The sequence below is a fragment of the Podarcis filfolensis genome (assembly GCF_964270895.1).
Source record: "Podarcis filfolensis genome assembly, chromosome: 5".
Classification (NCBI taxonomy): domain Eukaryota; kingdom Metazoa; phylum Chordata; class Lepidosauria; order Squamata; family Lacertidae; genus Podarcis; species Podarcis filfolensis.
The window spans coordinates 2263939-2336027 of NC_139608.1; the positions used below are offsets into that span (position 1 = coordinate 2263939).

General features: G+C 45.8%; 2 long non-coding RNA genes across 2 annotated transcripts; one reads left to right on the forward strand and one right to left on the reverse strand.

Annotated features, from left to right (window-relative positions):
* Positions 1 to 422: 422 nt before the first annotated feature.
* Positions 423 to 26793, reverse strand: LOC310762286. Its single transcript, XR_014547926.1, has 3 exons — positions 26414 to 26793; positions 1801 to 1932; positions 423 to 555 (listed from the first exon to the last, which is right to left on the reverse strand). It is a non-coding gene; the product is annotated as an uncharacterized lncRNA (long non-coding RNA).
* On the forward strand, positions 26070 to 55022 carry LOC310762297. The gene is made up of 3 exons (XR_014547937.1): positions 26070 to 26421; positions 26791 to 26957; positions 54970 to 55022. It is a non-coding gene; the product is annotated as an uncharacterized lncRNA (long non-coding RNA).
* The last annotated feature ends 17067 nt before the right edge of the window (positions 55023 to 72089 follow it).

The window sequence follows — 72089 nt, forward strand, 5'->3', positions numbered from 1 at the left end:
GCACAATAAGAAGATCCCTCCCATTCAAAGAGGCCGCAGATAATTAAAAGCCAAAAAATAATGCATGATCAAGTACAGCTTGCCAAAACCTTTGGCAGGGAGCAAGCATTGCACATCCACACATACAATATTTTTCATGCAGCCACCACTTTGAACCTGGTTTACCTTCTATGATAAACTGGTACTTTAAAAAAACCCAACCTTTCTTTCCACATATGCCCTGGACTACGGTTTATTATATCCCACCTTTTGTCCCAGGAGTTCAAGGCAGAGTGTGTGGTTCTCTCCTCAACACACAGACACTCATCTTATTTTCACAACATCCCTGCGAGGCGGGTTAAGATAAGCGTCCGTGATTGGCCCAAGCGCCCTGCCTCCTAGCCCAACATCCTAGCCGCAGCATCCTGACATTGGCTACTCACCCACATTGGGTCTCTGATCTCCGAATCCTGCATGCGAATACAATCCATGCTGATCTCAATTTTGTTCGCGGGGCCATTTTCTGTTTGCTCCTCCAGGAAATTCAAGTCAATGGGCTGGACCGAGCAGATGGGCCTGCAAAATAGAGGGGTCTGAAAAGTGTTTCACTGGACATCAGAGATGGAAGCCCACACAAGGAGAGTCGGGTTGCTAGGGCGCCGCTAGGGGCGCTTTGGAAGATGGCCGACAATCCCGTCTCTCCGGCTCACACAAGGTAATTAAGAGGCTAATGATGGGAGTAAATTAGCCTCCCCGTTTTCCCAGGGGATGGGAAAATGCTGCCTTGTCCGCGGTTGCCAATAAATCACCCCCGAGTTCGAAAGAAGGAGGGGGTGGGGGCACTGGACGGAAAGCCCTCGAGTGAGTTTTTGGATCTCCTGGACGCTACTTCTGATTTGCGATCCTAGTTGCATTGCTCAAGATAAACAATTGGAGTAGAGTCAATGCACATGTTCTGAGAGAAGGAAAGGGTGTAATGATTGCTAATTAAATCGACCACTGAGAAGCTGAGTGACGGGTTGAACTGAACAGAAGACCACATCAAAGATTCACAGCTATGTCGTTATGTTGAAACGGATCGGAAAGGGGGGGGGACTTTTCTCTTTTTCAATATGATTTACCTAACAACCCCTCCCCAAGAAGAACCGCCACATGATTGATTAGCAAGTGAGACGGGAAAATGAACAGTGTGGAAATAAAATTATTAACTAAAGACTCTGTTTTAAGGAAGATCTGGAAAGGAAACGAAAGGCTTTTGGATGACACAGTTCTAATTATGAGACAGACTTTGTTGCAAGATTTACAGCCAAAGGGGGAGGGAGCCATTGCTCTGTTATCAGAGCTCTGTTATCTACGTTTGATTTGGCAAGAACTCCCCTGAAAAGGCTGATTTACGGAGCAACTGGTCTGGGAAAGTTAATGAGCAGACGCTTACACTGTGTTTTATGGGAATTGCTGAAATGGTGCCTGCCGTTTGAATAGGACTTTTGGATCAGCATCCTCAAACCAGAAACCGAGATGGCATCGGTAAATCCAGGACTGTTCCTGGAAAATAGGGAAACCTGGAGAGTCTGCTACTTGGAAACACAAGGCAGGTGTGCTCCACCACTGAGTTACAATCCAAGCACCTCCAGTTAAGGTGCTACCAGTCAAAGTAGACACTATTAGGCTAGATGGAGAAACGACTGGCTGCCTCTGACATTCGGCATATTGAGCAACTGTTGGGTGGGACTCCAAGGCCCTTCCAGTTCAAGAAGTTGAACATTACACACCCCCCACACCAGACAATCCCCCATCCGATTCATCCATCTTGCTACTCACTGATGATCGAGGATATCCCAGATTTGCTGGAAAACTTCCGGACGGCCATATTCTCTCGCCTGCGAGCCTTGAGGCATGGTAGAGCGGTAATAACTCTCCGTCCAGGAGAAATGGCCTGGGGTGTCCACAAACCTACACAAAAGGTCCAAATCGTATTTTTAAACATATATATATAAAACCACCTTTTCCGCAAAGTGGATGGCGAAAGAAAAGGCAATCAGTAAAGTATTTTAAACAAAAATGATTGAATTGTCATTTAAAAGTTTTAAAATCTAAGACACAGTGGTAGGATTAAACACATGCAGGCACAAATCTAGCAGTGCAATCTTAAACATATTTGCTCAGAAGTAAGTCCATGAGAAACCTAGACAGCATCTTAAAAAGCAGAGACATCACCTTGCCAACAAAGGTCTGTCTAGTTAAAGCTATGGTTTTCCCAGTAGTGATGTATGGAAGTGAGAGCTGGACCACCAAGAAGGCTGATTGCCGAAGAATTGATGCTTTTGGATTCTGGTGCTGGAGGAGACTCTTGAGAGTCCCATGGACTGCAAGAAGATCAAATCCATTCTGAAGGAAATCAGCCCTGAGTGCTCACTGGAAGGACAGATCCTGAAGCTGAGGCTCCAAGACTTTGGCCACCTCATGAGAAGAGAAGACTCCCTGGAAAAGACCCTGATATTGGGAAAGATGGAGGGCACAAGGAGAAGGGGACGACGGAGGACGAGATGGTGGGATAGTGTTCTCGAAGCTACCAGCATGAGGGAGGCAGTGGAAGACAGGAGCTCCTGGCGTGTCCAGGGGGTCACAAAGAGGCGGACATGACTAAACGACTAAACAACAACAACAACAATAAAGCTACAATCACACCATGCACTTAGAGCGCTATCATACCACTTTAAGCATCAATGCCTTCTTCCTTTTCACTTTTTTGGGGTATAATTCTTTATTAAACTTTTCTGTTTTACATTTTAGAATATTCATTTAAACTACCTTAAAATATCAATGACTTCTCTTATTCTTCTCTTTCCATCTTGCATAACATAAATCCCTGCATATTTTACATAAACTAAACAATCCAGTATTCTGTCATTGCATCCATCAAAACTTATTTACAATGTTGAATTGATCTTAATGCTGCCAATGTTTTCAAGTGTACACAATTGCCACCCCCCCATATATTCAATAAACATTTTCCCTATCTTCTTCCTGTTCTCTTAGTCTATGAGTTCGTTCTGCAATCTGCTCTTATTCCATCATTTTTACTTGCCATTGTTCTTTGGTTGGGACCTTGCTTGTTTTCCATTTGGGGGCAAACAAAACATGGGCCGTGGTAGTAGCATAGATAAATAACCTTTTTTGACACCTGGGGATTTCCATCTGAATTATCCCCAAGGAAAAGGACTCTGGTTTTTGGGGGGTAAAAGAACTTTTAAACGTTTTGTTCAATTTATTATAAATTATTTCCCAATACTCTTTTACCCTTTTACAAGTCCACCACATATCAAATATGGAGCAATGCCTTCTTACAGATTATCCCGGGAACTGTAGTTTGCTAAGGGTGCTGGGAGTTGTGAGGAACCCCCCTATTCTCCTCTGAGGGTTGTAGTTCCCACACTAGTTTAACAACCAGTCTCTCTTTGCAGAGAATGAGAGTAGCTATGGTACTACCAACCTTACTGTATGCTTGTGAAACATGGAGCACTTATAAACGCCATCTCCAACTCCTCAAAAGATCCCATCAACGAGGTCTCTGAAAATTTCCACACATGACTTGGAAAGACAGGAGAACTAATACCAGTGCACTGGAAGAAGCAAAGATCGCCATTGTTGAAGTAATGATTCTTCAACATCAACTTTGTTGCACTGGTCTTATTGTGCTGATGCCTGATTATCATCTTCCAAAGCAACTACTCTATTTCCAACATAAAAATGGAAAGCGTAATGCTGGTGGGTCAACAAAAATGGTTTAAAGACTGAAGGCAAATATAAAAAAATGTAGTATAAACACCGACAATTGGGAAACACTGGCCTGCAAACACTCCAGCTGGAGAACAGCCTTTACCAAAGGTGTCCTGGGCTTTGAAGACACTCGAACTCAGGACGCAAGGGAGAAATGTGCTAAGTGGAAGGCACGTTTGGCAAACCCTCACTGGGATCAACTCCCACCCAGTAACCTCTGTCCCCACTGTGGAGGGACGTGTGGATCCAGATTTGGCCTCCACAGTTACTTACGGACTCACTTTTAAAACCGTGTTCATGGAAGACAATATTACTCGGCTATGAGGGATCGCCAAAGAAGATAAATGAAATCAATCCATCAATTTCATTCTCCCCCTGGCCGCTGACTAGCACTGAAGCCCACACAACTTAAGCAAGCAAGCAAGCAAATGTCATTCTGGGAGTTGCATTGAGATCCAATGACCTCTAGCAGGATTGGGGTGCTGGAGCCTGCAGGAAGGCGCTGACCTGTAGATGAACCAGAGAGAGGTTGCAAAGGGGGTGGCTTAAATCGCACATGGCCCTCCTTATTTCTGCACGGTGCTGGGAGTTGCATGCCCTCCTCTTACTCTGGGCCCATTAGCCTGTTTGCAAAATTTGAGAGGCTCCTGCAAAACAGGATGCAGCTAAAGGCTGTCGGGGAACTGAGAGAAAAGAGCCGCGCTTCGTTGTTGGTGTGGGAGGTGGTGATTAAACAGGTTTATTAGTAGGAGAGAGAAGCCTGTTGCCTGTGCAGAATGGGCATTGTTTTAACTATGGAAAGGCGGCATACAAGTTACCGTATTTTTTGCTCTATAAGACTCACTTTTTCCCTCCTAAAAAGTAAGGGGAAATGTGTGTGCGTCTTATGGAGCGAATGCAGGCTGCGCAGCTATCCCAGAAGCCAGAACAGCAAGAGGGATTGCTGCTTTCACTGCGCAGCGACCCCTCTTGCTGTTCTGGCTTCTGAGATTCAGAATATTTTTTTTCTTGTTTTCCTCCTCCAAAAACTAGGTGCGTCTTGTGGTCTGGTGCGTCTCATAGAACGAAAACTACGGTAAATGATGATGATGCTCATTTATCAGCTGCCATTCAAACTGTAGACGGCATTGCAGAGATGCTGTGCTGTGTGTATCATGGGAAGAAGGCCCTTGATGGAGTTTGGAGGCAAAGTTGGTTTTCTTTTTTGTGTGTATAATTTTTATTAAATTTTCTGTTTTACTTGTTAAAATATTCATTTAGTAAAGGCCCCTGACCATTACGTCCAGTCGTGACCGACTCTGGGGTTGCGGTGCTCATCTCGCTTTATTGGCCAAGGGAGCTGGTGTACAGCTTCTGGGTCATGTGGCCAGCATGACTTCCAGCTCTCACTTCCATACATCACTACTGGGAAAACCATAGCTTTAACTATACGGACCTTTGTTGGCAAGGTGATATCTCTGCTTTTTAAGATGGGTCTAGGTTTGTCATTTTGACTACACTGCGGGAGGCAGTGGAAGACAGGAGTGCTCTGGCCCATGGGGTCACGAAGAGTCGGACATGACTAAATGACTAAACAACAACAAGCTTTGTCATTGCTTTTCTCCCAAGAAGCAGGCATCTTTTAATTTTGTGGCTGCTATCACCATCTGCAGTGATCATGGAGCCCAAGCTTTATTAGTTTATGAAAAAAAAACCCAAACTCTCTTTCCTCGGGGCTGCGTCTTCCTTCTCCTTCCTTCTCCAACTCTTCCCAGACAGATTCCCAGACCGACTGAGGCCACATCCATTACGATAAGTTTGAAGTGCCCTAGCAGCCCTCTCACAGTCTTGGCTCTCCCCATGCCTCCCCACCCCAAAGATTCCGGGGAACTGTAGTTGGAGAACCTGATCACCCCCATCATTCTGCCCAGACCCTGAGGTCCAGCTCTGAGGGCCTCCTTGCGGTTCCCTCCCTGAGAGAAGTGAAGCTACAAGGAACCAGGCAGAGGGACTTCTCGGTGGTGGTGCCTGCCCTGTGGAATGCCCTCCCACCAGATGTCAAGGAAATGAAGAACTATATGACATTTAGAAGACATCTGAAGGCAGACCTGTTCAGGGAAGCTTTTAATGTCTGATGTTTTATTCTGTTTTTAATCTGTTGGGAGCTGCCCAAAGTGCCTGGGGAAACGGTTTGGCAGATGATACTACTAGACTATGCAGAGATGGCTAGACTGATGGGGAAAATCAGGAATCAGGAGGACCAAAACCTCAGTAGAGAATGGGATAAATACAGATTGTATTTGAAAGAACACTGTAAACACTTGAAGTCTTTGGCAGGCTTTGAATAACTCTTGCGATGTTACAAGGACTTTGGACATTTTGGATGACTATAATTGGGATGAACTACAATATGCAGTTGATTAAAATATTCAAAGGACCTGCGGAGGGGAGGAGGGATATTGAATATTTTGTTGGAAGCAGCCCAGAGTGGCTGGGGAAACCCAGCCAGAAGGGCGGCGTATAAATAATAAATAATAAATACATAAATAATAATAATTATTATTATCGAACAGCAAACAAACCTTGTCTAAACAGCTGCTTAAAAAATATGTAAAATGCCTTGCTTCCTTTTCTACCCCCCCCAAAAAACCCCAGATGCAACCATTTATAAACTGACCTCAGTTTTTCCACATGTATAATGGAAATAAACTTACTAAACGGACTTTCCTATTTGCTTGCTGGGGCAATAGATTTACTGCCTTCACGTTTTGTCATCTCTTCCATAGGAGTTTATTTACATATAACGAATTCATTTAAACTGTTTGCAGACTTAGAATTCCCCGTTAGCTTCCTCGCCCAAACTCCGCTCTGGGACAGGGTCAGAGCGTACAAAATTGGCTCCTTCCACACATAATCGGTCACCTGACCGATTTGAATGACAATGCCTGACCCCCTCAAATATTTTATTTTGGGGTGGGGGCAAAGATCCCTCAGCCCCTAGGAGTTGGCTCCTAGGAGTTGGAAGGGATCACAATCTGAACATATTGCCAGTTAAGCAGATCTATAGGTTTATGAAATCAGAACACAGCATACTAGTCTTTGTGACTGTATCATTTTATTGCAAAGGAGTTCTGTGTTGGCAGGTGTGCTGCACGAACATGTACAAAATAACCTCTCTGTAGCGCCACAAATCCAACTCAGTGTTGTGATGCTGGAAAATGTTGATCACTTCTCCTACCTGGGCAGTTATCTTTCCACAAGGGCCAACACTGATGCCAAAATCCAGCATCGCCTGAGCTCTGAGAGTGCGGCTTTCTCCCGATTGAAGTGCAGAGTGTTTGAGGACCGGGACATTCACAGGGAAACCAAAATGCTTGTTTACAGAGGTATTGTACTACCAATTTTACTGTATGCTTGTGAAACATGGACCACTTAGAAACACCATCTCCAACTCCTCAAAAGTTTCCATCAATAGTGTCTCTGAAATTTTTTACACATCACTTGTGAAGACAGGCGAACTAGTGCCAGTGTACTGGAAGAAGCAAAGATCTCCAACATCAACTTTGTTGGACTGGTCATGTTGTGCAGATGCCTGATTATTTTCTTCCAAAGCAACTACTCTATTTCCGACTTAAAAATGGAAAGTGTAATGCTGGTGGTCAACAAAAGAGGTTCAAAGACTCTCTCAAGGCAAATCTAAAAAAATGTAGTATAAACACCGACAATTGGGGAACACTGGCTTGCGAGCACTCCAATTGGAGAACAGCCTTTACCAAAGGTGTCATGAGCTTTGAAGACACTCGAACTCAGGACACAAGGGAGAAACATGCTAGAAGGAAGGCACGCTTGGCAAACCCTCACTGGGATCAACTCCCACCCAGAAACCTACGTCCCCACTGTAGAAGGACGTGTGGATCCAGAATTGGCCTCCACAGTCACTTACAGACTCACTTTTAAAACCGTGTTTATGGAAGACAAACTTACTCAGCTACGAGGGATTGCCAAAGAAGAGAAGAAGATTGCAAAAGAGTTCTGTGTTGGCAGGACTGCAGTTGGCAATGGCAGTGCTGGGTTATAGGTAGGATAGCAATAGGGCAGGACTTGAACCCAGGGCTTCAAGTTACAAGGGAGATTCGGACTCAACATCGGGAAGAACTTCTTGACAGTAAGAACTGGACTCCCTTGGAACGTGGTGGACTTTCCTTCCTTGTAGGTTTTTAAGCAGAGGCTGGATGGCCATGTGTCCTGGATTCTTCAGCTGAGATTCCTGCATTGCAGGGGGTTGGACTAGATGACCCCCAGGGTCCCTTCCAGCTCAACAATTCCATCATTCTATGGCTGTTCCTCGCACCCCAGCAGTGGCGTAGCGTGGGGAGTGCAGGGGGGGCCGGCCGCACCGGGCGCAACATCTGGGGGGGGGGCGCGCTTGCCGCCTCCGGAGTCGCCGAAGAGCCTCGGGCACAGGCTGTAGCAGAGCCCCATGTCTCCCGGAACCGACAAGCTGTGCGCGCGTCCGGGCTGAAGGCGTCCGGCAGGCAGCGGCTCTCAGCGCTCGCCGCGGTCCCCGCGCGTCAGGGCCACGGAGGGCGTGCCAGGCAGCCCCTCCTCACAGCCCCGCCGCCGCCGCCACTGCTGCAGCTGCTGGGCCATGTTGCATTTTCCTCGCCTCTCTGCCCTCCTCCTCTTCCGGGCAAGTGGCGTCGTTTGGGCGGCAGCGCCAGCGGCAACTCGCCTCAGATCACCTGACACGGACCCGCTGCCGCCGCCGTCGCCGTGGCTACCTTACCATAAATACCCCAGCCCAGGCAGCAGCAAGAAGAAGCTGGCAGCGGCGGCAGGTTAGGGGTTAGGGGGCGCAAATTACTTGCCTTGCCCCGGGTTAGGGGGCGCAATTTACTTGCCTTGCCCCGGGTTAGGGGGCACAAATTACTTGCCTTGCCCCGGGTGCTGACAACCCACGCTACGCCGCTGCACCCCAGTTAGAGGCTGCAGACTTGGGGAGAGCAATCTAAGCCCCTGCTTGCTAGCTGCTGTTGAAGCAGCTCAGCCACAGGATTTCTGAAGCCTTCAGGACCACCCCCCTGGGCAAAATGGTTGCAATGATTATTTATTGCATTTATCTACCTTCCTCATTCAACCCGCACAAGAACCCTACGAGGTAGGTTAGCATAGCTGTCAACTTACACATTTGAAAATAAGGGACCAGCAGCCTCGAAAACAAGGGATCAGCAGCCAAAATAAGGGATTTTGCTTAGCTTATACAGAAATCCGCCACTGATGGAGCCATGCTGCTTTGGCTGCGACTGACTGTGTTTTGCAGGGGGTTGGACTAGATGATCCTAAGGCTCTACAACTCCCACCAAAGAAGAGTGGCAGACAAAACTGATGAACGACGTCAAGATGGCAAAGCTTACAGGCAGAATTAGAAACCAGGAAGAGGACCTCTTTAATAAAGAATGGGGGAAGTTTATAATTTAGTTGAAAAGCTGTTGTAAAGAGTTGCATACATTGGTAGGATTGACAGAAAACTTGTAGTAAAAATTTGAACTATGGATGGACAAATGATTTATAAAAATAGAGTTATGAAAGGGGTGCAGAGGGGGAAATCACTACATTAAGATGCTGCACTGGTTGGAGGGGATGCTAAGCAACACGTCGGGGCTGCCGTCGTCTTGGAGCAAGGAGTTCCATCGGCCCTTCCTGGCCAGAGAAAGAGGGAGGGAGGGAGGGAGAGAGACTCTCGCCCATGCCACCCGCGAGCCCGGCATGAGGCGGTTGCGGCGCCATGGCAGCCGCTGAAGCACCGCCCTTCTACGTCCCTCCCCATCGCCTCCTCTTCCTCCTCCTTCATGCCGTCTCCTCAGCCGCCGCCACCGCCTCCGGCTTCCCCTGGCAGTGCAGCAGAAGTCTCGCAAGAGAGGGGCTGCTTGCCCGCCCGCTGCCACCCGTCTCCTCACGACGCGCCCCTGAGGGGGAAAAGGGAGAGACAGAGGCGCGGCAGCTCGTGTGCGCTCGCTCTCTCGTGGCGGATGACCCTGAGCTGCTGCTTCCCTCCCGAGCCAGGCGACCATGAAACCCAGCAAATTTAAGGGACATCATCAATAAGGGACAGCAGCGGGACACGGCGCTGGGATAAGGGAGTTTCGCGCCAAATAAGGGACGGTTGACAGCTATGTAGGTTAGGCTGAGAGATGACTGGCCCAAGGCCACCCAGTGAGAGCTTTGAGGCCGAGCAGGGATTCAAACCCGGTCCTCTCTCCCAGGTCTGAGTCCCAACATTCTGTTTTATCGTATTTTTTAATATTCTGTTGGGAGCTGCCCAGAGTGGCTGGGGGAAAACAGCCAGATGGGTGGGGTATAAATAAATTATGGAAACCAGAGGCCTTCCTTCTGGGCATTGTTGGCCAATTGGTGCCAAAGAAGGACAGAACTTTCTTTATGTACGCTACAACAGCCGCAAGAATACTTATTGCAAAGTATTGGAAGACACAAGATTTACCCATTTTGGAAGAATGGCAGATGAAGGTGATGGACTATATGGGATTGACAGAAATGACTGGCAGAATCTGGGACCAGGGAGAAGAGGCGGTGGAAGAAGATTGGAAGAAATTTAAAGACTATCTACAGAAATATTGCAAAATTAATGAATGTTAGAATGATGTTGGATAGAAATTAAGTGGTTTCCAGCTGTAATGCTTTAAGAATATGGAAAAAGGGTATAAATAGGTTAAAACATAATTAAAATGATGTTGGATTGGAAATAAGTGGTATTTGTAACAAAGTTAATAAGAATATGCAAAAATGAATTGATAATGGATGAAAATACTGAGCTATAAAATGTTAAGTTATAGAGATAAGATAAACAAAAGAGGGTAAGGATTTGCTGATTTGATTATTTAAATGGGAATACAAGAAGGGGAGGTGTGAGGAAGTCAAAGAAACAAGCAAATGAGTTTTAAATTATGAAAAAGAATTGTTTTTAATTTTTTGTAATTTTTTTGTGTGTTTACTCTTATTTTTTTGCTTTTTTATTATGTGTTTTTGTATATTTGTTTTTGTAAAATCTTAATAAATATTTCTTAAAAAATAAATAAATTATGGGTGGGGTATAAATAAATTATTGTTATTGTTATTGTTCTAACCACTGCACAGCACTGCTCCCAGTCTGAAGCTGGCCTCTTGTTCCATTGATCCTCCAGGCGGAACCAGGGTCAGGAAAGCTGCTTAGGGAGATGGTGGGTGTCCATTCGGCCACAACTGCCAGCCAGGCCCTGGACTCTGTCCCTGTATTTTTAGCCCTTGGCAGGGGGGGGAAAGGGGGGCGAAGGCACGTCAGAGCTTGAGGGTCTTGGCAGCGCCCAGTGTGCTGGAATTCCCCTCTGCCGCATTTTAACACACGGGTGATTTGTAGACAGCAGCCAGGCTATGAAATGGAGCGCGCAGCTGTGCGAGGGGAGAAGGAGGGAGGGAGGGAGAGGATTTTTCTGGATGGGCCAACCAGTTTCAAGCAAGGCATCCCGTCATCTGGAATTCCCCTAATTCTGCAGGGTCCCATTTATTCCCCACATACCCCTGACTCCGCCATCCTATCGCCATCTGGGACAACCGAGTCAGGGACTTAAAAGCAGGCTGGGAGAGCACCCTCCCATATCTGCCCTGGGAGGAAACAGATTTTAATTTGACTTAGTATTTGCATTCTGCTCTCCCATCGACAAAGGGACTTGCAATAATTGCAATAATGGCATGGGGGACAACGACGATGTTTTCCATTTTAATATTTTCTGTTGCTAGAATCCCCAGGAAGGGAGAGCGCTCTTGTATTTGAACTCTTGGGAATCCCATGGAAGCAAAAGTTTGAAGATTCGGGGCAGGTGACATGAAGGGACTGCTCAGCGTGTCGGACTATGACCTGGGAGATCAGGGTTCGAATCTCCCCACTCAGCCACTGAGTGACCTGGGGGGCCAGTCACTCCCTCTCAGCCTAAGCTACCTCAAAGGGTTGTCGTTCTGAGGATTAAATGCAGAGGGGGAAAAGAACCTTGAGCTCTTTGAGGAGAAAGGTAGCATATAACTGCAAAGAATAAATGTTATTGTTACTTACCCACCCCTCAGGCCCCAAGGCAGGTTACAACCTTTAAATCACATAATTAAAATCACTTTTAGACAGCTTTCAATCCCAGAGACTGAACAATATGCATTTCAGTTGTCAAAAGAGCTGCGTCTTCGACATCCTCCGAAAGCTGGACAATGCAGGCACCAGGCATACATCTGTGCAGAGGGAGGCCCACAGCTTAGGGGCCACCGCAGGGCAGGCCCTGCCGCTCGGGTGCCTGGCACGGGGGCGTGTCCTGCAGCCAGGGGCGGGGCGATCCACCCATGGGGGCGGAGCGAGTCTCTCCGACGCTTGGAGCCTCTCCGCCACCTCCCCCTCAGCTGTAGGGAGGCTGAGGGAGAGGCAGTAGGTAGACGCAAGTCCCACGCTGCCGTTTTAGGCAGCGCAGAACCTGCAGATGCCTAAGCCATCACGTCACTCCTAAAAAGTTTCATGAGCCCTTTAAAAAAACACACAAAAAACCTCTTTTTGTCACCCTCCCCTCAGTGATGACACCTGGGGCGGACCGCACACACACACATCCCACACCCCCTTAACTCCGCCACTGCTCTGCATCACCATCACCCCGAGCCGCTGAGGTTGGAGGGTCTCCTCCGTGGATCTCAGCACCTGAGAGGGTCTATAGGAAAGGAGGACATCTTTCAGATATTTGGGGCCTGTCATTGAGTGCTTTAAACATCAATCTGACAACCTTAATAATAATAATAATTTATTATTTATACCCCGCCCATCTGCCTGGGCTTCCCCAGCCACTCTGGGCGGCTTCCAACCAAATATTAAAATACAGTAATACATCAAACATTAAAAGCTTCCCTAAACAGGGCTGCCTTCAGATGTCTTCTAAAAGTTTGGTAGTTGTTGTTCCCTTTGACATCTGGTGGGAGGGCGTTCCACAGGGTGGACGCCACCACCAAGAAGGTCCCTGCCTGGTTCCCTGTATCTTGGCTTCTCTCAGGGAGGGAACTGCCAGAAGGCCCTCGGAGCTGGACCTCAGTGAACGATGGGGGTGGAGACGCTCCTTCAGGTATACTGGACCGAGGCCACCTTGAATCGGGCTCAAAAACAAACCAGCAACCAGTGCAGCGTTTTTCTTCCTTTCCCCCACATCACTTTTGTAAAGTCTCCAACAATATTTCGAAGTATTCAGCATCATATACCTTTTTTTTTTAACATTCAGAGTTCCTTCTTGGCTTCCCAACCCTCCTCTCCTGATGTTTGTTCTTTACTTCTTTTTATTAGCCTGTCTTTTTATCATCTAAAGCCTTCTTTTTTCAAGCAAGGGTTCCATGAGGTCTTAGTTGAACCCCAGCTAGTGATCCGGCTGCTGCAGTTTTGGACCGACTGACGTTTCCGAGTCGTCTTTGAGAGCAGCCTCACAGGGAGCGCATCGCAGTAATCTAATCTGGAAGTTACCAGAACTCAGAATACAGTGGACAAGACAACTCTGCCCAAAAGAGGCTGTGGTTTGAGAGGAGCAAGATCACTTGTGAATGCATGCATGGGAAAATTTGCAGTGCAAACCTGTATAGTTCTTCTTGGAAGAAAGCCCCATTGAGCTCAGTGGCACTTACTCCCAGGGAAAGGGGTGCAGATCCGCAGGCACAGCCTTAGCTTCTAAGGACCCTGGGAAAGGGCTGAAACTTGAGGAATGGAAACATTTTAACAGGGCAGCCCCCAAACCCACAAACCCTGAGTGTGATGTTACAGGGACTGTCCCTGGCAAATGGAGAATAGTTTGTGCTGGAGGCTATTCTGATATCTGTTTCTGAATGCATTTGTGTGCGTGTCTAGCGGGGGAGAGAAGAGTTGCTGTGGTTTGCATGGGGAATCTGCACCTCGAAGTGTGAACCTTTTTTTTATTTTAAAAAATCTATATTTCTTTTAAATGGCGAGTGAATTTTGTGTGCGCCAGTCTTTCACTTTGAGGGGATTTCTCTTTCTGACTGTGTTTAAGGCGACTCAATTTGTCAGCAGAGTCTTGGCACCAGAACATGAATTCTGAACTTCAAATATCAAACTTGCAAAATGGTCCCCTTGTGCAATACTTTACATTCTTCTGTCTGGGAGTTTGTAATTTTCTTTTTCTTTTTTCCCCCTGGTCTGCTTTGCAATGTACCCCAAGAAGTGAAGCGCATTTGCCAGGGAGAAATTCTGAAGCACGTATTTGCAATTTGCAACTGCATCTCAAATACCTGGACTCTGATCTGTATTGGAGACGATACGCTGAGATTCCAATAAACTGATATCCTGCATTGATAATTTGGAGTTAAAGCAAGTGATGGCAGTTGCCCCACGCTGCCTGGTACTGGGGGGAGTTGTAGTTCAGCAGCACCCGGAGGTGCCAAGATGCCAAAGGCTGAGACGGGCCTTTGGTTTGACTTAGCAGGACATCTTTTGCAAGGGGACATGGAACATAACTGACCAGTATTTATTTCTCATCATGCTTCTAAGCCAGCCTTCAACTCAACAAATCCTGGAGCAAATATATAGGCGATGAATAAAGTGCTAGCTTCAAAAATTAGGACACAATATAGCAGCAGATGGGACATGGGTGGTGCTGTGGGTTAAACCACAGAGCCTAGGACTTGCCAATCAGAAGGTTGGCAGGTCGAATCCCCGCAACGGGGTGAGCTCCCGTTGCTCGGTCCCAGCTCCTGCCAACCTAGCAGTTCTAAAGCACATCAAAGTGCAAGTAGATAAATAGGTACCACTCCAGCGGGAAGGTAAACAGCATTTCTGTGCGCTGCTCTGGTTCGCCAGAAGCTGCTTAGTCATACTGGCCATTTGACCCGGAAGCTCCCTTGGCCAATAAAGTGAGATGAACGCCACAACCCCAGAGTCGGTCACGACTGGACCTAATGGTCAGGGGTCCCTTTACCTTTTTATAGCAGCAGGCACAGATAAAGAGTACATAAACAGGTTCCCAAATTCCAAAACTTTGGAGACATCCAATTAGTGCCCCCCCAAATTCTGAGCAAGCCAGTGGGCTTTAACCTGATGCTAGACTCCCACCCATCTAGAGAAGAGGGTAGCTAAGCCTTTTCCGGCTGAGGGCCCCCTCCCTCCCCCAGCCAACCCTCACCAGGTGGGGGGCATGTGCCAAAAGTGGAAGGTTCAAAATGGCAAAGTGGGCATGGTAAGAAATGCTGTTTTTAAGGCTGCCTCTCCAAAGTCTTTCCCATCATCTACTCTAAACTATTTTAAACCATTTTTTTAAAAAATGATTCACTGTTAAATTTGGTGAATAATAATGGAACCAAGGAGGCGATGGCCAAAAAGAAATTGGAAATATATATATTCACACACACACACGGACGGGGGTGGGACTTGGGGGAAATACAAAACCCCTGGAGGGGATATGGCTCACAGACTATGGATGAACTATGGCCATAGAAGACTCTAGCCATTCCTCTAGACCATCTCCAGTTCAGAAAAAAGCATCTCTCTGTGTGCATTTATTTCCTCTCCTTTTGCTGGATCAGAGCAAATTGCTGGCGCCTTCCTTGCGGGTCTTTTAAAGATTTCTATTGATACTTTTCAGCATAAAATATGATAAGAGTCAAACTAGTATACAGAACAAGAATATTTTAAAAATCAAAAGAGAGAAAAGCAAGGGAGAAAAGAAAAAAAGGGAGAGAAATGACCCATAAGGCCCTTTATCCTATTTATATCATATATATATCCCATAGGGTTGCCATACATCTGGGCGGAAATGGGAAAAATGTCCAGCAGAATCCGGACACACAAAACGTCATGTCGGCGGTTTTGTTTTTGCTGATTGCCCTAAAAAATAGCTCAAAATAGCTCAGAAACTGCAACTTTTGTGCCCTGGTTTTCGCTTTTTGAAATTGTTGTTGTTTAGTTGTTTAGTCGTGTCCGCCTCTTCGTGACCGCCTGGACCAGAGCACACCAGGCCCTCCTGTCTTCCACTGCCTCCCGCAGTTTGGTCAAACTCATGCTGGTAGCTTTGAGAATACTGTCCCACCATCTTGTCCTCTGTCGTCCCCTTCTCCTTGTGCCCTCCATCTTTCCCAACATCAGGGTCTTTTCCAGGGAGTCTTCTCTTCTCATGAGGTGGCCAAAGTCTTGGAGCCTCAGCTTCAGGATCTGTCCTTCCAGTGAGCACTCAGGGCTGATTTCCTTCAGAATGGATCGGTTGGATCTTCTTGCAGTCTATGGGACTCTCAAGAGTCTCCTCCAGCTTTTCGAAATATGGCCACCATAATGTCCTGTCATTTATCCAGATGTAGAGATGGGTCTGTGGCCTGCCTTGCAGGCATGGCGCAACACCAAGATCAAATGCATAATAACTACATCTTACAGGAGTCACAGACTGGACCTTTCCAATTGGCTGGGGTCAGGCCCAGGAGTCGGGACCTTGCCAAAAAGCGCCGGCATCAGGCTGATATCAAAACATTGACAGGCCCATGTCTCTATTTCTTTCCCCATCCCTCCTTGCGACAAATGTCAAGGTCCTGGAGATGGTCAGCCTGGTGAGAGTACAGTGGATGCTTAGGTTGCGAACGTGATCCGTGCGGGATGCACGTTCGCTACCCGCAGCATCCGCAACCCGCAGTGCCGCGTCCGCGCACGTGCGGGTTGTGATTCGGTGCTTCTGCGCATGCGCAAAGCGTGATTTAGTGCTTCTGTGCATGCGAGAGCATCAAAACCCAGAAGTAACCCATTCCGGTACTTCTGGGTTTTGGTGCGTCCGTAACCCAAAAACGCACAACCTCAAGCGTCTGTAACCTGAGGTATGACTGTACTAAGGGTTGCAGTGCTTTGGAGAGAGCAGGTGCCGAATGGTTGCTATCACAGGTCAGGCAAGGCAGACATTCCCCAGATTCAGGCGCGGTGAGAGAAGCAAGAGTGACAGCCAGCCGAGGTGACATCATTCCCTGGGGGGGGGGAGGGAATTAAAGAGGGAACCCCCCCATCTCAGAAAGAGAGAGAAAGGCTGTCGCAGAAACTGACGCCTCCTGGACGAAATGACAGGGAGCTCAAATTTAGAAGGCTAGCCTCAGAGGAGTGGGATTGTGACCACGCACCCCAGGCGTGAAATCGAGGAGGCTGTTGAAAACATAATAAAAACAACCCCCGGCAGGATTCGCACTGGTGCTGTGCTTTTATCGGTGTACGAAGCCCTCGGACGCCCAAGACCAAAGGGAGGTAACTAAAGGAAGGTCACCTTGCTCCTCTGGGCTCACCAGACCGCTTTGACTCCAAAACCAGCTCCTTTGCAAGTGCCACATAATTTTGTTCTGCTCTTGCAAGAAATCAATATTTTAGTTTCACAGGTCCTGCTCTTCGGGCAGATATCTTCATTGTACTGCTTTTGATGCCTGCTAAAAGATTTCTTTCCCTTTAGGCAAGCCTACACAGGCATTTCACTATAGAATAATAGAATTATAGAGTTGGAAGGGACCCGTTGCTAGCCAATTATCTGCTTTCCATTACATTATTATTATTATTATTATTATTATTATTATTATTATTATTCGAATTTATATACCGCCCTGTACCCACAGGTCTCAGGGAGGTTCACAAGACTGAAGATGAATATTATTATTCATCTCCAAAAAAGATTCTAATATCTCCTGATATTAATTTATAGACAAAATAAACCAATAATAAAGAGCATAAAGAAATACCACCAGGGCAGGTTGAAAACAGCCTATGTTTGGACATTATCACAGATCATGTTCAAACTATTACAAAAAGCATGCATTTCCCCATAAACCTGTTAGGCTGATTTATATGCATTCTTTTGTAATAAATTAGCTTAATCCTAATTCGTTTGGGCCAATTTCCCCCCATCCATTCAGATATAGTAGGAGATACACTCCAATTTTTAGCCATTATAATCTTAGCAGAAGTTCAAAGCTTGAGCACTGTTTCTTGGGCTGAATTTTGCTGGATCTGAATTTTGCTGGATTTGAATTTTCTGATTTTTCCCTGTGTGGAAGTCCTTTCATCATTTCCAAGTGAATCCAAGGTGACCTTCACCCACCTTTAAAATAAACTGAAATGTCCAGACATTTGACAGGTAGGACTTGAACCAATGGATTCAGGTTACAAGGAAGGAGATTCCGTCTAAACGTTAGGGGAAACTTTCTGATGGTAAGAGTCGTTCGACAGTAGAGCAAACTCCCTCGGGCGGTGGCAGACTCTCCATCCTTGGAGGTTTTTAAGCAGAGATTGGGTGGCCATCTGCCTATGCAGCCTAGGACCCACATACCTACAGGACCCCCTCTCCTGGTATGCCCCATGGAGGACCTTAAAGTCCACAAATGACAACACTTTGGAGGTCCAAGGTCCCAAGGTAGTTAGACTGGTCTCAACTAGGGCCAGGGCCTTTTCAGTACCGGCCCCGACGTGGTGGAACACTCTGTCCCAAGAGACCAGGGCCCTGCGGGACTTGACATCTTTCCGCAGGGCCTGCAAGACAGAGCTTTTCCGCCTGGCCTTTGGTTTGGACTCAGTCTGACCCTTATGTTTCCCTTCCCCAATGGTTTTGATCTATGGGATACTTTTAAAACGAGGCTGCATTTTAAATTGCATTTTAACCTGTATTTTAAGTTGGGTTTTTTAAAAAATATAATTTTACTGGTGTTAGCCGTCCTGAGCCTGGCTCTGGCCGGGGAGGGCAGGGTATAAATAAAATTATTATTATTATTATTATTATTATTATTATTATTATTATTATTATTATTGATGCTTTAGCTGAGATTCCTACAATGCAGGGGGTTGGACTAGATGATTTTTGGGGGTCCCTTCCAACTCTGTAATTCTACAATTATTTAACAGATGCTCAGGGCCAGCAATGACGCCCTCTGGCTTCTCCTCCTGAGCCCTCAGACATGCTGCTGTGCTGTCACAAGGAACCTTAGCGTCCTGTCTCCAATGCTGAAGTAAGATTCATTTTTGGACCACCTTGTCCTTTGCCTCAGCCATCCAAATATCTCATGCCAGTCCTGTTTCTCTCCATCGGTAATTTGCTACCTTGCTCCAAACTTCTCCATGTGAAGCAGACCTCATCTGTTTACAGGAAGCTCCTGGAGCCAATCGGAAGACCCATCGGACGTGCGGCTTCCAAAAGAACGTTCAGAAACCGGAACACTCACTTCTGGGTTTGCAACGTTTGGGAGCCAAAACATTCAGGAACTAAGCTGTTTGACTTCCAAGGCACCTGGAGCCATAACTGTGGTGATCCATGGGGAAATCTGCTGTTGTTGCTTTTTGACAAACAAACAAACAAACAAGCAGAATGGGCGCAGCAATTTCACTTTTAAGGAAGGAACCCGTAGGCTGATATGGGAGAAATCCATTTTAGAGCATTTCCCGCAAACACGAAGCACATCTGAAGAACCCGGCTATTGAGCCCTTAATTCCCATTCCCAGCTTTCTCCAAGGCAGGGACCACATGAAAGATCAGGAATATTTAGCTTGCCTCCCCCTTTAGGGCTTAGGTGGGGGTGGTTTTTTGGAGAGAGGGAGGGAAAAGAAGACAGAGCAGTAATGGGGGAATCAGCTCCTGTGTAATCCTTTAAAAGACTCGATCTGGGCTTCTCTCAGACAGGCAGCTTAGGAGCCTATTCTCCTTCCAAATCTCCTTTAGAACATCTAAAGCCCCCTGGATGGCTCAAAGAGGAGGCAGGTGAGATCCCTGCGAGGAAGGAGGGAGGAAGAACAGGGCGAGGCAGCAGAAAGAGGGGGCAGTGCTCTTCCCAGAGCCGACCACTGCAGGTTGCCTGTTGGAGCCTGGGGGAATCTGTGTATTTCATTCATCGCATCCACACCACACCTTTCCTCCAGGGGGCTCAAGGTGGTGTACATGGCTTCTCCCCCTCCCCATTTTATCATCACAACAACCATGTGAGGTAGGTGAGGCTGAGAGTCGGAGACCGGCCCAAGGTCACCGGGTGAGGGGGGATTCAAACTCTGGTCTTTCCTACACCCCCCAGGCTTGTTCACATGTTGCACTGAACATAGGGACAAAGCCGTGTACATACATTGGCTATATATTGATTGATTGATTGATTGATTGATTGGTGTTGACTCTCCTTCTTCGGAAGTTTTGAACCAGAGGTTGGATGACTATCTGTCCTGGATGCTTTCGTTGAGATTCCTGCCTTGCAGGGGGTTGGACTAGATGAGCACCGGGATCTCTTCCGAACTCCATGTTTGTATGATTTTACGGTTGTTTAAGATCCAACCTCTCCATTCTGAGGGAAATCAGCCCTGAGTGCTCACTGGAAGAGTTTGGATTTGATATCCCGCTTTATCACTCCCCTTCAGGAGTCTCAAAGCGGCTAACATTCTCCTTTCCCTTCCTGCCCCACAACAAACACTCTGTGAGGTGAGTGGGGCTGAGAGACTTCAGAGAAGTGTGACTGGCCCAAGCTCACCCAGCAGCTGCAGGTGGAGGAGCGGGGAAGCGAACCCAGTTCCCCAGATTACGAGTCCACTGCTCTTAACCACTACACCACACTGGCTCTCAGATCCTGAAGGACAGATCCTGAAGCTGAGGCTCCAAGACTTTGGCCACCTCATGAGAAGAGAAGACTCCCTGGAAAAGACCCTGATGTTGGGAAAGATGGAGGGCACAAGGAGAAGGGGCCGACAGAGGACGAGATGGTTGGACAGTGTTCTCGAAGCTACCAGCATGAGTTTGACCAAACTGAGGGGCAGTGGAAGACAGGAGGGCCTGGTGTGCTCTGGTCCAGGGGGTCACAAAGAGTCGGACACGACTAAACGACTAAACAACAATCCTCTAAGTGGTGTGGTTTTTTTGTTTTTATTTTTAAAGAAACCCAAACAATAAGCAGAATTACACAAAAAATTACAATTTTTTAAAAATCTTTTTTTTTGAAAAAATCAGTAGACTGGGTAGGCAAAATATTTTTAGGAAGCACTGAAAAGAATGCAGCAAAAGTGAATGCCTGATTTCAATAGGCAGGGAGTTCTAAAATTTAGGTGCTGTTGCCCTAAAATATTTATTTCTTACAAATGTGGAAGGGGCATTATGTGGTATCTGTAACTTTGCCAGTTCTGCTGATCAAAGGGGTCGAATAGGCACCGACAGGGATGGCAATTTCACAGGGGTGCTGGTCGCAAGTTGTTAAGAGCTATAACATACTAATAGGAAAGCCTTGAACTCAGAGCCTGCTCCCCTTTTCTGTTGCCCTGCAGCCAGGCTCGCTCACTCGAGCCACCTGCTGCCAGCGGTTCTACAGGCCTCTTCACACGACCCACTTAGCAACCAATGTACTGGGAAGAATAATACAGACGTTTGCGGCTGATGGCGGTTTTGTGTTGAGGACTTTTAGCACTGGGCGAAGGCGCTGGGGGCAGGGAGGGATGGAGCAGAAAGCGCCGTGTTTTAGAGGGAACAGGTGCAACAATTTCAAAGCCGCCCTTAATCCGAGCCCCTACACCTTGGAGTTCCAGCATCGTCTGGCTGTCATTTCCGAAATGGGAGTGGCTGGTCTGCAAACAACCCTCCCCCTGTCTAATCTCGGGGGGGGGGGAGGCAGGGGGTGTAATTGCATAGCTGGGAGCATCAAGCCTTTGATCGCAATTACAGAGCCATCGTGGACTTGGCTGTGGTTGCTTTCCGTCTCAGCGGTGGGAAAGAGACATTTCTGGGAAGGCACATAATTCCGCCTCCCGGTAACATGTCACAGAATCACAGAATTGTAGCGTTGGAAGGGATCCCAGGGGTCATCTAGCCCAACCCCCTGCGATGCAGGAACCTCAATTGCCCCCCTCTCCATTTCCCATCACTGTCCAAACCCAGAGAGCCCCCTTCAGTCGGGCAGCTGCACAGCTGAGATGTCCTTACAACCAGAAGCTGGTAAGGCACCGTCTGATGCGTAGATTATTTCAGAAGGAAAACAGACCTGCCTTCTACTCCCATCTTCTCTCCTCTGTGCTACCCCTTTCCTGGGCTGGACTCCACATTCCCCAAGCCTTGCCAGCTGAACTACAAGAGCTGGTTGCAATTTCACGCCGCAAGTTCCCTGCTAGATGGAGCTGGGCCTCTCCTTTTCGCACAGGCCTGCCAAATGGGGCAGCGAAGAGGAACACAGCAAAGAGAGCAGAGCAGATTAAAGAAGACCTCCATGCAAGAGTAAATCCCATTAAGCTAAAGAAAGAGGAGGCTCACCTACACTTTTTTATGTGCATCCATTAATTCTCCATTGTCCGTATTTATCTTATCTTATTTATATTGCATTTCTGTTCCACTTTTCTCCCCAAGGAGCTCAAGGTGGCGTACGTGGTTTTCTCCCCGTCCTCATTTAATCCCCCAAACAACAACCCTGTGAGGTAGGTTCGGCTGAGAGGCAGTGAGTGGCCCAAGGTCACCCAGAGATCTTCATGGCGGAGTGGAGGATTTGAACCCTGGTCCACCAGTCTAACCACTACACCACACTGGCTCTCAAAATCAGTGCCTTCCCACAATTCCCCCTCTCTCAGCCCAACATTTTCAGAGCAAAGGAACTCCAAAAGGGAGAAACTGTATGGGAAAAACCTCAGATTTAGGGAGGGGAAAGTGTGGAAACACAGAGATTTGAAGGATAATATCATATGGACAACAGAGATTTGGTGCAGGTACCTTGAATCTTCCTATCTACCTTAAGCAGCATGACCACCCTACCCAGTCAAATGCTATATATCTGTATAGCCCTGTGATATTTGCACCAGCGACGAAAGAGACCCAGGCACAATGAAGTGCCCAAGACTGCAGACGTAACCACACTGAGAATCACAGAATTGTAGAGTTGGAAGGGATCCCCAAGGGTCATCTAGCCTAACCCCCTTCCAATGCAGGAATCACAGTTCAAGAATCCCGGACAGATGACCATCTAACCTCTACTTGAAAACCTCCACTGAAAGGGAGTCCACCACCTAACCTGGCAGCGAGCCCCTCTGAATTCAGTAGGACTTATTTCTGGGTCAACGTGGTTAGGATTTCAGCCTCAGTCCATTTCTTAGGAAATGCAAACCAGTCGGTCAAGAGGTCTTGAAAGGAAACCTGACTTTGCCATGGATGGGTGAAATTCCAAAATCCAGCTGTAACATCACATTTTATCTAGCTGGGAAGCTCTGCTTACTAATGCCACATAGGTAAAGGTAAAGGGACCCCTGACCATTAGGTCCAGTCGTGACCGACTCTGGGGTTGTGGCGCTCATCTCACTTTATTGGCCGAGGGAGCCGGCGTACAGCTTCCGGGTCATGTGGCCAGCATGACTAAGCCGCTTCTGGTGAACCAGAGCAGTGCACGGAAACGCCGTTTACCTTCCCGCCGGAGTGGTACCTATTTATCTACTTGCACTTTGACGTGCTTTCGAACTACTAGGTTGGCAGGAGCTGGGACCAAACAATGGGAGCTCACCCCGTCGCGGGGATTCGAACCGCCGACCTTCTGATCGGCAAGTCCTAGGCTCTGTGGTTTAACCCACAGTGCCACCCACGTCCCGGCAAAGGCAGTGGGGGGGGTGGCAATTTCAGCTGGGGAGTGGAGATCAGTGAGCCAACCAGCAACAAATCACATAGAGTACAGGAACTCTTTATTAGCAGAAACAAGGTCTGGCCGGGCGAGTCACAGCAACCTTCCCAGTAGGCCTTGCCCATTTGAGGCAGTTGTGGAGACCAAAGGTCCCTGCCTTCCTACAGCTGCATAAATCTCCTCCTCCCCAAGATCTTCCTCCAGCAATCTAAGACGCTGTCTCCTTGTCTGTCTTTGCTCCACCCTCTTCATACCTCTTCTGGTTCTGGAAGGCCAGTGGGGAGGGGATCTGGTGGCAGCAGGAGCAGAAGACCCCCTGGCTCCCTCTGCAGCTCGACTCATCTCTGCATCTTGGCGACCCTTCTCTCCTGCATCAGCTCCAGCTCTTGCTTCCAGACTTCTCTCTGCCACAGACTCTCCCCGCTCACTAAACCCTGTTACCTCTTCAACCTCTGTCGCCTCCTCTTCTGCCTGTGACCACTCATCGTTGTCCCACTACCAATCCCCGGGCTCTGAGCCAACCACTGAACAGAACCGCAGCCCTAAAGGCAATAAGAACACCAAGCAGCTCTCGATATTTTGCCGAAACAGCCGAAACACCCCTTCACAGGGATTCGAACCGCCGACCTTCTGATCGGCAAGTCCTAGGCTCTGTGGTTTAACCCACAGTGCCACCCGCGTCCCAAATGCCACATACCAAATAGCAAAAAAGAATATACACTGCACATACTCAGAGGCACACTTTCTTTAGTAGTATTAACCCTATAGCAGAGCTCGTCTTGGCTCTGCGTGGAAATTTTGTTCCCAAACCATTTCCTCCTCCCAATGTCAGACCAAAGCTTTGCAACAAGGGTAGCACAGAACAGCCCATCTCTGAGCATATGCAGAGTCCTTTTCTTCCGCATGCTTCCCAGCCTCTGCACACATTAGACTGGGGGGAACGCCTTCCGGGTCAAAACAAACATTGGAAGCTGCCTTATAGTAAATCAGCTCCGTATTGTCTAAATGGACTGGTAGCAGCTCTCTGAGATTTCAGGCACGGTTGTCTTCCAGCCATGCCTTGAGATGCCATCGGAGGCTGAACCTGAGATCTTCTGCATGCAGCGCAAATGCTTGAACACTGAACCACAGTCTCCGAAGATCAGATTTCCAAGCAAATCAGAACCCAATAACTGAGAGCTTGACACAACCAGATATCCGTCAGAAATGGCAAGGACCAATATATAGATCCAGAAGCAGGTGGTTTCCTAGGAACTGAGACCTAGTTCAAATCCAGGGCTGGATGAAAGGGACTCCAATCCTAGCCACGTGCACTCAAAAGTAAAACCCACAGAATTCAATGGGGCTTCCTCCCAGGTAAGCGGGATTGGGATTTCAGCCATTATAAGCATGGATGCCTCTGAGCACATGCAAAGTGTCTTCCGTCATCCCCAGCTCACCACAACCTGGAAAAACCACCACAACATCTGGAAAAGCCAAAACCAAAGCCTATGTCTACCCAACTGTCCTCGTGTTGATGCGATTAAGCTAAAACACTGAAAGCTGAGCAAGCGATTGTTCAAGCAGCGGGCCATTAACTTCTGCAACCCCCAGGCACGAGATGTGGGGGACAGAGGTGACTAGATGGTTTGAAAATAGGATAGCGGGCAAGGTGGAGCATGCAGACAATGGCCATTGGAGCAAAATGGTACCCATGCAACATATCTCTGAATGCCAGATATTTGAAACAAAGAAGAGAAGAAGGATTACCAGCGTTTAGCATGCTCTGCTTGTGAACCACCCCTCCTTGGAAACAAAATTCTGCACAGATGATGGGAGGTGGCAGACCTACATTTGGGGAGCCCTGAAGCTTGAACTGTTATGGGGGCTCCTTCACAACCAACAAAGAGGTCCAGGTAACCACTGTTATCTTCTTTTTTAGAAAACCCTCCCCCCACAATAGTGATTCTCTGCCCATCATTGCTTTTTCCATCGCATTGCCATATACCTGAGTTTTCCCTTAAAGGTAAAGGGACCCCTGACCATTAGGTCCAGTCGTGACCGACTCTGGGGTTACGGCGCTCATCTCGCTTTACTGGCCGAGGGAGCCGGCGTACAGGTTCCGGGTCATGTGGCCAGCATGACTAAGCCGCTTCTGGTGAACCAGAGCAGCGCACGGAAATGCCGTTTACCTTCCCGCTGGAGCGGTACCTATTTATCTACTTGCACTTTGATGTGCTTTCGAACTGCTAGGTTCTGGGACTCTCCCTGGAAAATAGGGACTCTTGGAGGGTCTGCAATGTGGATAAAAGACACTTTTGGGGTCCCTCTGGGATTAGGGCCCCCAAAGGTTAAGCTCCATTAGTTTCATAGTAGTTTAACCCTGGGGGCTGTTCTGATGCAGCCCAGCAACCCTGAGGCCCTTAGGAACTATCCACAGCATTCAAGCATCTCAGATGTTGGTACCTGCCCTGATCATTCTGATGCACACACATTCCTTTGCATCCAAAGATCGCCTTTTTCTCCCCTGAATGAGATGTTCAGGATGCCCTCTCTCAGTGTACGCACATGCTGGAATGCACGTGGAATTCTGGAACTATTTATTTAGCTAGGTACGCACTCAGCTACACTTGCTCGCTGCATCGTCGCTGGGTCTCCTGCAGATGTCAACATACAGATTGACACAGATATAGATATTATTATTTCTTTTACTCTGCTGGCAGGACCCAAGGTCCTTTCTCGTCTTCAGTCACTCTGCGTGACACTTGTCAAGCGATCTGTCCTCCGGGCAGGTTTTTCTGCCTATCCTCCCCTCTTTATTTACTGGGAAGGAGTTGCCAAAACAGAGGGTTGCCTCCAATAGAACAATAACTAACCAGGCGGCCAAAAATAATAATCAGCCTTGCAGAGCGTGAAGCAAGTGGTATATTTCTTCGGAGACACACAGCACAGACAGGCGAGCGGGGAGCCCGGCCCAGCCAGCTGCCACCATCTGATAGCAGAAGTGATTAAAAAAAAAAAATTGCACAGCAAATGCAGGCTTACAAGAAGAAGAGAGAAGGAGACTCACCGCTGGACGTAGGCGTCAGGGCAGCATGGCAAGGTGGGATACGGGGCAGCTTCAAAAGTCATTTCCTCCCAGGATGTCCTCTCTGGGTGTCAACCAAGCCAAATAAATAAATATCTCTGGGCGTATAATAAGGTCAGCCGGCAAAGCGCGATGGGGTCAAGAGGCATTTGGAGATAGGGTTTTCCGAAGGTTTCTTTTACACTTGCAGAGGGGTGGGGCCGTCCGGGGGGCTGGCCAATGGGATCTGTCCAGTGGCAACCCCCCCCCCCGCGCAGCAGTCTTGCAAAGTGTCACTCTCCCCAAACCAAGCATCTCTCTCCTCTCTCTCTCTCTGCAAAAGTTTCTCACCCTCCCTTCTCCCTCCCTTCTGCCTCCAGGACACAGAATAGCCACTGGCAGCCCTGAAGACCGGGATTTTGGGAAGTGGTCCAGGCCATCGCTGAACTTCTGATCTCGACACTGATTGGCTGTTTCCGACAGATGATATCAGGGCGTAATCCTGGAAATACGGAGCAACTGCACCTCAAATCAGTCCCCCGCAGAGGTAAGGCCGCTTTGCAGCTTTCATAGAATCGTAGAATCATAGAATCATAGAGTTGGAAGAGACCACAAGGGCCATCGAATCCAACCCCCTGCCAAGCAGGAAACACCATCAGAGCACTCCTGACATATGGTTGTCAAGCCTCTGCTTAAAGACCTCCAAAGAAGGAGACTCCACCACACTCCTTGGCAGCAAATTCCACTGTCAAACAGGTTCAGGTTCAGCTGCCTCTGCAGGAAACTCTGAGCTAAAGGATCTTTCTTTCTAATATCGCTGGCCCGTTATTTTGCAGTTACAGGCAGTGGTTTTAAAAGCAAACTTAGGGAAATCCCACTGGGTAGTTCTCTCTCTCTCTCTCTCTCTCTCTCTCTCTCTCTCTCTCTCTCTTATAAAAAGCCCAGGGACTCAAGCACCACCAGTCTGCCATAGAACCATAGACTCAAAGAATCGTACAGTTGGAAGGAAACCCAAAGGTCATCTAGTCCAACCCGCTGCAATGCAGGAATCTCAGCTAAAGCAGCCATGGCAGATGGCCACCCAACCTCTGTTTACAAACCTCCAAGGAAGGAGAGTCCACCACCTCCCGAGGGAGTTTGTTCCACTGTCATAAAGCTCTCACTGTCAGAAAGTCCTTCCTGATGTTGAGTCGGAATCTCCTGTCTTGTAACTTGAAGCCATGAGTTCGAGTCCTACCCTCCAGAGCAGGAGGAAACAAGCCCGGTCCATCTTAATCACCTATTAGACCCAAGCACCTATTAGAAAGATCTCAAGGAGGTTTCTATAGCCTGTTTTTTCTGCTCATCCTTCACAGCAAAATGGAACCTCCAGCCACTTGATTTTTTATTTTTGTGGACGCGGAGAAAGCCTTTGACAATATTTCCTGGAGTTTTATGAAGAAGAATTTATTGGGGATGGGGGTTGGTCAAGGTTTTGGAAACGGTATAGGTGCGATTTACTCAGAACAAAAGGCCAAATTAATTGTGAACAATGTAGTGACGGAAGAATTTAAGATTGAGAAAGGAACACAACAAGGTTGCCCAATCTCCCCATTGCTTTTTATATCAGTCCTGGAAGTTTTGTTAAATATGATTAGAAGGGACCAATTGGTTAAAGGTATACAAGTGGGAGTCAAACAGTACAAATTGAAAGCATTTGCTGATGATTTGGTATTGACTTTACAGGAGCCAGAATCAAGCACTAAAAGAGTATTAGAATTGATACATGAATTTGGTCAGGTAGCAGGTTTTAAGTTGAATAAGATGAAAACTAAAGTTTTAGAGAAAAACTTAACTGAGATTGAGAGAGATAAGTTTCAGAAGGAGACAGGATTGACACTGGTTAAGAAAGTGAAATATTTAGGGGTAAACATGACTGCTAAGAATGTGAATTTATTTAAAGATAATTATGAAAAATGTTGGTCTGAAGTGAAAAAAGACTTAGAAATATGGTCAAATTTGAAGTTATCGCTGTTAGGCCGAATTGCTGTTATAAAGATGAATGTATTGCCAAAAATGTTGTTTTTATTTTAAACACTGCAAATTTTGGATAAAATGGACTGTTTCAAGAAGTGGCAGAGAGATATCTCTAGATTTGTCTGGCAGGGCAAGAAGCCTCGTATAAAATTTAAGATATTAACAGATGCTAAAGAAAGAGGTGGATTTGCCCTGCCAGATCTTAAACTTTATTATGAATCAGCCGCATTTTGTTGGCTGAGAGAATGGATGCTTCTTGAAAGCACTGATGTGTTGGATTTGGAAGGTTTCAATAATGTATTTGGTTGGCATGCATATCTGTGGTATGATAAGGTTAAAGCACATAAAGCGTTTAAAAGCCACATTGTTAGAAAAGCATTGTTTAATGTTTGGATAAGATATAAGGATTTGCTAGAAAATAAAACCCCAAGATGGCTTTCACCAATGGAAGCAAAGGCTCAGAAAAAACTTAATATGGAGGTTAAATGGCCGAAGTATTGGGAGATTTTGGAACAAGAGGGAGACAGATTAAAATTGCAGAGTTTTGAAAAATTAAAAAAATAGAGTGCGAGACTGGCTCCATTATTATCAAATAATGGAGGCATATAATTCGGACAAAAAAATTGGTTTCCAGGTGGAAAAATCCAAATTGGAAACAGAACTGTTAGACTCTAAAGTTAAGAATTTGTCAAGAATGTATAACTTGCTGTTGAAATGGAATACTCAAGATGAAATGGTGAAATCAGCTATGATTAAATGGGCACAAGATGTTGGACATAATATTATGATGGCTGACTGGGAACAGTTATGGACTACTGGTATGAAATTTACGGCATGTAATGCCTTAAAAGAGAATTTAATGAAAATGATCTATAGGTGGTACATAACACCAGTCAAGCTTGCAAAAATTTACCATTTGTCTGATAATAAATGCTGGAAATGTAAGGAGACAGAAGGTACTTTCTTTCACCTTTGGTGGACATGCCCAAGGATTAAGGCTTTCTGGGAGATGATCTATAATGAAATGAAAAAGGTATTTAAATATACCTTCCTGAAGAAACCAGAGGCCTTTCTCCTGGGCATGGTCGGCCAATTGGTGCCAAAGAAGGATAGAACTTTCTTTATGTATGCAACAACAGCAGCAAGAATACTTATTGCAAAGTATTGGAAGATGCAAGATCTACCCACCCAGGAAGAATGGCAGATGAAACTGATGGACTACATGGAAATGGCGGAAATGACTGGCAGAATCCGAGACCAGGGAGAAGAGTCGGTGGAAGAAGACTGGAAGAAATTTAAAGTATATTTAAAGAAGTATTGTAAAATTAATGAATGTTAGAAAGATGCTGGAATGAACCTATATGGTCTTAGCAGAAAGGTCATAAAGAATTAAGTTAAAATGGATTGTTGATGGGTTAAAGTGTAAAATTTAAGGTTAAATTGCGTTAAGATAAACCATGGAATAAATTTTGAGAAAGAGGGAAGGGACTTGCTGAAACAATTATGAATCAAGAATACAAAAAGGGAGGTGTGAGGAAGTCATGGAAATAAGTAAATGAAAGATAAAGATATGAAAATACTGGATGTCATTGTTTTTAAATGTTATTGCTTAGCTGTATTGTTTTTGGGTTTTCTTTTTTTTCTTTTTCCTTTTCTTTTTTTCTTTTTTAGCATTGTATTTTCCTGTATTTTTGAAGTATTGTAATTCCCCCCCTATTATTATTATTGTTTGTTTTTCTTTCTTTGTAATTGTTAAACTTCAATAAATATTTTTTTTTTAAAAAAAAAACCAAAAATATAAAGCTCTCACTGTCAGAAAGTCCTTCCTGATGTTGAGTCGGAATCTCCTGTCTTGTAACTTGAAGCCATGAGTTCGAGTCCTACCCTTCGGAGCAGGAGGAAACAAGCCCGGTCCATCTTAATCACCTATTAGACCCAAGCACCTATTAGAAAGATCTCAAGGAGGTTTCTATAGCCTGTTTTTTCTGCTCACCCTTCACAGCAAAATGGAACCTCCAGCCACCTAAGCGCTATACCTCTGAATACGAGATAAGGGGAAGGAAGGAGAGAAGGAGGGTTTGGCACCACCTTGCAGTCTCTGCTTGTGAATCAGTCCTTCCTGGAAACATGATTCCACTTTGGATACACAGATATTTTTAAAGCGATTCCCAAGGAGAGAACTGTGAATGTAGAGGGGAATCAGTCCCTCAGAGGACCTGATCTCCCTGGTTATCAGAGCGGCGGCTGAGACGCCACCAACCTCTGCAGTAGAAAACTGAGCCTTGACAGAGAGAGAAGGAGAGAGAGATATAAATAGATCCGATCAACACCAAGAAGAAAACAAGTTTTACAATGCCCCTTTCTCAGGGCAGACGTAACTGATTAAGTTCCTCCTCGTCTCACTCAGTAGGGCAGGCTGCAAACCTAGACTACTTTGTGGTTTTGGGGAGTGAACGGGGTATTAATCAGGAGCTAAATTAAAATGGATTCCGGGGGGTGGGGGTAGCCAGACGGTGACTACGTGCCTACGCTCCACAGAAGACAATGCCATGCAGGCCTGCAAGTGCTTTGCTCGCACACTCATGTGCCACCCGAGAAATTTTATACACCACTTGGTTATAGGCAAATGAAAAATATACCCCAAAGCAGTTTGCAAAGGAATAGCATTATAAAATTATCAGCTGGTATGGTTAAAGGAAGCACGCGGGTGGCACTGTGGGTTAAACCACAGAGCCTAGGACTTGCTGATCAGAAGGTTGGCAGTTTGAATCCCCGCGAAGGGGTGAGCTCCCGTTGCGCGGTTCCTGCTCCTGCCAACCTAGCAGTTCGAAAGCACGTCAAAGTGCAAGTAGATAAATAGGTACTGCTCTGGCGGGAAGGTAAACGGCGTTTCCGTGCACTGCTCTGGTTCACCAGAAGCGGCTTACTCATGCTGGCCACATGACCCAGAAGCTGTACACCAGCTCCCTTGGCCAATAAAGCGAGATGAGCGCCGTAACTCCAGAGTCGGTCGCGACTGGACCTAATGGTCAGGGGTCCCTTTACCTTTTTACCTATGGTTAAAGGATGAAAAATGAAATCAGCAATCAACTGAAAACAGATTAAAGCCTATGTCAACACGCCACATGATGTTTCCAGCAACTCTCTACTCTCTCTTTCTGTGGAAGCACCGGGAGAGGAGGTGTCTGCCCAGTTCCTTGCTTGGAAGGCCGTGGCGTGGAATAAAATACCCTCTGCCGCTTGCGCCTGAGTGGCAGGAGGAAGCTATTTAAAAACTTGACATTCTCCACCGCCCACCCCTGTCTCTGATGAGTCCTCAGCATCTGTGAATTGTGGACTCAAGGAAGGCAAGGGGAGGGAGAGAGAAATACTCTCTTTTGGTCCAGGTCCAAGAAACAAGGAAGACTTGGCTGCAAACATGGAGAGCAGTGGCTGCAGAAAACGTTTGCACTAATTGGGAAGTATCTCAGCAACGTGCATTGGGCCTTTCCATCAAAAAGCACCCCCAGGTCAGCATTCGGACAAAAACGTCCCCATTCCTACCCAAAAATAATTACTGATTTATTAGCACTGGTTAAAGAGGCCCCTTCTGAGCCAATGGATGTTAGCATTCTGTTTCATATCTTGGTCCAAAATGCGATTTTGAATTATTATTACAGTGGTATCTCGGTTTACGAACATAATCAGTTCTGGAAGTCCGTTCTTAAACCGTTCTTAAGCTGAGAAGTGCTTTCCCGAATGAGGCCTCCCGCCGCCGGTGTCCTTCCACCGTTCGGATTCCGTTCTTAGACCGAGGCAAAGTTCACAAACCAGGACACTACTTTTGCGAAGTTCGTATACTGAACAGTTCGTAAACAGGGCTGTTCTGAAACCGAGGTACCACTGTATAGAGTGGCTGGGGGAACCTAGACAGATGGGCGGAGTATAAATAATAAATTATGTATTATTATATATTTTTATATAATTTATATATATATACATTATATAATTTTATATAATTTTAATATATTTTTATATATAATTTATTGTTATTATTTATCCCATTTCTGTATTGCCCTTCATCCAAGGATCACAGGTTGGTTCACAATATAAAAACACAAGAACACATACCATTGCAATGAACAAAAAGCAAATCCAGAACAATCTCTTTTAAGGGTCCAGCTAGATATACAGTGGTACCTCGGGTTAAGAACTTAATTCGTTCTGGAGGTCTGTTCTTAACCTGAAACTGTTCTTAACCTGAAGCACCACTTTCGCTAATGGGGCCTCCCGCTGCCGCACGATTTCTGTTCTCCTCCTGAAGCAAAGTTCTTAATCCGAGGTAATATTTCTGTAACCTGAAGCATATGTAACCTGAGGTACCACTGTATATACATTATTTACACAATGGGCCCCACGTGATTGGCTAATTCCTGGATTCTCCTGTAGGTCAATCAGGTTGCGGATTCACTTCCACCTGGGGGTGGATTGGGTGGCTCCTGTGGACCAATCAGACTGCTGCATTCTGAATCCTAATGTTCTAGGACCAATCAGACTGCTGCATTTTGAATCCTACTGTTCTAGGACCAATCAGACTGCTGCATTCTGAATCCTATTGTTCTAGGACCAATCAGACTGCTGCATTTTGAATCCTATCGTTCTAGGACCAATCAGACTGCTGCATTCTGAATCCTATCGTTCTAGGACCAATCAGACTGCTGCATTCTGAATCCTAGTGTTCTAGGACCAATCAGACTGCTGCATTTTGAATCCTAGTGTTCTAGGACCAATCAGACTGCTGCATTCTGAATCCTAATGTTCTAGGACCAATCAGACTGCTGCATTCTGAATCCTATTGTTCTAGGACCAATCAGACTGCTGCATTCTGAATCCTATTGTTCTAGGACCAATCAGACTGCTGCATTCTGAATCCTAGTGTTCTAGGACCAATCAGACTGCTGCATTCTGAATCCTAGTGTTCTAGGACCAATCAGACTGCTGCATTCTGAATCCTAATGTTCTAGGACCAATCAGACTGCTGCATTCTGAATCCTAATGTTCTAGGACCAATCAGACTGCTGCATTTTGAATCCTAGTGTTCTAGGACCAATCAGACTGCTGCATTCTGAATCCTATTGTTCTAGGACCAATCAGACTGCTGCATTCTGAATCCTATTGTTCTTGGACCAATCAGACTGCTGCATTCTGAATCCTAGTGTTCTAGGACCAATCAGACTGCTGCATTCTGAATCCTAATGTTCTAGGACCAATCAGACTGCTGCATTCTGAATCCTATTGTTCTAGGACCAATCAGACGGCTGCATTCTGAATCCTAGTGTTCTAGGACCAATCAGACTGCTGCATTCTGAATCCTATTGTTCTAGGACCAATCAGACTGCTGCATTCTGAATCCTATTGTTCTAGGACCAATCAGACTGCTGCATTCTGAATCCTAGTGTTCTAGGACCAATCAGACTGCTGCATTCTGAATACTATTGTTCTAGGACCAATCAGACTGCTGCATTCTGAATCCTATTGTTCTAGGACCAATCAGACTGCTGCATTCTGAATCCTAGTGTTCTAGGACCAATCAGACTGCTGCATTCTGAATCCTAGTGTTCTAGGACCAATCAGACTGCTGCATTCTGAATCCTAGTGTTCTAGGACCAATCAGACTGCTGCATTTTGAATCCTAGTGTTCTAGGACCAATCAGACTGCTGCATTCTGAATCCTAATGTTCTAGAACCAATCAGACTGCTGCATTCTGAATCCTAATGTTCTAGGACCAATCAGACTGCTGCATTCTGAATCCTAGTGTTCTAGGACCAATCAGACTGCTGCATTCTGAATCCTAGTGTTCTAGGACCAATCAGACTGCTGCATTTTGAATCCTAGTGTTCTAGGACCAATCAGACTGCTGCATTCAGAATCCTATTGTTCTAGGACCAATCAGACTGCTGCATTCTGAATCCTAATGTTCTAGGACCAATCAGACTGCTGCATTCAGAATCCTATTGTTCTAGGACCAATCAGACTGCTGCATTCTGAATCCTATTGTTCTAGGACCAATCAGACTGCTGCATTTTGGATCCTATTCAGCTCAGTACATAACAGAGACAGATGCATCTCTAAGGGAGGAGGGTCACAGAGAAGACCGTCCTTTGGGTTTGCTCCCCACAAATCCTTGCAGAAACATCACAGGGTGCATTTTTCAGAGCCAAGGACAGTATCATAAAATTCAGATAAAGTGCAAACCCTGAAGGATAATTCTTTTCCAGTTGGTCTTTTAGGCTGGGTGGTGTAAAAAAAAAAAAAAAAGTTTTTAAAAGTAGGTTTTGCTTCAATAGGTAGATCAGATGAAAATTCTCCTCCATCCCTCCCAATGTTAACCAGAGTAAGGCAAGATTCCCTTAGAGTGACAACAGGCCTGGCCAATCAGGACACTTTATACTACCCGCCAATCACAGGGTCTGATGTTACACGACCTTCTTCAATCTTTGACCATGCTGAGGTTAGCTTAGGTCTTTGTGTGCAGAAAGACAATTTGTTTTATTGTTCATTTATTTCATTTCATTTTGTGCAATTTATATTCAGCTTGATTTTAACAATCAAACAAACAAATAAAATAGCAGACTACATGAAAGATGAAACAATAAAATTATCACTAAGAAGAATTAGCAACAATGATTGAATACATTTTAAAGGTTAAAACAGCAATAGACTAGATTGAAACTCTCAAGTCTCAGCTAGAGCCAGGGCCTTTTCAGCACTGGCCCCAACTTGGTGGAACGCTCTGTAACAAGAGACCAGGGCCCTGTGGGATTTGACATCTTTCTGCAGGGCCTGCAAGATGGAGCTGTTCCGCCTGCCTTTGGCTTGGACTCTGACCCCTTATACAGGATTTGGTATATAAATTTTCCCTTGGCTTTTTTGCTGGCCCATGTAGGACCAGCATGGATCGCTGGCTCGGGTGAATATCTGATGTTTCCTCCCTTTATGGTCTTGATTTATGGGCTACTACTAGAATGAGGTAAGTAAGAGCTGGACCATAAAGAAGGCTGATCGCCAAAGAATTGATGCTTTTGAGTTCTGGAGCTGGAGGAGACTCTTGAGAGTCCCATGGACTGCAAGAAGATCCAACCTCTCCATTCTGAAGGAAATCAGCCCTGAGTGCTCACTGGAAGGACAGATCCTGAAGCTGAGGCTCCAAGACTTTGGCCACCTCATGAGAAGAGAAGACTCCCTGGAAAAGACCCTGATGTTGGGAAAGATGGAGGGCACAAGGAGAAGGGGACGACAGAGGACGAGATGGTGGGACAGTGTTCTCGAAGCGACCAGCATGAGTTTGACCAAACTGCAGGAGGCAGTGGAACACAGGAGTGCCTGGCGTGCTCTGGTCCAGGGGGTCACAAAGAGGCGGACACGACTAAACGACTAAACAACAACAACACTAGAATGAGACTGCATTTTAAGTTGTATTTTTTTTTATAAGATATTTATTAAAGTTTTTGAAAATACAACAAAAAAATCAAGAAATAACCTCATTTTAAACAAGAAAAGATAAGATACAAAAAAGAAAAGGAGATAAATCAGAAAGAAAAAAAACAGAAAATTAAAATCCGTTAAGCAAAAAAAGAAAAATCAATAAAAAAAAATACAGCCAATATTCCCATTACTGATCTTTCATTAACTTATTTCCCTGACCTATTCACACCTCCCTTTTTGTATTCTAAATCAATTATCCATTTCAGCAAATCCTTTCCCTCTTTTCAAATTTTTGTCCTGTATATTTATCTTGAAATTAATATAACTTTACTTTCCCTCCTTTCACCAATTTAACAGTCTATTTTTCCTAAATCTTTATAACATTTCTGCTAAAATCACATAAATTCATTCCAACATCATTCTAACATTCATTAATCTTGCAATATTTCTGCAAACAGTCTTTGGATTTCTTCCAATCTTCCTCCACCGACTCTTCTCCCTGGTCCATTTTAAGTTGTATTTTAAACCGTATTTTAAGCCATATTTTAAGCAACTGTTTTTTCTTTCTTTCTGTTACGTTTTATTGTAATTTATATTTGGTGTTAGCCACCCTGAGCCCGGCCCTGGCCAGGGAGGGCAGGGTATAAATAAAATTATTATTATTATTATTATTATTATTATTATTATTATTATTATATCATCATTATTATTAAACTCAACTTTCTTAAGTGCCTGGACAGGCTTGTCTAAACAAAGATGTTTTGAGCATGCACTGGACAGAGCACAGTGAAGCTGCCTGGTTGATGGGAGTCCCACAGTTCTTTAAAATGTGCTATGGGTATTACATGGCACATGTATGGGTGCCCATTCCACCGATCAAAGCGGAATTGCAATCTTTATACGACGCGAGAGCTATTCAGTGAGGCCTGAGCCTCTCCGCCTGGCTGTGGGGTTTGGGGATCCCCCTGACAGCTGAGGGCAGAGATGTGCCGGCCACAAACATCTGAGCAGGAGGATTTAGAGCTCTGGGACTCTAGGGACCCACAATATTCAGGTGGCTCCAGCAGCTATGTCTGGAGAATGTGTGTAGGTGGTCTCAAAATGCAGTGACTCATTTGCCGTTGCCGTTTTTAAGTCCGGGGGAAGCAGACAAAAGCAGGGCGGCAAGTTGGAAGGGGCGTTATGGCGGCCCAACTGTTCCCACGCAGCGCCGTCCCCATCTTTGCGGTGAATATTTCCTGGGAGGGGAATCCGGGTGATTGAAAATATCCCACCCCCCCCATGCTCAGTGCATTCGATTCTCTAGTTGTGCTAGAGAAAGAGGAGAGAGAGGTGACAGAACTGGGCCAGAGAAGAGTGTGCGTAAAAAGAGGCAGCGGTGGTGTAGTGGTTAGAGCGTCGCACCAGGAGCTGGGAGAGGCCACAGTTTGAATCTCCCCACTTGGCCACAGCTGAGCTCACTGGGTGACCTTGGGTGACATGCGCAGCCCTCACAGCCTAACCTACCTGGCAGGGTTGGTGTGTAGGGATTAAATGGGGAGCTCCTTTGGGACGTGGGTGGCACCGTGGGTTAAACCACAGAGCCTAGGACTTGCCAATCAGAAGGTCAGCCGTTCAAATCCCCGCAACGGGGTGAGCTCCTGTTGCTCGGTCCCTGCTCCTGCCAACCTAGCAGTTCAAAAGCATGTCAAGTGCAAGTAGATAAATAGGTACCGCTCTGGCGGGAAGGTAAATGGTGTTTCCGTGCGCTGCTCTGGTTTACCTGAAGCGGCTTAGTCATGCTGGCCACATGACCCGGAAGCTGTACTCCGGCTCCCTCGGTCAATAAAGTGAGATGAGCGCCGCAACCCCAGAGTCGGTCACGACTAGACCTAATGGTCAGGGGTTCCTTTACCTTTACCTTACCTTTGGGGGGAAAGGTGGAATAGAAATATGATATAAACCAATGTCAATTCACAGTAAATGGTTAGAAAAATTGAACTGTAGACCTGGCAGGGATCCTGAGGATCTTCTAGGACCAACCCACTGCTATGCAAGGATCTCGACTACATCACACATGACAGAGGGAAGTCCAATCTCTGATTAATGGCTGATTCCCATCCTAGCTGCCAGGAGTAAAGAGATGATAATTTCTTTACCATTCTCCAAGGCTGCCTGTTTTAATATCACCGAACAGAACAGCTAATAGATCAAGCGTCAAATTATATATCTCACTGTGTTCCTTTGAGAACAAAACTAGAAAAACTGAACTGTTCCTGCTCTGGGCTTCTGTGTCCTGTTGGTGACACCACTCGCCATGCATCAAAGAACCTAATGAGAGATCTGTAGCAGAATCAGGCCCAGAGGGATGCCGAGAACAGATTCAAGTCCCAGTGGAGAAAAAAGGGTCTTCCCCCAGCAAGCACGGAGCAGCTAAAATTATTTACTCAGGATATAAAATAGATGTGTGATCTCACTTTTATGTTAATGATAAATATGGTAATGTTAGTTCCTTCTAGAGAAAGTTAAGATCCTAATGGCTAATTTTGATAATATAAGCAGCCCCACGATGGCTACTGAACTAAGCATACATTTTGGTGAACTAAAACCAGTGTAAGGGAAGAAGCAAAGATCCCCAGTATCGAAGCAATGATTCTTCAACATCAACTTCGTTGGACTGGTCATGATGTGTGGATGCCTGATGATCGTCTTCCAAAGCAACTACTCTATTCCAAACTTAAAAATGGAAAGCGTAATGCTGGTGGTCAACAAAAGAGGTTGAAAGACTCTCTCAAGGCAAACCCCCCCCAAAAAAAGGTAGTATAAACACCAACAACTGGGAAACACTGGCCTGCGAGCGCTCCAATTGGAGAACAGCTTTTGCCAAAGGTGTCATGGGCTTTGAAGACACTCAAACTCAGGACGATAGGGAGAAACATGCTAAGAGGAAGGCACACTTGGCAAATCCACAACGTGATTGACTCCCTCCACCCCGGAAACCAATGTCCCCACTGTGGAAGGATGTGTGGATCCAGATTTGGTCTCCACAGTCACTTATGGACTCACTGTTAAAACCGTGTTCATGGAAGACAATCTTACTTGGCTACAAGGGATCACCAAAGAAGAAGAAGAGGACATTTTGAACGTTGAACTTGTCTGTGTAACACAAAGGAATGGGCACCGCACAACCACTGGTATTATTATTATTATTATTATTATTATTATTAGTTGTTGTTGTTGTTTTCGCACGGTGTTCACAATTGCTGCCATGCATCAAAAGAGGAGATGGCAGTGTCTCAGAAGACTGCCTTATTCAACATGTGCCCACTTGACCACTTCAATTGGCAGAATTGCCACTGCTACAGGTGCCACACAGGGTGCCCATTCTACATTTCATAGAATCATAAAACTGTAGAGTTGGAAGGGACCCTGAGGGTCATCCAGTCAAACCCCCTAAGATGCAGGAATCTTTTGCCCAACATGGATTTCAAACACACAACCCTGAGCTTAAGAGTCTCATGCTAATGTGTAAGAAACCAATCTTCTAGTGCGGCAGCACCTGCACTTTGGAACTCCCTGCCTATTGATATCAGTCAAGCACTTTCCATGTATTCTTTGCAGCACCCGCTAAAATAATTCCTGTTCTGCCCCGTTCAGGTACTTTGAAAATGGGCGTGAATTTTAGCATGTATTACTATGTTGACTTCTCGTATGCTTTAAACTATTATTGTACGTTTTTCTCAATTTTCCCATTTTATATTTTTTTAAACCACTTTGAGGTGCTGGTTGTTTTTACAACCAAACAGTGCATAACTTTTATGAAATAGCTTTTGCATTGAGTCAGAAACACTGGGTGGAATTCGCTGACTTTCACAATAGAGAAGTAATCGTGATACTAAGAAAGGATGAAAACATACGCAAGATAATTGGGGCCCGGGGCCCCTTCCAGACTGGGGCCCCCAGCTTCCCCCCACCCAACCCTCATCAGTCCTGAGGCCCAATGGCCCATTTAGTCCAGAATCCTGACCTCAGTGGCCAGTCAGATGCCCCCAGTGGGAAACTCCCATAGAATCAGGAATCCAGGTCGCATTGAGCATGGCTATGTCTCCTGGTTGAGATTCTTTTTTCCTTTTTTCTTTACCGGGGGGTGGGGTGGGGTGGCGCATGCTTGCACCCCTGATGAATGCTGGGCTACAGCCAGAAGCTTTATAAGATTTTAACTGAAGCGAATGCGATTACTGACGCCTTCTTAAAACGTTGGGGTAGATGGAGAAAATAGAGGTTCGGATTAATCACGGATGGTGCAAAGGAGGGGAAGTTCAGCCGTTGAAGAAGCAGGTGTGAACCATCTTATACAAGACCAGCAGAACCAGTACTGGGTGTTCAGATCGCAAGGAGATAGAGCAAAAGCAAGAGTACAAAAGAGCTACGGCAGCAAATCAATTAGTTCCAAGAACACTTGTGAAATAAGATGCAAACGAGGACGGGATCGAGCGTCACAGCCGCTCCTTAGGTCTTTAAGTCTCTTCAGCCAAAAATACTTTGCAAAGCAATTGACAGCAGGCCTTAGATAGTAACACACACTTGGCCTTAAACTGAACAGGATTGTTTTAGGCTGTTTCGGCAAAATATCGAGAGCTGCTTGGTGTTCTTATTGCCTTTAGGGCTGCGGTTCTGTTCAGTCGTTGGCTCAGAGCCCGGGGATTGGTAGTGGGACAACGATGAGCGGTCGCAGGCAGACGACGAGGCGACAGAGGTTGAAGAGGAAACAGGGTTTAGTGAGAGGGGAGAGTCTGTTGCAGAGAGAAGTCCGGAAGCAAGAGCTGGAGCTGATGCAGGAGAGGAGGGTGGCCAAGAGGCAGAGATCAGTCAAGCTGGTGAGGGAGCCAGGGGGTCTTCTGCTCCTTCTGCCACCAGCAACCCCTCCCCGCTGGCCTTCCAGAACCAGAAGAGATATGAAGAATGTGGAGCAAGGACAGACAAGGAGACAGCGTCTTAGATTGCTGGAGGAAGACCTTGGGGAGGAGGAGATTTATGCAGCTGTAGGAAGGCAGGGACCTTTGGTCTCCACAACTGCCTCAAAGGGGCAAGGCCTACTGAGAAGGTTGCTGTGACTCGCCCAGCCAGACCTTGTTTCTGCTAATAAAGAGTTCCTGTACTCTATGTGATTTGTTGCTGGTTGGCTCACTGATATCCACTCCGCAGCTGAAATTACCACCCCCCACTGCCTTTGCCGAGACGCGGGTGGCACTGTGGGTTAAACCACAGAGCCTAGGATTTGCCGATCAGAAGGTCAGTGGTTCAAATCCCCCCGACGGGGTGAGCTCCCGTTGCTCGGTCCCTGCTCCTGCCAAACTAGCAGTTTGAAAGCACCTCAAAGTGCAAGTAGATAAATAGGTACCGCTCCGGCGGGAAGGTAAACGGCATTTCCGTGCACTGCTCTGGTTCGCCAGAAGTGGCTTAGTCATACTGGCCACATGACCCGGAAGCTGTACGCCGGCTCCCTTGGCCAATAAAGCGAGATGAGCGCCACAACCCCAGAGTCGGTCACGACAGGACCTAATGGCCAGGGGTCCCTTTAACTTTACCTTTACTGCCTTTGCCACCCTACCCACTAGACTTCCGCCTTCCCCCTGCCCCACGGCTCAACCTCCGAAATCTTCTTGCAGGACCAAGCAGCTGTCCTCCTCTTCCTTGCTAGCCTAAACATCCCTGTCATCCAAAGTCGGTTGGGGCAGTGACCCCATTCCACAGTCTCTCCCCACCCCTTGGGGGCAAATAATGGCAATCTGTGGATTACGCCTCTCCTAGATCTCAACAGACCTTGACACCTCCTCTGCTAACTTGCATGGAATTGAGGAGAGGTCTGAGCTTTGGCAAGCAGGAGAGGCTATGGCTCACTCTACCTTTTTGCTGACAGAAAGCATTTAGTCTTCCCAGTTCCGAAGAGGCTTCCATACCGAACCACAGATTTGTAGTTGGGTGGGACCCCAAGGGTCATCAAGGCCAGCCCCTCAATGCAGGAATCACAGCAGACAGATGACCATCCAACATCCGTTTGATAATCTCCAATGAAGGAGAGTCCATCACCTCCTAAGATTGTCTGTTCTGCTGTCGAACAGCTCTCACCCTCAGAAAATTCTCCCTAGTAGGAATCTCCTTTCCTGAAATTTGAATCCATTGGTTAGAGTCCTCCCATCAGGAGAAGTTTGGGGGGGGGGTGACAAAGTGAGGCCTGACCGCAAACCCCAAAGGGGTCTGATAAATCCCCCTCCTGGAATTGTGTCAATATATTTTGCAGAAATTTGAACTACACACATGAAACGGAGGGGATATCCAGTGCAAATGTTTTGCCGCAGAGAAACAACAACAACAATTCTCGTGGTTGAAGGTGTCACCCCATCAGACTTCAGCTTTTGCAAAGCAAAACAATATGCAAGACTCTCTCGCTTCAAAATGGGCATTGCAAAACTGGAGTTGCTAGGAGAGGTCAGAGGGTCGCATGGAGTCCTCCATTCCTTTGAAAGTTCATAAAATGAACATTGTAAAACCTCAACTGCTGGTTTGCGCAGACCAGATGTCTTACAAATGGCATTCACGATCATGGTCAGTAAGCATACCTAAGCCTTTCCAAATTTGCCTAATTTCTTTTTAAAGCCACCCGAGCCACTATTTATCACCACATCTTGTGGCAGGGAGTTGAATAGGTTTCATTAGACACGAGGAAGTGGTTTATGTCTTTTGATCAGCACACTTGAAATGGGAAAGGGGACAAAAAGAAAGAAAAGTCGTGACCTATTTCGTAGTGATGTATGGAAGTGATATATGGAAGTAGTGATATATAGAAGTGAGAGCTGGACCATCAAGAAGGCTGATCACCGAAGAATGGATGCTTTTGAATTCTGGTGCTGGAGGAGACTCTTGAGAGTCCCATGGACTGCAAGAAGATCCAACCTCTCCATTCTGAAGGAAATCAGCTCTGAGTGCTCACTGGAAGGACAGATCCTGAAGCTGAGGCTCCAAGACTTTGGCCACCTCATGAGAAGAGAAGACCCCCTGGAAAAGACCCTGATGTTGGGAAAGATGGAGAGCGCAAGGAGAAGGGGACAACGGAGGATGAGATGGTTGGACAGTGTTCTTGAAGCTACAGACATGAGTTTGACCAAACTGTGGGAGGCAGTGGAAGACAGAAGTGCCTGGCGTACTCTGGTCCAGGGGGTCACAAAGAGGCGGACACGACTAAACGACTAAACGACAACAATGCCACACTATTATTTTGGCTGTGAGTTGGTGGTGAGTTTGGCTGTGAGTTGCTGTGTATTGGAGTGAAGAGGGTTTCAAAACTCAGGCTGGTGAAGTTCTGAGTTAGGCTAAAGAATAAATGAATTGAAAACTGGATTTGCACATTACGAAAACTCACCAGCAGGGCTTTCCAGTCAAACTGAACTTTAAGTAACACCGCTGGATGTTTAAGGCATCAAATGGACTATACAAACTAAATTCAGTTTTTGGTCCACATTTTTAAGCCAACCCCACCCCTTACAAGCTACCAACATGAGTTTGACCAAACTGCAGGAGGCAGTGGAAGACAGGAGTGCCTGGCGTGCTCTGGTCCAGGGGGTCACGAAGAGTCGGACATGACTAAACAACAACAACATTTCCTATCAATCCAGGCTGATGAGAGCCTGTTGAAATCAGGGCCACTGAAAGTGGGTTTGGGTCTCAGTAAAAAACATCCCCCCCTTCTCCTTCTGGACTGGAGAAGGAGCCAAAGCCCTTTTCTCTATTCACACCACAAACATAATTGGAGAGCGCTTTAACCTATCTGCTTTTCCTAGCTGGATCTGGGCTGCGACCCCTCATTTTAAGAACCCAGGGACCAAGAGGTTGGCAAAGCGGTGCAAACCAGTGAGGGGTTTCTCTGCCTCACATTGGCACACAGACAACTGCGTACCAGTTCGAAAGACGCCACTGAAACTTCTCTGTTCAGACGCCACTGAAACTTCTCAAGAAGAGAATCGTAGAGCTGGAAGGGACCATGAGGGTCCTCTAGACCAACCCCCTGCAACACAGGAATCTTTTACCCAACGTGGAACTCGAACCCACAACCCTGAGGTGAAGAGTCTCATGCTCTCTTGGCTGAGCTATCCCACTAGTCAGTAGCCAAGCAAGAGAACAAGTTCTTAGAATGATGGGAGCTTTTCATAAGCTATCGGAATGAAAGAGTCAAATGGGGAACATCTACCCTTATAAACTATTTTTAATTATCTGGCTATCTCTCCTCTGCAAAATACGCACACACATTTTTTTTTCTGTCCCCCCTTCCCCTCTTTTCCCATTTTCTCTTCTCCCCCCCCCTTTTCTCCTTTCCACCCCCTTTTTTCTTCTATGTGATTCCTGCATTGAAGGCAGTTGGACTACATGACCCTTCCAATTCATTTTTTTAAAAATGATAAAAAAAAATTAAGCACCTGCAGGTTATTTTTAACTGGGCTGAGAGGTAGTGCTGGTTATAGAGAGACAGGATTTTTTTTTTTTTTTTTTTTTGAGATCAGGACACTCTGCAATTATAAACAGCAACAAATTGCTTCTGTTAACCAGCGTCACCTCAGTGGTCCTGGAGATCTTCCATCCCAAGCTGTATCTCTTTAAGAACTGGTGCCTGGGTTTGCTCATTTTTCTTTTCCCTCCCCAAACCTATTTCCTTTCCTGCTGCACATTTGGGAGTGTAATTCTGAGGGTAGGGAGGCACTACCTCGACGCGGGTGGCGCTGTGGGTTAAACCACAGAGCCTAGGACTTACTGATCAGAAGGTCAGCCGTTCAAATCCCCGCAACGGGGTGAGCTCCCGTTGCTCGGTCCCTGCTCCTGCCAACCTAGCAGTTCAAAAGCACGTCAAAGTGCAAGTAGATAAATAGGTACTGCTCTGGCGGGAAGGTAAACGTCGTTTTCGTGCGCTGCTCTGGTTTGCCAGAAGCGGCTTAGTCCTGCTGGCCACATGACCCGGAAGCTGTACGCCGGCTCCCTCGGCCAATAAAGCGAGATGAGCACTGCAACCCCAGAGTTGGCCACAACTGGACCTAATGGTCAGGGGTCCCTTTACCTTTATGATGCTCTACAAACATTTTGTGCTGAAGGGCAGAGTAAAAACTGATCAAGCCTTCCTCAAACTTGGTGCCTTCCAGATATCATAAACTACAACTCCCATCAGCCACGGACAACACGTACCAGCTTTGGCTAATGGAAGTTGTAGCTGAAAAACACCAAGCAAGAGTGGCAGATGAAGACGTTGGACTTTTTGGAGTTGGCCGACCTGACTGGTAGAATCCGCGACCAGAAAGAGGAGGGGTATCAAGAAGACTGGAAGAAATTTAAAGATTATTTAGCCAAATATTGTAACACAAGATAATTAGAATTAACTTGGTAGTATCAAATTGGTTTAGGATTAGAATAAGAATTTATTGTACAGTATTAAGGGTTAGAATACCAAGAAAAGAGAAGAGGATAGTAAGTTGAAGAAGTAAATTATATTAGAAATATGATTTTGGAGAACTATTACAAAGTGATACAATGAAATTCAGTTAAGGGGGATGTGTGGAAGTCAGTTAACAATGAAAGTTAAATTAAGTTTTAGAAGTAAGAAGTGTCTTTATTTATTTTTTTCTTTCTTTTTATTTAGTATTATAATGTGTTTTCTTTTGTATGTTTTGTATGTTATTTCTGTTATAAATGTGGAAAACTAATAAAAAAATTTGGGGGAAAAAGCACCAAACAGGCAACAGTTTAGGGAAGGCTTACAGCTCAGTTGGCAGAGCATTTGACAACAACAATAATACTTTATTACTTATACACCACCAATCTGGCTTGGTTTCCCCAGCCACTCTGGGTGGATTCCAACAGGAGATTAAAAATAAATTATCTGAGGGTCAAGGGTTTGAGCCCCACGTTGGGCGAAAGATTCCTGCATTGCTGGGGGTTGGACTAGATGACCCTTGTGGTCTTTTCTGACACTACAGTTCAATGATTCAAAGCCCCTTTCTGTAAGGAGCACCAGTAGTCATTTGCTTAGGAATCTCCTGGCTAGAGGGCAAGTCACGGAAATGATTCTTTCCATTAGGGCCAAGAGAAAACAAAAAGGAAGCAGCTATGGGCATCAACTTGGAGAGCTTTAAAACGGTTCGTTTATTTATTTCATGCAATCTATATCCTGATGGATTGTCAAAAGAGAAACCTCACCAACTTGAAGAGCTTTAGAGGCTTTCCTTTATTCACTTCCGTTATTTCATTAAACTTAGGCACTGCTTGATGGTAAAAAGAAAACCTCAAAGTGGTATATAGAAAGGTAAAACAAGAAGATTGGGGGAACTAAGAAGACGCGAGAGGAAGTGGAAGATAAAAGGACCCATGCAAAGAGAAGAAGGGAAGTCCTTCAACGACGTTGTTGTTGTTTTGAATGTCATAAAATATGTAATATGTAATTTTCATTTTCCTATTTCCTATTACTTTTTGGGGGGTTGTTGCTGTTTTCCTTGTGCTGAAATGTATCAGAATTTTTTTTAAAAAAGTAAAAAAAAAAAAGAATATCAAAGGGGAGGAAATCACAGCAATGCTTCAAAACGTACAAGAAGTTAAATCCACCTGGACTTTCTAAGCATTTGGTTTGGCTCATCTAAAAAAGGATGTTTTAATCACTGAAAAGGATACTGTTTGATGTCAACAGGCAGGGAGTTCCAAAGTATAAATGCCTTGGATTATATTCTGTCAGTCATTCTGCATTGCGTGAGCCAGAATAACAGTCTTCTGTATTTCCCAATTAAACTTTGCATGATCTAAAAGCGGTTCTGGCAATTTATTTTTGATAGTTTTTAAACAGCAACGCAGCAGGCTTGAAGTCTGATGCGAAATCCTTCTCTTTCTGACAACGTGGAGTTGCTTTCGGACGCTGGTGAAGCTTCGCAGACATTTCCTCTCTGCAGGTTTTCTGGGTTTTTCCTGCGCGAGGAGACCAGGATGCAGCCGGGTCTCGTATTAATACTGAGAGTAGCTGGAATGACTCAGCCCTGAGACTCAAAGGGATGGTGTCTTGAACATGGGTTCCTGGGTTCATGGGTGGTTCATGGGAACATGGGTTCATGGGTGGCCATGAACATTTATCCAGAGCCAGGAAAGCCCATGGTTGGGGAAGGTGGGGGAGAGAAGACAAGAAGAGTCTGCTGGATTAGGCCACAGCCCCACCTAGTCCAGCTTCCTGTCCTCACAGTCAGGGCCAGATTGAGGTTTGATGAGGCCCTAAGCTCCTGAAGGTAATGGGGCCCTTTATATGTCCAGCTGTCCTTTGCCAACAAGTTGTCACTGTTTTTTGTGTTGAATAGATGCTATATGGTAATTTATGGACCTCATATGCCTGTTGTCTTTGTCCATGGAGTTTTCTTGGCAGGGATACTGGAGTGGCTTGCTGGTTCCTGCTCCAGGTGGATCACGTTTGGTCAAAACTCTCCACTATGACCTGTCCATCTTGGGTGGCCCTGCACAGCATAGCTCATAGCTTCTCTCAGTTATTCAAGCCCCTTCGCCACGGCAAGGCAATGATCCATGAAGGACTGGAAGAAGATCAAACCCTGATGTTGGGAAAGATGGAGGGCACAAGGAGAAGGGGACGACAGAGGACGAGATGGTGGGACAGTGTTCTCGAAGCTACCAGCATGAGTTTGACCAAACTGCGGGAGGCAGTGGGAGACAGGAGTGCCTGGCGTGCTCTGGTCCAGGGGGTCACGAAGAGGTGGACATAACTAAAGGGGGGAAATAATGAAGATGATATGTTTTGCTATGTTGAAATTATTAATAAAAATTAATTTTTTTAAAAAAATAAAGTCATCCAGGTTGGCGGCCATGCTGTGGCAGGGAGTTCCACAGTTTAACTGCGTGAATAAGTTCTTCTGTTGACCTGTCCGGAGTTTTCCAACATTCAGCGTCCTTGGATGTCCATGAGTTCTAACGACAACAACAACATTGGGTGACCAGGAAGTCACTAGTTTTGTTGAACTGGAATATAATTGATGAGTAACAACAATTTAACTTTCTATATGGAAAACACAATAAAATATTATTGTTGGGGGGAAAGAAAGCTTGCAGCGTTTGGGACCTTTAGAGAAAAGAAGAGTTACAAGTGACAAGGTAGAAGCTTATAAGATTATGCCTGGCATGGAGACTGTGGGTAGAGAAAAGATTTTATCCTTCTACTAACTAAATATCCAACTTTTAGAAGACATCTGAAGGCAGCCCTGTTTAGGGAAGTTTTTAATGTTTGAAGTTTTATTCTGTTTTTAATGTTCTTTAATGGCTGGGGCAACCCAGGAAGATGTGTGGGGTATAAATAGTAAAATTATCATTATGGAATGGGACATCCCTATTTTCATCAGAGAAACATTGGAGGCTATGATATGTTCTGCTATTTTCTTACACTTCAAACCCCGCCGTGGTCTTCACTTAAGGAAATAACTTTTTATATAGACTCACTGCTTTTTTTCTGGGGGGACGCATACCCCTAAATATTTTGTGAATCTTCATACTTTTGTCCATTTACTGTACAGTCATACCTCTTGTTACGTTTGCTTCAGGTTAAATCTTTTCAGGTTGCGTCCCACAGTGACCCGGAAGTACCGGAAAGGGTTACTTCCAGGTTTCGCCGCTCGCGCATGTGCAGACGCTCAAAATGATGTCATGCGCAGAAGCGGCGAATCGCAACCCACGCATGCACAGATGCGGGTTGCATTCTGCTCATGTTGCGAACGGGGCTCCGGAACGGATCCTGTTCACAACCAGAGGTACCACTGTATATATTTACCCCGATTTGAACTATAAAATGGTGATTTTCTTGAGTCAAAATGAGAGTACCCCTAAACTTGGTGTGTTTTTTGGAGGGAAGCACTGTATAGACTATAAAAGATTTCTAGCCTTCTTTAAAATATTCTAAATTTATTCTCTTTTATCAGTGCCATAATTTTATAATCTTCTATCACGTCACCTCTTGTCCTTTCTCTGAAGCTGAAGGTCCCAAACTCCGCCATCTTTCCTCGTGGAATTACACAAAACGAATGAAAAGCCATGAAAATCCCTGAAACAAGAAGTAATTGACTATAGAGTTAAACTAAATAACAAAAATCAAAAAGTTTAAGGGAAAAAATTAACCTAGAATTAAACAAAGACTTAATGAGATGCCGGCTACAAAACTCATTTCACTGAACTCATCGGTTTCCTCAGAAGGAAATAAAGAAATCATAAACCTTCAATGATTTTAAACAAACTCAAGAGTAGGGCTGAAGCGCTTCCCTGAGTTTACAAAAAAGGTATGAAAACCTCAAGGACAAGTTTTAGACATAGCCCTTTTTAAGAGAGCCAAGATGATCAGTCTTGAACATCAGCAGCCAGGAGCGCTTCAGCCCTGTTTTTGAGTTTATTTAAAATCTAAAACGGCTTATCTCGTATTCCTTTGTAAGTTTTTTAAAAACCTTTTTGTAAAGGCAATGCTAGAGTTTTTACAGCCGAGTCCTCAATTTCTTATTACTACTGCTTGGCTCCTTTAAATAATTTCTTGGTTCCGTGATTGTCTTTTTTCCACTGACTTCTTTCCTCGTGGAGCAGTCAGTCCATCCCTCGGATCGTTCCCCCTGCCTGCTTCCGAGATGGATTTGTTGTCAAGAGGTTGGGGGAAAACTGAGTCACCTCTCTCTGAGTCAACAGTTCACCAGGTGCCTGACAGCTTTTGCTGGTGCAGCAGAAAACGCCATTTCAATACGTCTGGATTCCGCCAACAGGGAAGAAGTGTTCATTAGCATCCGGTGACGGCGCTGGGAGCGGCTGAGGCAATACTGACTTTACTGTGTTAAGAAACTGCCTGAAATTTGGGTATATTATCAGAAGGTAACTGAAACCATCAGCAGGACTGTACGGAAGAACCTCACATTTACAGAGCAAAACGTCCTCTTGAATTACATACCCAGCACATGGAACCTTACGAAAGGACCGTACGAGTGGACTCGCCACGCCTTTTCCATGGCAAAAAGACTGATATAATAATAATAATAATAATAATAATAATAATAATAATAATAATAATTTATACTCTGCCCATCTGGCTGGGTTTCCCCAGCCACTCTGGGCAGCTTCCAGCAAAATGTTAAGATACAATAATTCATAGAATCATAGAATCATAGAGTTGGAAGAGACCACAAGGGCCATCGAGTCCAACCCCCTGCCAAGCAGGAAACACTGTCGAACAGCTCTTACTGTCAGGAAGTTCTTCCTAATGATACTGATGAATTGGAAAAATAAAAATGTGCTGGCTCCCTTCTACGACTGGACTGAAGACTCATCGGGTCCTCCCTTAAAGAGGGCATGTATTGCGGTGAGACCCAGATAACCAACACCCTGTGTTGTGGGTGGGTTCTATTGGTCAGCCACAACACCCGATTGGTAGGTCCCTCGAAGCTGGGTGCAATCTGGCCAATGGGACGCAGTCCAAACAGTTCAAGGGACGTATTTATGCCAATGCACATGACCCAGAGCTTCCTCTTTTGGCTTGTGCATTCGGAACACCCGCCCACCTCTCCCTACTTTGCGCTTGACTCCCTAGGGCTTTGCGCTTGACCTTGCTATGCCGTCCTGTGTCGTCTGTCATTGGGACAGGGGCACGGCAGGAATTTTCCCCACTTGGCTGATTGGCTGGTGCCATTTGGGTTTCGCCTGCCGCATAGCAAATCGTCACAACTTGTAAGGTTGTGGAAAGGCTCTGGTTCAGGTGATAGGGGTGGGAGAACGCTCTCGCCATCCCTATGTGAAGGGCATTCCGTTAATGGAATCCAGGGACTCAATGGTTTGGTGAACCCTGTGAGGGGGTTGTGCTGGTGCTTGAGTCCAGGGGGATATTTGGGTGGTGGAGATAGCCTGTTCCGGGCTTTCCGCTTATCTAGGTGTTCACCCTTGGCTGACCTATGTTGGAACCCTGGGTCAGCATTACCTGCATGGCAGGGAGCTAGTCGAACCACAGCCTATGCAACCACTCACTTGCTGTAATCAATAAAGTTGTGGCCTAAATTCTGCCAAAAACCAAAACCAAAATTTGAGTCAAGTATGAATTTATTTAGGGGGGGAGGTTTCTGGGTCTGAACATGCAAATACAAACCCGCAACATACGAACAACTTGCATATAAACGCAGACTTGCCATGGACAAATTCAATGATATTTGGAATCCATTCTTACAAATACTGCAATAGGTTAAGATCTGATGAAGTTGTACAATAACAACCTTGTAAAATATACAGTTTTGGGTCTGTCTTCCCCTTTGTTTTCCCTTTGGCATGGGTTCCAGTTCTCTTTCTCATTTTCTGTTTTTGGTTTGTGTCTCACCGTGTTTGGTGCATGTATAGTTATGTACTTTTTGAACTAGAAAGAATGAAAGAGCCTGAAATGGAGATTTACTTAGGGCAGGAGTGATGGATCAGTAGGGTGGTCATTGCAGGAGGCTCTGATCTGCATAAAATTCACATTTCCTAATGCATACGTATACATGCAAATTTAGAAGTGTTCGTTCTGATTTAAACCAGGGGTTCCCCAACTCTTTTGAGCCACAGGCCCCTTGGTTCCAAGAAGTCATCCGCAGTGCTTTCCACTCTAAAAAAAGTGTTATTCAGAATAACCCACTTAGGAAGATAAAACACGACAAAATTCAAAACAGTGACAATCGGTTGCACATTCATTCAAAATCCAATGAGAGGCATTTCCTCTAATTCCACAAATGGATGAATTTGATCCAGGGAAACCAGCCTTTCAAAGTCCTATATTCATTTACACCCCTTGCCACCCCTTTTAGCACCCCCAGGTAATTGCACTGACTCCAGGGGGCGCTACTGTATTTCCCACCAAACTCCTGCTGCCTCAAATAATAATAATAATAATAATAATAATAATAATAATAATTTATTTATACCCCGCCCATCTGGCTGGGTTTCCCCATCCACTCTGGACAGCAACCAACCAAACATTAAAAATACAATACAGCATTAGACATTAAAAACTTTCCTAAACAGGGTCAACCAAAATGGTCAAAGGCCTGGAAACGATGCCTTATGAGGAACGGCTAAGGGAGCTGGGCATGTTTAGCCTGGAGAAGAGGAGGTTAAGGGGTGATATGATAGCCATGTTCAAATATATAAAAGGATGTCACATAGAGGAGGGAGAAAGGTTGTTTTCTGCTGCTCCAGAGAAGCGGACACGGAGCAATGGATCCAAACTACAAGAAAGAAGATTCCACCTAAACATTAGGAAGAACTTCCTGACAGTAAGAGCTGTTTGACAGTGGAATTTGCTGCCAAGGAGTGTGGTGGAGTCTCCTTCTTTGGAGGTCTTTAAGCAGAGGCTTGACAACCATATGTCAGGAGTGCTCTGATGGTGTTTCCTGCTTGGCAGGGGGTTGGACTCGATGGCCCTTGTGGTCTCTTCCAACTCTATGATTCTATGATTCTATGATTCTATGATTCTATGAAAAACTTTCCTAAACAGGGCTGTCTTCAGATGCCTTCAGCTGTACATAGACAAGATCCTCTTTTTCCTCAGAAACTAGTGTAAAAAAAAGTGGCAGGATAAGGGCTTGGGGGAATCTCATCCAGGTGGTACAGGGTGCAGGGAGACCTCTGAACTAGGCTCCACCCACCCCACAAGGCTCCACCCTCATCTGACAGGCACCGCCCCTTAGCAATTAGGCTCCTCCCCTTTAGTCTTTCAAAGTTTGAGCCTCAGGAGACATGACAACTATCAGTCCCCACTGCCTTTATAGAGTAATTTTTTTAAAGCATGTGATTCATCCCTGCAGGAAGCCTTTTATTTCTTTAATTTATTTCATAAAACCTTATATACTGCTTGATTGGATGAAAAAGAAAAGAACCTCAAAGCAGTTTACAGAACTGATAAAGTTACCAACAAGAGAAAATTACAACTATTTAAAATGTTCAAAAACTTCAAATAACAATAGGCTAAAAACAGATTAAAACTCATTGTATGTATGATAATTCATATCTTTTTTTAACGTTTGAGATGTTTGGGGAATTTTGCACCAAATAAATTTGCATTCATGTGTAGAAATGTGCTGCTGTTCCTCCCCCCCCCCCCCCCGCCCCATTATTTTGGGAAACTTTTCAACTTTGGAAATATTGATGCCAAAGTTGTTTCACGTGGTCCCTCTCTTTTTCTGAAAGGAAGCCCGCTTCGAGATTTCACATCAGACAGCGACAGGGGGAAAGCGGCTTGCAGGAAAGACGCTTGTTTGCAATATATGTTCCCCAATTTCGCTTTCAGTATGAGTCAGGAAGGTGGAGCCTTTCTGGAATGGGTGGGGATGTTCAGCACTTGGAATGCAGCCTAAATCACTCTGGCTCTCTCTTTATCGTTTCCCTACAGTCAAAGACATAAATCACGTTCATAGGAGTGTCTTGCACCCCTGGCCAAAGTTCTCCGTCTCCAGCCTGGAGGGTGGGGGAAATCCTTTTAAAAATAAAAAATAAAAAAAATAAACGCTTTATTGAACTTAGAAAAACGTAACATAAAATCAGAGTTATCCATAGAAAAACAAAAAATTACAAATATCTGATACACCTTATCACAGTCTTCTTAAGGTTCCAACAGCTTTCCGCCCACTCCTTATGTCTTAAAATGTTCATTTACCTAGCGCAGTTTTTGGTTGTTAATTATCAGAAAGATTGTACTTTCTTACACTTATCCACTATATCGCAGATGTTATTCGAAGGCTGACACAGGCATCATGCTGTTACAACAGTCTTTCAGGTGCCTTTTAAACAAACCCCATTTATTAATAAATGTTTGTTCTGTATGGCCTCTCCTTCTTTCTGTTAATTTAGCCCGCTCCGCGTATTCCATTAATTTTTGTTGCCACTCCAACTCTGATGGTATTTTTCCACTGGAGGGTGGAGGAAATTGCTTGCTTGCTTGTTTTTATGCATATTGTATTATTTATATGATGTTAGCCGCTCTGAGCCCGGCCGGGGAGGGCAGGGTCTAAATAAAAATGTATTATTTACTATTATTTACTATGTTATCTGCAGTGTAAGGGACATGGGTGGCGCTGTGGGTTAAACCACAGAGCCAAGGACTTGCCGATCAGAAGGACTGCGGTTCGAATCCCCGCGATGGGGTGAGCTTGGTCCCTGCTCCTGCCAACCTAGCAGTTTGAAAGCATGTCAAAGTGCAAGTAGATAAATAGGTACCGCTCCGGTGGAAAGGTAAACGGCGTTTCCGTGCGTTGCTCTGGTTCGCCAGAAGCGGCTTAGTCATGCTGGCCACATGTCCCGGAAGCTGTACGCCAGCTCCCTCGGCCAATAAAGCGAGATGAGCGCCGCAACCCCAGAGTCAGCCACAACTGGACCTAATGGTCAGGGGTCCCTTTACCTTTACCTTTATGTTATCCGCAGTGTAGTCTTGCACCCAGCTACTCAGGAGTAAGCCCCACTGTCTTAAATGGGAGCTAGGGTGTGCCTGTAGCACTGTTCTCTCGTGGGGTAAGACTGCCTCCCCTCCTTTTGCCCCGGAGCCAGAGCGCATTTGACAGCGGCAGATTTAATGCATCCGTGATCTGAGCCACTTCTCTGGAATTCACCTGGAGTCATCGCCGAGGTCACGGAAAACGGTGCGCACACACTCACGCCGGCCCTTTGCCTCTCTGAGTCAAGCCGCAGAACGATGAAAGCCTAATCTCCGCCTTTCTTTGCTTAAGATGTTTTCTGAAGTGAGCCTGAGGTCGGTTTGTCATCTCCAGAGCCTTAAATCCCAATATTCTCTTAAGACCAGGTGCTCAAACAAGAATGGGCGGGAAGACCCAGGAAGGAGCCATTCATTATATATATATATATATATATATATATATATATATATATATATATATCCTTTATTGGTTTGCAATATAGTCTTCCCCCCCGCCGAATTTGCAGCTTAATGTATAACTCAGCAGAACTACACACACACACACAAAAGTGGGCACATTTTTCAATACTGGTAAATATAATGTATGATGTTTTGTATTGTTTGCGGCAGGTCTGTCATAAACCATGAAAAGCCCGAGTCAAACTTCTGTGCTGTGTTGGTGGGCATTTATGTGAATATATTAAGGAAGGTTTTAATGTTTAATCGATTACTAAATTATTATATAAAATATTATCGTATTTTAATATTCTGTTGAAAGCCGCCCAGAGAGGCTGGGGAAACCCAGCCAGAGGGGCGGGGTATAAATAAATAAATTATTATTATTATTATTATTGCTACTACTAATGGCAAAAATCTATGTGATTTAATGGCTACAGGTTAGCAGGAGTGTCTGGCTATCATAAATTTCCCTTTAGTATTATATTCATTCTGTTTTACTAGTTATAGTTAAAAAAAAAGAGAGCCAGACCTGTGAAATAGAGCAGAACTTGCTTCCGAATAACAGCAGAGAATTGGAGCGGAACGTTGGAAGCCTATGGCTAATTTACTTGCGAGTAAACCCCACTGAATGGGATTTGCTTCTTGGAGTCAGTAAACGTGTACAGGATTGTGCCCTAAACCTTTGCCTCATTGCACCAGCAGGACTTGCCCTCCTCTTTTCATCACTGAAGGGGGCTGGACTAGCTGACCAACCCTTCGGGGGGCCCCTCTGCCTCTACAATCTTGTGATTCAGTTGAATCTGGCCCAAATTAACTAAATAATAAGGGGAAATGGGGTGGTTCAAGGTACAGTTTGGCATGTTTTGTTGTTTAGTCGTTTAGTCGTGTCCGACTCTTCGTGACCCCATGGACCAGAGCATGCCAGGCACTTCTGTCCTCCACTGCCTCCTGCAGTTTGATCAAACTCATGCTGGTAGCTTCAAGAACACCATCCAACCATCTCATCCTCTGTCGTCCCCTTCTCCTTGTGCCCTCCATCTTTCCCAACAACAGGGTCTTTTCCAGGGAGTCTTCTCTTCTCATGAGGTGGCCAAAGTCTTGGAGCCTCAGCTTCAGGATCTGTCCTTCCAGTGAGCACTCAGGGCTGATTTCCTTCAGAATGGATACGTTTGATCTTCTTGCAGTCCATGAGACTCTCAAGAGTCTCCTCCAGCACTATAATTCAAAAGCATCAATTCTTCGGCGATCAGCCTTCTTTATGGTCCAGCTCTCACTTCCACAGTTCGGCATATCAGAAAGCAATGTCAGCAAAGCATCCTGACTCACAGCAGATCCCCCCACGAAGCCTTGTGCTGCTCTATTGTCACCCAGTGCCCTTTTAAAATGTTTTTTTTGGGGGGGGGGAAGGTTATTTTGTTACTTCTGTTTTTATTTTGATTATGTATTCCGTGTTTTTATATTGCGGTTTTACCACGTGAGCCACCCTGAGACCAGCTCGTATAGGGCAGTATAATAAATATTAATAATAATAATAATAATAATAATAATAATCACGAAGAGTTGGACACGACTAAATGACTAAACAACAACAACAATAATAAAGTTTCTGTACTTTGCGTTCCTATACACTATGTCTCTATGGTTTGCTGTGTAGCTTTTTCTTAAGATCCATGGGCTATACGAGAAATGAGCCTTTCCAGAATCTGGCTTAGGAGTCCATCTTGAAAGACCCACATTGGCTCCCAGTACATTTCCGGGCACAATTCAAAGTGTTGGTGCTGACTTTTAAAGCCCCAAATGGCCTCAGCCCAGTAGACCTGAAGGAGCGTCTCCACCTCCATTGTTCTGAGGTCCAGCTCCAAGGGTCTTCTGGTGGTTCCCTCACTGTGAGAAGTGAGGTTACAGAGAACCAGGCAGAGGACCTTCTTATTATGTATACCCCACCCATCTGGCTGGGTTTCCCCAGCCACTCTGGGCGGCTTCCAACAGAATATTAAAATACAATAGTCTATTAAACATTAAAAGCTTCCCTAAACAGGGCTGCCTTCAGATGTCTTCTAAAAGTCTGGTAGTTGTTTTTCTCTTCAACATCTGATTGGAGGGCGTTCCACAGGGCAGGTGCCACTATGGAGAAGGCCCTCTGCCTGGTTCCCTGTAACTTGGCTTCTCGCAGAGAGGGAACCACCAGAAGGCCCTCAGAGCTGGACCTCAGTGTCGGGGCAGAATGATGGGGGTGGAGATGCTCCTTCAAGTCTACTGGATGTCCCTTGGCTTCTCCTTCCAACTTTAAGATTCTGTGACTTTGGGCCTATTACTCACTGTGTGTCCAGCCTACCTAACAAGTTGCCAGGAGGGAAAAAGTGGGGTGAGCCAAGATCAGAAACGCAGCTCTGAGCTCCTTGGAGGCAGGGTGGCGTGGAGAAAAAACACACAAAAGGAACTTCTTGACATCTCTCCTCTTAACAATGGTGCTGAATTTCTCTTGCAAGAAGGCAAGGCTAGCTCTATGATTCAATGAGTCTGTGATTCTAGGATCCTCTGAAATTTGCACTTCTCTGAATTTTGCGGTGCTTTTCTCTAGCCATGTGACGTGCCCCTAAAATCTTTGGGTAACAGGTGCATTAAAAAAAAACAAACATGCAACAAACTGTCTTGGAGGTCCCAGGCCACAGAGAGGTTAGGCTGGCCTCAACTAGAGCCAGGGCTTTTTCAGCTGTGGCTCCGATCTGGTGGAACACTCTGTCCCAAGAGACCAGGACCCTGCAGGACTTGGCATCTTTCTGCAGGGCCTGCAAGATGGAGCTGTTCCACCAGGCCTTTGGCCAGGGCACAGCCTGACTCCCTCCTTTGGCAATCTCCACAGAACCCTAGCCCAATGGTTGCCATCAATTTGATTTGAATTAATTTTATAATGAAATGATTTTAGAATGTTGTATTATTTTATTGTTGTTAGCCGCCCTGAGCCCGGCTTCGGCTGGGGAGGGCGGGATATAAATAAAATTTATATTATTATTATTATTATTATTATTATTATTATTATTATTATTATTATGGGACATTGCTTTGTAAAAATGTGCTTTTGGGTGAATTGCATGCAAAAACACGGACATATGGGGAAAATTCGCTCTAAAACGCTGGTGGGTATTCACGACTTTTCGTTTCATTTTTGAAATCGTAATTTGCTGTGGGAATGTAGAAAACTGGATCAAACACCGGAAAGCTGAAACTACAGAGAGATTTTTTTCCCCGGCGGGGAGCAGAAGGATAATGTGGATGAGCCCTAGGCTGTCCATCTTCTGGCCGCAGGTTCCACGGGTTGTTCTGTGTGAGTAAGTACTTTCTTTTGTATGCCTTTAGAAAGAGAAAGAAAGGGAAGCTTTGGTTCCAAGAAGCCTGTGAGTCACAACCTCGTTACTTTTGAAAGCTGGTTATTTCAGCCATTTTAGCTGCTCTCCGTGGCTTATATTAGCTGTCATTGCTGTCTGTGTTGACTTAAGCATTGTTTGCAAAGCCTGGTGACAGGGAGATGAAGGATTCTCCACCAGGCGCTGATGTAAAGGCACAATGGAGAGAGTTGGGCTGTTCTCCGGGCTCAGCCACGCAGAACCCTTCGCTCTCACCCAAAAGGAAAGGGAACTTTTAACCAAATCTGAACTTGGGCCAGGTTTCCAAAACCTTTCCAGTCAGAAATGTTAACAAGTTCATAATTTGTAAGGGGTGGGGTTGGTTTAAAAATGTGAACCGAAAACTGAATTTAGTTGGTATAGTCCATTTGATGCCTTCAACATCCAACGGTGTTACTTAAAGTTCAATTTGACCGGAAAGCCCTGCTGGTGAGTTTTTGTAATGTGCAAATCCAGTTTTCAATTCATTTATTCTTTAGCCTAACTCAGAACTTCCCCAGCCTGAATTTTGAAACCCGCTTCGCTCCAATACACAGCACCATCAACACCACCAACTCACAGCCAAAATAATAGTGTGGCATTAAAAGGTAAAGGGACCCCTGACCATTAGGTCCAGTCGTGACCGACTCTGGGGTTGCGGCGCTCATCTCGCTTTATTGGCCGAGGGAGCCGGCGTACAGCTTCCGGGTCATGTGGCCAGCAGGACTAAGCCGCTTCTGGCAAACCAGAGCAGCGCACGGAAACGCCATTTACCTTCCCGCCGGAGCGGTACCTATTTATCTACTTGCACTTTGACGTGCTTTCAAACTGCTAGGTTGGCAGGAGCAGGGACCGAGCAATGGGAGCTCACCCTGTCGTGGGGATTCAAACTGCCGACCTTCTGATCGGCAAGTCCTAGGCTCTGTGGTTTAACCCACAGCGCATTAGGAGAACATAATTCTGAATGATGCAAACACAAATTTGAGTGCTTGAAGCATTTACTGCCTGCACCTCAGTGACAGCTGCAAACTGCTTTTCTTTTGTACTACATTGGTGCAGCACCCCAATTGTGCATATAGGGCTGTATACAAACAAACAAACAACAACAACCACTGCCACTACTACTGTGGGTCTTGTGTAAGGAGGACTGGAATGGCTTATATACTTATATTCTCACCCAGTGCTGCCTTTGAATGGGGCAGGAGAGCTGAGAAAAACTGAAAATATTGTTTCCTCTGAAATTTATGTTTTTATTTGGGGTATTTGTACCCCACCGTTCAGCCCAAAAGGCTTCTGGAGCAGCTTACATGCCATCAGAACAAGTCCTCATCTGCAGGCTTATGTTCTAAGAAAGTCACAGCATGCAAGGGAAAGGGGACAGGGAGGGAAGAGGAAAAGTCAGAATCCAAATTCAGGCAACAATTTGCTGCTGCTCTGTTGACCAGTTCAGAGGCAAGGAAGTGCCTGGAGGAGCTGGACCTTCAGCAAAGCTAAAGAAATTGTCCTTCTTCCCGTCTCTCCCATTGAGGCGATCTAATGGAAGTTGAGGTGTGGTGTGCCTATTGGCTATCGCACACCAACGTCCTATTTTAGCCTGCTATCTGATGCAGATGATCACATCTTTCTTTTTTTGAAGTAGCATTCCTGGTGCAAAGCAATATCCAGCCCAGCCCAACCACAGAATCATAGAATTGTTGTCCAACCCCCTGCAGTGCAGGAGTAAATCCTTCAGCACAGTTCCTTCAAATGGGTCTGAACAGTGTGGAGACCCCAAAAGACTGTCAGCCCTAAAGAGAAGCCATCAAGCTTAGAGGGGGTGTCATATGGGTTGGTGATGTCATCATGATGACCACATATCTGGCCTTCTGGCCTGGTGACATCATTAATAAGAAAAGCTCTGTGGGATCAGACCATAGGGAACCCACCCAGTCCAGTATCTCATAGTGGCCAACCAAACATCAAAGTAAAAACCAGGATTCCCCTCTCTCGATCTTTACTTTACTTTACTTTACTTTACTTCTGAAAGTTTATTGGAAATCGTATCATCACCTCTCTAAACCAGTCACGCCTTATTGTAGCCTGACTTGGATGTTGTTGTTGTTTTAAAAAATGCAGTTTACAGAACAGATGAAGTTAACAACAAGAAAAAAATACAATTATTTAAAATGTTCAAAAACTTCAAATAACAGGCTAAAAACAGATTAAAACTCATTATATATATTATATCTTGTGTCTTTTTTTTTAAGTTTGAAACATTTTGGGAATTCTGCACCAAAGAGATTTGCATTCATGTCTAGAAATTTGCTGCTGTTCCTTTTTTAATTAATTTTGGGAAACTTTCCAGCTTTGGAACTATAGCTACCAAAGTTGTCTCACATGGTCCCCCGCTTTCTGAAAGGAAGCCTGCTTCAAGATTTCACATTAGACAGGGAAAGGGGGAAAGCGGCTTGCAGGAAAGACACTTGTTTGCAATATATATTCCCCAATTTCGCTTTCAGTGTGAGTGCCATGATCTTCACTAGTATAAGCTCCCTGTTGCTGGTCAGGATACGACCCCAAATGGATGCCCTCCTGGGGTGATGAGAATTGTGGTCCGAAACAGCTGAAAGTTGCACCAGATTAGGGAAAGCTCATTTGCAATCTGCCCTTGAAGGCAGCAAGTTCTTGGGGCTGCCAGTTTGCACCTCTTGCAAATTGCCAGTAAAGTTTTGCTGCCCGTTCCGCACGCCAGCCCCTTCCTGGCAGGTATTCTTGGCTACCAGCCTTTGTACGTGTCTCTCGTAAATCCCGGACTCTGCAAAATTATAGGTGAAATCTCCCCTGGCTTAGCCAAGAAAGGAGATGCTAACCAGTGATTAATAATCAAAATATATAAAAGAGAAGACAGCGAGTTACCAGCCCAGGTATAATTAAAATGAATAGGGTTTTTCTCCCTCTCCAGCACACATACACAAGCAAATCCCCATGCGCTGACTTCCTCTGCGTCACGCCCAAATACGCCCAGGCCTCGCCTTGCAAAAGTATTTCTCCTGTCATCGTAGCCTAGAGCAAACACCTACATCCTCCAAGGGAAAGCCAAGGCTGCCAGTTAGTGGGATGGAGAGGAGAAAGGGCATCCGTCTTTGGAGGGAATTTTGCCTCCCTGGCACAGGGCAACAGGACAGCACCTTCTCCCGTGTGATGGGGGTGGGAGGGAGAACCTAAGAACCTAAGATGAGGCCTCCTGGATCAGGCCAACAGCCCATCTATCCCAGCGTCCTATACTCACAGCAGCCAAATACCCCAAGAACCTAGAAACCAAAATAGACTGCCACTGGACTGGGAGGTTCTATGAGAACCTAAGAGGAGCCTGCCTGCTGGATCAGGCAAATAGCCCATCTATCCCAGCATCCTGTGGCAGTGAGTTCCATAGTTTGAAACATAAAAAAATTTCTTTTATCTAGGGTCTGGAAACCAAGCCTGATGAGGGAGGGTGCAGTGGCGTAGCGTGGGGGGTGCAGGGGGGGCCGGCCGCACCGGGCGCAACATCTGGGGGGGGCGCTCGCACTCGCAGCTCTCTGCCCCTACCTGGCTCACTCACTCTCTCTCACTGCAGTGCTGGCTGTGCGAATCCAATCCGAGCCGCTGGGTCGCTGCCCACTGTGGAGGGGGTGGGTGCCAGGCGTGCGGTGCGGAGAGAGAGCGAGGGACTATCTGGGGGAGGGACAGTGCAGCGGCCGCCCAGCGCAGCGCTGAGCGTGGGAGAGAACCACACCAGACCAGACCAGGCAGCAGCAAGAAGAAGCTGGCAGCGGCGGCAGGTTAGGGGTTAGGGGGCGCAAATTACTTGCCTTGCCCCGGGTGCTGACAACCCACGCTACGCCACTGGGAGGGTGGAAGGAGCTGGGTATGTTTAGCCTGGAAAGAGAAGGGATATGAGAGCTGCCTTCAAATATCCGAAGGGCTGTCATATGGAAGATGGAGCAAGCTTCTTTTCTCCTGCTCCGGAGGGTAGGACTCGAACCCATGGCTTCAAGTTACAAGAACGGAGATTCCGATTCAACATTAGGGGGAAAAAAGAGCTGATTGACCGTGGAATCTTCTCCCTTGAAAGGTGGTGGAGTCTCCTTCCTTGGAGGTTCTTAAGCAGAGGTCGGATGGCCATCTGTCTTGGATGCTTTAGCTGAGATTCTTGTAGTGCAGGGGGCTGGACTAGATGACCCCTTGGGTCCCTTCCAACTATACAATTCTATGATTCTGCGATTCTGCAATTTGTCCTGAATCTTCCCACATTCAGCTTCATCTGAAGAAGTGTGCATGCACATGAAAGCTTATACCCAGAACCTTTGAAGCCCTATACAGCCTAGGACCTTCGTACCTACGGGACCGCCTTTCCTGGTATGTCCCACGGAGGACCTTACGGTCTTCAAATAAAAACATCTTGGAGATCCCGGGCCACAGGGAGGTTAGGCTGGCCTCAACCAGAGCCAGGGCTTTTTCGGCCGTGGCCCCAATCTGGTGGAACGCTTTGTCACAAGAAACTAGGGCCCTGCAGGACTTGACATCTTTCTGCAGGGCTTGCAAGACAGAGCTGTTCCACCAGACCTTTGGCCAAGGCACAGTCTGACCCCCTCTCTCCTTCTGTAATCCTCATAGAACTCTAGCCCAATGGTTGCTATTAATTTAACTCTGAATTGATATTAGAATGAATTGATTTTAGAATGCATTTCAATTAATTGATTGTGATTTTATGTAAACTATGTTATTTTTACTGTTGTTAGCTGCTCTGAGCCCGGCTTTGGCTGGGGAGGGCAGGATATAGATACAATTATTATTATTATTATTATTATTATTATTATTATTATTATTATCATCATTATCAAGCTTAGTTGGTGTCTAAGGTGCTACTTTTATATGCCTGTTGTCTTTGTCCATGGAGGCAGTAAGAGATTTTACTTTCTTGAGAGTCCCATGGACTGCAAGAAGATCAAACCTCTCCATTCTGAAGGAAATCAGCCCTGAGTGCTCACTGGAAGGACAGATCCTGAAGCTGAGGCTCCAAGACTTTGGCCACCTCATGAGAAGAGAAGACTCCCTGGAAAAGACCCTGATGTTGGGAAAGATGGAGGGCGCAAGGAGAAGGGGACGACGGAGGACGAGATGGTGGGACAGTGTTCTGCAAGCTACCAGCATGAGTTTGACCAAACTGCGGGAGGCAGTGGAAGACAGGAGTGCCTGGCGTGCTCTGTTCCAGGGGGCCATGAAGCGTCGGACATGACTAAATGACTAAACAACAACAACAAATGTGCTACTGGACAATTTTTTTATTTATTTTGACTGCATCAGACCAACATGGCTACCTACCTAAATTGAGCTTAATTGATGTGTTCTCAAGTTCTAGCATTAGGAGTGAAGCTTTTCCCCCTATGCACTTTCTGCATGCTGTGAATAATCTTATAAATTTCTCTTCCCCTTTTTCCTAAACGCTGCAACATTTCTGCACAGGGGAGTCACTCCCATCGCCGGTTCAAGACTTTCTTTGGGGCCAGAATCTGTGTGGCTTTGATGTTCGGTAGGACACCTTAGAAAACCATTTCGCAACACTGAGCAATGCGGTGTCAGGCAGCAGGCGTGGTTTGGGATATTTCTCTGTTGTTTCATCTTTTGCAAATTAGGCGCATTGGGAGCCGGTGGGTGAGTGTGAGAGTGCAACACCTGGGAGGAGGGTGGAATCACCCTCTGCGCGCGCCCTGGGGATACGAGGGTCTGATGCGGAGCGAGGAGGGAAGAGTGCAGAGCAAGCAGTTGCTGCCTTGCTCCAGGCAGCTTGCAGGATGAGTTAGACTTAGAGCAGAAAACATTCCAGCCGCTCTCTTTTGATCCAGGAGCTTTGTGGGACTGGGTGGTTCTTGGAGCTGAAAGGGGAGATCTCACAGGGGATCACTCTGATCCCTGGACCAACACCCAGTCTGCTGCTACTTGGAAAGCAGTTTCTTTCTTTATATATACATATAAAATTTTATTTGTCATTTCCCACTTTTACAAATATTTTAACGAGAAAAACAAAACCTGTGCAAATCTAATTTACCTTCCCTTCAACTTCCCTCCCCTCCTTTCTGTGGTTATTTACTTCATATCTTTTTATTACTGCATATCCAATTCAAATATGTTTACAAATTTTCCCTTATCTTTATATCAGTCCCACTAATGCTTCAATTTGTGTACAATGTGTCTTCAAATAGTCAATAAATTTTCCCCATTCTATTTTAAAAAGTCTTCTTGATTTCTTATTCTTCTGGTGAGTTTTGCCATTTCTGCATATTCCGTTAATTTTAATTGCCAATCTTCCATTGTCGGAACTGTTTCTTCCTTCCATCTTTGGGTATAAATCATTTGAGGAACCATGGTGCGTACATAAGCAATTTTTTTCCTGTTCAGTAGCTGCTTCTCCAGCAATTATACCTAAAAGCAAATCTTCTGCTTTTTTCACAAAAGTTATCTTCATCCTTTTTTCAACTTATTTTACATCATTTCCCAGAAAGCTTTTACTGTCTTACATAGCCACCACATGTGAATAAAGTACCTTCTTTTTCTTTACATTTGCAACAGGTATCTGATTCCGATTGGAAAGCAATTTCCGATTCAGCGCACCTACCGGTACATTGCAATGCGCCTTCATAGCGCTTACAGACAACAATCTCCCCTCAGTGAGGCATAAGGGGGCATTGCAAAGAGGCTCAGAGACGCCCAGTTTTAGCGAGATCCCTGAATGGCTGGGATCGCTCAGGTGACCAATGTAGGTGGCGGACTCACCTCCATTGTAGATTTTAAGCAGAGGTTGGGCGGCCATCTGCCATTGATGTTTACGTTGAGATTCCTGCATTGCAGGGGGTTGGACTAGATGACCCTTGGGGTCCCTCCCAACTCTACAGTTAATAACAATAATAATAAAATTTTATTTATATCCCGCCTTCCCCAGCTGAAGCAGCTAACAACACTAAAAGTAACACAGTTTACATAAAATCACAATCAATTACCATAGTTGAAATACATTCTAAGATCAATTCATTATAAAATCAGTTCAAATCAAATTGATGGCAAGCCAAAGGCCTGGTGGAGCAGCTCTGTCTTGCAGGCCCTGCGGAAAGATGTCGAGTCCCACAGGGCCCTAGTCTCTTGGGACAGAGCGTTCCACCAAGTCGGGGCCACGGCCGAAAAAGCCCTGGCTCTGGTTGAGGCCAGTTCTATGATTCATTTCTGAGCAATGGAATTTACTATCATCATATTATCTGTCTGCCACCTTTCCATAGTTAAAATCTTGCTCAGGGAGACTTACAAGATGAAAAGAATTTACATATTTACAAGCATAACAAAAGTAATCATAAGCAACAAATAAAACACAACAAAAGTACACAACCAAACTGAACAATTTCCACGCAAATCAGGTGTGAAAAGAGCAGTAACAAAAGCCTCCAACGAAACCTCTGAAAAAATATTCCAGTCCAGGAATCTGTTCAACAGCCTCTGCTTTTGTAGCTGGAGTCAGTCCGGGCTTCAACCCCCAGGTCAGGTGGAAAAGGCCTGCAAGGCAGGGAGCAGGTGTTCTAGGACTCACAGCCATGAACGTCTCTGGCTGCTGGATCAATCCCATCTAGTCTGGCCTCCTGTTCTCCCAGTGGTTATCCATATGCCTTAATGGGAAACCTGGAAGCAGGATCCAGTCATCAGAGCCTTCTCCCCTCCTACAGTTTCCAGCAAGCGATATTCAGAAGCATTGCTGCCTCCAACTTTGGAAGCGGGGCTGAGCCATCTTGGCTAGCAGCCATCCCAAGCCTTCTCCTCTTCCACGAACTGGTCCAATCCTCTTTTAAAGTCATCCAGGTTTGTGTTCTCCACTGCCTCCGGTGGCAATGAGTTCCATAGTTCCACACTGCGCCGTGTGAAAAAATACTTTTCTTTGTCCAGAATCTCCTAACATTCTTGGGCCTGTCTGGACCTCTCAGCTGTGATGGACATGCCTTTTCTTCTCTCCCAAGTCAGAAGGCCAGCCTACGAGAAGCACCTCTTGTTCTTGTTACGGATTCGGCCCCAGTTGACTTCCTCACATCCAAGTGACCTCAGCCGAGCCCAGACACTGAGTAAGCAGCAAGAGCTCTGTGCCCTTAATGGGGAGGGAGAGAGGGAGAGAGGGAGAAAGGTGAAGGGCTGTCATCAGTGCACAATGTCCTATCGCTGGAAACAAACCCGCATTTTAAATCTTCATTTAAAGCTATGTCTTAGAGTGGCTGAAAGTGGTTCGGGTCAAGTCTCATTTGAAGATAAAGGCCTGCTTTTGCACAGCACCTTAAATATCCTGATAACTGGCTCAGTTGGTTAGAGTGCCAAGATCGCAGGTTTGATCCCCACATGAGGTAGCTGCAAAATCTTGGGTTGGACTAGATGATCCTCGAGGTCCCTTCCATCTCTACAGTTCCATCACTTCTAAGAAATCAGTCGTCCCCAAACTTTTCCTGGCCCCCACTTCCTAGGTTGCAGAAGCTCACCCCCAAGTCTGTAAAAAAGCATGGCTCAGAATAGTGGTTTCACAATCCACTAATAATAATAATAATAATAATAATAATAATAATAATAATGATTATTTATACCCCGCCCATCTGGCTGGACTTCCCCAGCCATCTGGGTGGCTTCCAACAAAATATTAAAATACAGTAATGCATCAAACATTAAAAGCTTCCCTAAACAGGGCTGCCTTCAGATGTCTTCTAAAAGTCTGGTAGTTGTTGTTCTCGTTGACATCTGGTGGGAGGGTGTTTCACAGGGCGGGTGCCACTACCGAGAAGGCCCTCTGCCTGGTTCCCAGTAACTTGGCTTCTCACAGGGAGGGAACCTCCAGAAGGCCCTCGGTGCTGGACCTCCGTGTCCGGGCAGAACGATACGGGTGGAGACGCTCCTTCAGGTTTACTGGGCTGAGGCCATTTAGGGCTTTCAAGGTCAGCACCAATACTTTGAATTGTGCTCGGAAACGTACTGGGAGCCAATGTAGAAAGATAATAGCACCATAAAATTCAAAAGAGCAGCAATTAACTGCACAATTATTCAAAACCCAATTAAAACTATTTAGCTCAATTAATTCAACCAAACCGATTAACGTGATGCAGTCTGATAACCGTTTGCACCCGGCACTGTTCCCTTGCCTCTTGCCCCCCCCAAGTAATTCTACCACCTGCTTTGGGATCCACTGCTTAAGCCATAGATTAAGCTTAGCGATGGTTTAAAGGTGAATGCACAGCATGCTGGTTAAAAACAAGGTTTAATGCTCATGGTCCGTTTGGAGGAAACAAAACCAAGTTTGGAGATAATGCTCAGCCCAGCTATGGCTTAGTTCTGGGCAGGATAGCAGGAGAAGAGGAGCAGGAAAGCACTCGTAATTTTATCCCTTTGCTCCAGCATTCTCTGTACACACCTTTGAAACCATAGGTAAGCTTAAGCTAAAGGGTAAAGGGGCCCCTGACCATTAGGTCCAGTCGTGGCCAACTCTGGGCTTTATTGGCCGAGGGAGCCGGCGTACAGCTTCCAGGTCATGTGGCCAGCATGACTAAGCCGCTTCTAGCGAACCAGAGCAGCGCACGGAAATGCCGTTTACCTTCCCGCCGGAGCGGTACCTACTTATCTACTTGCACTTTGACGTGCTTTCAAACTGCTAGGTTGGCAGGAGCAGGGACTGAGCAACGGGAGCTCACCCCGTCACGGGGATTCGAACCTCTGATCGGCAAGTCCTAGGCTCTGTGGTTTAACCCACAGCACCACCCGCGTCCCTATAGGTAAGCTTAACCATGCTTTAAAATGGTGCAGGGTCAAAGTTAATGCAACCTCAGAAGGGAGAGCAATATTTCTCAATCACACTCATAACTTCGCAATTTTTTTTGGTGTTGCTCATTGTTCCTGTTGTTTTCATTTACCTTTTGCCCTAAGGTCCCTGGGTGGGTTGCAACGGTTTAAAGCACAATGCTAGAAACAGTTTGGAACGAATCAGGATAATAGGATGGGTCCTATATAAATCCCAATCTGGACCGCTATTCTCTCTCCCCACCCCCTTTTAATAAAACATTGTGGTTTACGGAGCGGAAGACAAAAACGACTAAAATGAAGCAATGAGAACAAACGCCCCAAATTCCAGCAAAATGACTGGGAAATATTATAGTGAAAAGCAATAGAAGGAACAGGTTGGGCTGGGTGATGTTTGGGGTCCCTTGGAAATCTACAAGTCTATGATATGGGAAAGGAAAAGTCCTTTTTCCACAGCTATCCGAAGAAGAAACATTTTTTAACTTGGCTTGGAAAGGCCAGCAGATAGGAGGATGCATGAATCTCTCTCTCCGAAGGGGTTCTGTAGCAGTGGGGCTGTTCCGGAAAAGGCCCTGCTTGTGACAGGGGTGATTCTAAGCTCCCTGTAACCTTGAACCCTGTACCCAGAGCAGGGCCTCATCAGAAGGTCTCAAGCACCAGGCCTGAAGTCCTAGGGAAGGATGCATTCCAGGAGATAACTGGAAACCCGAGTTGTTTAGGGCATCAGAAGTAAGAATATGCACATTTGCTCACAGCTTGCTTCAACGGCTGAAATTCTTGGAGCATCTTCAAAGACCACTCTGCATAGAACAGATTGCAATGGTTTGAACGGGAGAACAAAGATGGCATTCTGTGCCAGCCTGGTCTCAACTGCATACTTCACAGAAGGAGGGACTTTAAAAAGAGCTCTCTGGAATAACGCAGGGAGGTCCAGGTCCCAAAAAGACATCAGAATACTCTCCAAGTCCCAAAACTTCAACACTGGGAATGCACGCACCGAAGCATCACTGAACTTAACCAGAATTCCTATAGCTGTGTCGCAAAAAGTTGGCCATGTTAAGGAGCTTGCGTCATTTGTAGCCTGCAAACGCACCCCCCATTTGTGAGAAATCAATATTTTAGTATGGCAGCACCTGCACTTTGGAACTCCCTGCAGATTGACATCAGGCAGGTGTCTTCGCTGTACGCTTTCTGACGCCTGCTAAGAACATGTTCGCTTCGACAAGCCTGCCTGGATGCTTAGAAAGCTGAGACTAGTCACTGCCTCTCAGCCTATTTTATCCCACAGGGTTTTTGTGGGGATTAAATGGGGTGGAAGAGAACCATTTGCACCACCCTGAGCTCCGTGGAGAAAAAGGTGGGATAGACATGCAATGCAAGGAAAAGAAATAAGCAACACCCAAGGGGATAGCCTTGTTTTATTTTCTCTTAAACTGTTTGGATTTTTTTTTTTTAAAGCACTGTATATATTTTATGCAATAAGTTTCTGCAAGAGCAGTACATCAGAGCCGGGAAGGGAAAGCTACGCTGATTTTCCTAGGGAGAAACTGCTGTACTCGGGACTTGCAGAATAAATCTGTGTCCAGGCTTCACTATGCAATTTGTTCTCTATGAGGATGCAGCTGTGAGTTTTGTTAATCAAACAGCTAACCAGAACAGAGGCCGCCAACACTACGTTTCAGGCCTTTTTGCACGCGATATCCTAAGCGTCGCTTTGCATTTTGTGGATCCAGACTGCAGCTGGAGCAAACCGACGCCCAGCTCCCTGCAGAAGAATGATAATCATAAAGGGACAAAAAGAGAGAGTCACGGAACACCAATTTCCCAAGGAAATAAGAAGAGGCAGAGAGGGAGAGGGAAGGCGATATAAATCCGTTAACGGTTATGCAATCAAGTAATTAATTCTCCACGGGCGTAGTCACATGCCATTCCTCTGGCTTTAGATTTAATTAAGCAAAAGGGCTGATTAGGACTGAGAGGGAGAAGGCAGAGAAATTTAGAACACTTGCAACAAACATTCCCTTCTACTTATATATCTCCATTCGTCCAAGCCAGTGTAGTGATGAATGAAAGCCAAGCTACAGGGAACGACTGGGTGTGTTTTGTGCTGAAGTGCCTGTGTTTCCATAGGATTCTGGAGTTGGAACGGAAGGGATCCCCCAAGGGTCATCTAGTCCAACCCCCTGCAATGTGGGAATCACAGCCAAGAATCCCTGACAGACAGCTCTAAAACTTCCAAGGATGGAGAGTCCACCACCTTCCAAGGTTATCTTAACACTCAGAAAGTTCTTCCTAATCTCATTCATTTGTTTGTTTTGCATTTTATTTATAAACTTCGAAAGTTTGCAGGTTTAATACATCTTGACAATTTTCAATTAACATGTGACTTCCCCTCCACCCCTCCCTGGTTTCCCCATAATTTCTAATATTGCTCCATATTATACCCTGTCTGCTCCACATTAATCCCCAATGCTTATTTTACTGCTGCTCATTATTCAATTCCTACTTGGGTTTTGTCCATGGAGTTTTCTTGGCAGGGATACTGGAGTGGCTTGCCGGTTCCTGCTCTAGGTGGATCACGTTTGGTCAAAACTCTCCACTATGAAAACCATAGCTTTAACTATACAGACCTTTGTTGGCATCACCTTGCCAACAAAGGTCCGTATAGTTAAAGCTATGGTTTTCCCAGTAGTGATGTATGGAAGTGAGAGCTGGACCATAAAGAAGGCTGATCGCTGAAGAATTTATGCTTTTGAATTCTGGTGCTGGAGGAGACTCTTGAGAGTCCCATGGACTGCAAGTAGATCAAACCGATCCAATCTGAAGGAAATCAGCCCTGAGTGCTCACTGGAAGGACAGATCCTGAAGCTGAGGCTCCAAGACTTTGGCCACCTCATGAGAAGAGAAAACTCCCTGGAGAAGACCCTGATGTTGGGAAAGATGGAGGGCGCAAGGAGAAGGGGACGGTAGAGGACGAGATGGTGGGACAGTGTTCTCGAAGCTACAAACATGAGTCTGACCAAACTGCGGGAGGCAGTGGAAGACAGGAGTGCCTGGCGTGCTCTGGTCCAGGGGGTCACGAAGAGGCGGACACAACTAAATGACTAAACAACAACAGCTTGGGTTTTAACGTATTTACAATAACCCTTATATATTCTGCAAAAATAAAATAAAAATCCAATCCTCCTTAAACCAGAAAAGAAGCTTGCTCCATCTTCCATGTGACAGCTCTTCAGATATAGGAAGACGGCTCCCAGATGGCTTCTCCAACTCCTTTCACTATTTCGCTTTAGTTTCTTTCTTTGCAGCTGTGGGGGTGCAGATATGGATCAGGACCCTGGCGTGTGGGTCAGGGCTGTGGGGCGACCTCTTTCCTCCGTGCTGTGGTCACAATGGAAGTGCCACCACAGCTGCAATTTTCCCCGAGGGGAAAAATGCTGAAATTGGCCTTTTGAACCAAGTCACAAATGCCTTGGCCGGCTCTCGGTGCATCTGCTTGGCGTTGCTTATCAAGATGATGCTCTTACGGTCCCTTACCGTTTATCTTCACTTACGAAGGCCGGATTGCGGCAATGAAAGGTGCAGCTGCCCTGGGCTCCGTCAGCTGCTTGCTTCACCAAGGCCAGTGGTGTCCGCTCCAGCTGGTGCCAGCTCTCCAAGGCCTCAGGCTGAGAAGGAGGTCAATTTCCTCTCCCTGAGATCCAAGATTCTTGTAACTGGAGAATGAATCCAGGGCCAGCGTTCAGAACACAGTGAGATGCACACAGCTTCCAGTGTGCAACGTGGAGGCAGTGTTGTTTGGCACTTTCACGGTCCGGTCTACGGGTGATCGAAGTCCAGGCTGACCGGGGGCAAGACGACGGGGGTGGGAGCAGGAATGAGAGTCCAGAAGCCAGGGGTCCGAGGGTCAGGGAGCCACAAAGTCAAGGGTCCGAGGGTTGAGAAGCAAGGAGTCAAGAAGCCAAGCTCCGAGGATCGGGAAGCAAGAAGCAAAATGCAGCGAGGCAGGAAACGTGTTGCTGTGGCGAAGAGCCGAAGGGAAATGCTGACCTTGTATCCCTTCCGGCTCTAGCCACCAGGTGC